This window comes from Molothrus aeneus, chromosome 5, assembly GCF_037042795.1.
Source record: "Molothrus aeneus isolate 106 chromosome 5, BPBGC_Maene_1.0, whole genome shotgun sequence".
NCBI classification, from domain to species: domain Eukaryota; kingdom Metazoa; phylum Chordata; class Aves; order Passeriformes; family Icteridae; genus Molothrus; species Molothrus aeneus.
The window spans coordinates 35107302-35178435 of NC_089650.1; the positions used below are offsets into that span (position 1 = coordinate 35107302).

A 71134-nucleotide genomic window follows, 5' to 3' on the forward strand; every position below is an offset into this window, starting at 1 on the left:
TTTCAGATCTGTAGAGAAGCTAGACCCACTTTGTCCAGCTTAACTACTGACCAGTTTTTGGCACTTTCCACTTTCTGATAGCTGGGAAAAGGAATCTTTCCTGAACCACCAATGCAGAAACTGAGAGTCATGTTTTTGACACTAATGGCTGCCTTCCTGTAGAGCTGCAGAAGCTCCAAGGGTGTTGCAAGCAATCTTTTTTCCTCTGTGGCCCACAACAGATGCCCAGATACCAGGAGAGACCAGCAGAACCCCTCAGCCCCTGCCTGTCTCAGTTATGTGAATTCTTCCCAAAGGTCATCTTCTGTCCTACAATTTGCCCTCAGCTTAAAGATCCTTTACAAGAGGGTGACTATCTAGTCCCCTGTTCTGATATTTGGCTGCCCCCACAGTTAGCAGTTTATGTTTTGTTTCATCCTGCATTTGTCTAACTTCATCCTCTCATTGTAGCCCTGTGTTGTGCTGAGGGTCTGGGTTCTTGCCAAGCTACAACCTCCCATTATCAGACATCTTTCCTAGATCCAAGTCCCTGCTGGAGATTTCCCACTGGCGATTTCCATCACAAAGTGGATATTAATGGGGGGACAGAGGCACACTTGTTGGTGGCATGGCTTAAACACATACTCTATACATCAATGGGCAAGATCTAAAGGCTCCTACAATAGTTCCAGGAAAATCTTTGAGCATATTCTTTAACCCCATTCCTCCCCTATAGCCCAGCCACAGATTTCTTTCATTGTTCATAAAGCCCCACTTTTGCTGGAGAATTGACATCTTTGCCTCCATTTTCTTAAGCATTGCATCCTAACCACAAGATTTTTAGCAGACAGGACTGCATTTCCATGCATGCCAGTCAGACAAGTTGGCTCTTGCATTGAACTTCTTAGAGTACAACAATGACGACAAAAAATTTAAAGGTCTGTGCCAAGGCTCAGGAAAACAAAAAGTATCATCTGGATTCTAAAGACCAAAACCCATGCTTTTTTTTTAAGAAAGAAAAAAAAAAAACCAACACAAAAAATGATCTTCAGCCCCATGCTGGCAAATATCAAGCAATCATTCTGCAGAGGAAAAGAGACAGCCTGTCAGCAATACAAGGCTTATAGTGTCTTTTCCCTGCTGATTCCCTTGGTGACTAAAATAAAAACTGGCACATTTACAGGTGAATTTTAATGGCTTACATTATGCTCTGCATCAGAGACACAAAAATATTTGTCATCTATTAACTAGGAGTTCAGGTTTTTCTCCCCCACCCCCCCAATAAATTTGCTACAGTGGCATCACAAAAATATAGACAAGAATAATATTTGTGATACACAGTAACTTTCTTGAGATTTTGTGATTGTCTTAATTACTCTCTTTCTTGCATGCTGTATAAAACTGTTTTCATTCACATTTGGAGCTAGGATTTGTTTTGTAAGCATATGAAAATTCCTGCAGCATCTCCCTGCACTGGGTAAGCAAGTACCAAACCCAGCACAAAGTATTTACCTGTGTATTTTCAGTTGTACTTTAATTACACTGTGTCTCACACTACCTACCTGAGCAGCCTTAGGGCTTGTTTTGCAACGCTGAAGTATTGAGGAGCAGTCTAGCTGCCAAGGAGAGAAGTAACAGCATTCCCCAGCTGATTTCAGCTGCTGTCGTAACTGTTAATGAAGGAGGCAGTCCCCAAATCTCATTTGTTTTTCAATGATTATAATTACCACAGCCAACTAAAAATACTGGTCGGGGATGTACACGCATTTGTGGAATTTAGCTTCACTGCTGTAACCAAGAAGTTGAAAATTTTGAAAAAAATGTCAAGCAACTTTGTTTCCTATTCTTTGCTCACACTAGAGTGGAGCAAACTGAGTGTAAGCAGAGACTGCAGAGGTGTAACATGTCCCAGCCACTGCCTCCCAGAAAGGTGGCCACATTCAGTGGTAACTGCTGGGTTGGGTGGTCATTGACATAAAGCCCAAATACAGCCTTGCACCAGTCAATCTGCAGGTCTCAACAGGGCTTGTAACTGCAAGATTTTTATTTTTCCCTCTCTATAGATATATGAATACAAACACCATGTATTTATGTACACATATTTTATATATTTAAACTTACATGTATATCCATGTATCTATCTATACAAGGGTACATTCAGGTTAGGATACGCTGTCTAAAATGTTGTTGGTGTCCTGCTTCTCTTCTACCGTTTCTAGGCCCAGCCTACCACGACGATGACAGTCACTTATTCCAGCAAAGTAGCAAATGCCACTTTCTTTGGATTTCACAGATTACTCCTAAGGTGGAAAGGCAGCATCTACAAATTGCTGTACAGAGAATTTCTTGTTTTTGCTACTCTTTACACAGCGATAAGTGTATTATACAGGTACACTCTTTCCAATTCACATCTCATTAAATGTTATACTGAAGTTTCAGACTTCCTAGAGTTAGGCTGATGAATGATGGGGGGAGGTTACCTCTTTACTTATTATCTTTTCCTTGGACATTTTCCAATGTGCTTACCTTTCCATATTTACTTTAAGGTTCCAGAGGAAATATGTAGAGTGTCGATACTGTTTATCATCTTCAGCTGATTGTGCTTTTAGCCTAGTATTGAGCAACCATCCTACTAAGTTAGACTAAATAAAAATTAAGATCAAGCTTAGGTTATACAGCTTTTGTCATTCTGACACTGAGCTGTCAGTTGTGAGAGTGCCTCCCTGCTTTAGATCAAAGTGCCTCCCTGCAGAACTCTGTCTTTGGTTGCTCAGTGGGAATTTAACAACACCGAGGCAATCATTTTGGAGTGAAGTTATATAGCCAAGAAAAGCAAAGTTTTGCTTCAAGCTAGGAAGGCATGCAAACTTGATTTTTAACCTTCCAAAGAACCAAGTAAAACTGCATGGAAGCCAGACATGGTTATTATCTGTGTGATACCCAGCACCTGGCAGGAACATATTACAAGAAGAATTGCTTTTTTCACCAAGGTATGAATTAAACACTGTATGACAGATGCAATGCATCAATTAGTACAGTGAAACTTTTAATTGATGAAATACATTACATAGAAGTATTAAAATTATGGTTCAGTTCTTAAAGTGATCTCTAATTAGAGCTCTGCTTTATATTGGAAACAAGGAGAACGTGAGCTTCAGTTTTTCTCTGATTAATCACTAGTTTTTGTTCAGTAATCTATGCCTGTAAACAAAGAAAGAAAATTATAGCATTTATATGTAAAGGAACATCAAAGTCTTACAGTTTTTTAAATTAATCTTGCTTTATTGAAATGCCAGGCAATTGAGGACCATGGTAAATACACCACAGAAAGCTTTCTATATGTGCTCCAGTTTATTGCACAATTGTAAGCAAAACGCACCAAATATTTGTTATATGTTCCATTTACAAGAAGTTAAAGAATAACTGTAATATACTCACCTATACAAATAAAAAAAAAAATTATACTGAAGCTTGTTGTATTTCATCAGACACCTTTTCCTGTGGGCAGAAGCTACTACCATGGCCCATTTGGTATAATTTGGTGAATATTTTCCTGATTGCAAAATACAGTTGTATTTTAATCTTGTGGAAAAGAAAAATTTCATAGTAAGAATTAAAAAGCTGTTGCAACAATGTAACATTTTCAAATCAGAGGAATTTGATTGGTAATCTTTTGCAATTCAAGCAGACCTGAGCATTTCCATTAAATACCACTCTGGAAAAGGAGACTCAGCTCTACTTGCAGACTTAGAGCTTGCTGTCATCTTTGGTCTGTATGGGACAGCAAAATTTTCCAGATTTTCCATATTGATCCAATTAGTAGTACCATTCAGATTAGTCCTGAGAAAACTACAAAAACCAGGGGAAAATACTGTTGCTTCCTCCAGCTTCTTTAATACTTGCCAAAAGTGTTCGGATCTTTCCCTTTAAGAATTTGCTTGAAGGCATTAGCCAAGATTGCTCCCCAGTGTACATATCTGATTATTTATACATGCTTGCACTTAGTAGCTAGTGCCAGAATATTATGGAAGGACAGATACATTTTATTTTTGCTGCAGATTTTTTCTTACAGGTAGCCAAAAACGGTTCTTTGAAAAATTATCAATTTACTGTGACAAATATGCTGAACAAATCCCAGTAACTTTTGTGCTTGGTAAGTACCAGTTAAATGTGAAATTATTCTTCAACTATGTCTCTGTTCAGGCATTTTGTGAATGTTGGTGCATGGAAGCATTTCAGAGCTGAGGGGCATATGGGAGGTTAGAGGTTCACAATAGTCATCTGCTTCCAACACCAACAGGCCTTCTCAAGTTCGAGTTGCTTTCATCACATCAACGTTTAAGCTCATGTTTTTAATATACTAACAAAAAAGGTTTCCATATATCTAGATCATGCCCACTTACACTGATACCTTGTACGTGATCTCCCAATGAAATAAATTTACCCTGAGTGTCACTACACAAGAGGAAATTTGGAAATTCATGGGTATGAGATACTCAGCTGGAATGTACTGTTACATTGCAATGTCCATTAAATAATTAGTATTTATTGCATCCTGGGTTTTGACATGGCTTACTGCATTTATTCTGGGAAATATAGCAGCTTAGTGATATGAACAACACTCTGCAAACTAAAACTAAAGTAACTGAAATCCTGATAGGCACTGGACTTTTTTTTCCCTTCTAACCCTCAGGTTTCTATGTAACTTTGGTGGTGAATCGCTGGTGGAACCAGTTTGTGAACTTGCCTTGGCCAGATCGTCTGATGCTGCTCATCTCCAGCTGTGTGCAGGGCAGAGATGAGTACGGGCGCTTGCTGAGGAGGACTCTTATGCGTTATGTGAATTTAACATCTCTGCTGATCTTTCGCTCTGTCAGCACAGCTGTGTACAAAAGGTTCCCCACCATGGACCATGTGGTTGGAGCAGGTACTGCACTTTGCCTCCCCAAAATTCCTTTCCTTTCTCTTAGAGGTGGGGGCTCAGGGAGGGAAGGAGCTAGCCTCATTTTTTCTTTCCTGTGGCCCCACGTGTGCCTCGTACTAACCCACCTCAAAGCAATCACCTTTTTGTTAGTGACTTAGATGATATAACCTTAAGAGTGCATCTTTAATGTTCTTAAAGTCTTTAGCAACACTATAGAAATCAAACTAGCTTGACAGTCTTATGTGAATCTGCTTTCAGACCCCATGGAGGGGCCTGCCTCAAACACTCAGGCATATGGAGCAGGTACAACATTCTCTAAAGTACAAAAAACCTAAAGTTGCAATATAGTATGATGTAGTAGGAATGGTCACTTGTAATATGGCATTGCCCCAATGTCTGGGATATAACTTGGTCTGGATTATCAGAGGCTGATCTCTGTAGGCACTTCACAAGTACAGCTTTATCCCAATTTTATTTAAGTAGACTGCATTTTTAATAGATTGCACATTTTAAGTGTTGTGATTTACGTAAAAAACTCCTCAGCCCCAAGGGTTTTTTCTTTGTATTGAGAAACTTACTTTAAACTTAGTTTTTTCAATGATAACTAAACTAAGTATTAAACATGTCTTTGCTTTCTGTTTCTTTCAATAACACAGTGAGTGTAATGATGGTGAAGAGAGCTCAGTTGTGTAACACTTAAATTGTCTCTAAAGAACTGACTGCTCAGTATTTAAAGGCAAGGTGTGGCACTGTGCCTTCTGACTGGCATGGTCAGTGTCAGAGGTAGAACAGCAGTGCAAAGACGTGGGGATCTGTTCCAAATAAAAGTCATGTTTTCTACAGAATGTCTTGAATTTCTTAAAATTATTCCTTTGGCAGAGATTAGTAAGCAAAGTTTTAGCAAGTTAAAATATGCAGTGTAATATACATATACACATTTCAAATATGTGAGAGAAGCTTTAGATATTAAAAAAAAATGCCAGGCAGAATGCACCAATCTTACTTTAAAAAAACCCCAAACCATTTATGTAGGATTCATTGAATTTTAAAGCTCTCTTCCTTGTGCTGTGCAAAAAAACTGTTTACCTGAGCCAGTGAGAGGTCAAGGAAGCTTCTGTCGCTGTCCCCAGCAATCTGCTTCTATTATGCACTGGAAAATTACAACATTTCCAGGCAGCTAATCCAGCTCTGCCTCCCTATTGCTAATGACAATCTGTTCCAAAGAGACAGAATGTCACAGCATTGTACCAAAATTGTAGACTGGAAAGCAAGTTTTGAGCATTGTTTTTTTTAACAGTGAAAAATCTTCTACTATAAACTGTATATAAGTATAGACAGTGTAGCCAGCTGTGGATACCAGCACTTTTTTTTTTTTTTGGTAGGTTTTAATTCATATTGTGCTGCAGAGTTTTTATTGATGCAGTACTGAGCTTTTCAGGGTATATTTTGCTCCTGTTAATATCCAGTGACTTAAACAATACTCTGCAATCATCCCCTCCCTAGCTCCCTGTGGCGTGGCATATCAGACTGCATGGGAAGGAGGCATTTAATATGAATGTGAGCAGCACAAATCTGATACTTACAGCACAGTCATCATTGAAACAACTTATGATGATTTTGCATTTTGCTGTCAAACTGTGAACTGCTGTGACATAACTATTGCTACACACTTCTCTTTTCAGCAAATGAACTGCTAAAATTCATAGATTTTAAATTTGAGAACAGTGCCACAATGATCTAGTCTGACTCATCCATAACACAAAGCACAAAAGCTTGCTAGCAGCATCCTTTATCATGCTGCAATTTCTGACTGAGCTGTAATACCTTCTAGGAATGTAATCAGCCCAGATTTAAAATTCAGATGGGTGTACTGGAGACTACACTGCATCCTAGGTGACCAGACATTCACAACAGTAAACTTGCTGTTGAAGAGTGACATCTTATTCTCAGCCTGAACTTGCACAGTGCTATCTTATATTCACTGGATTTTGTAATAGGTTTGGGTTCTTCTTTTTTTAATTAGAAGAAAACATATTTTTTCTCCCAATAGTTACCTGTTAGCAGACTGCATAAAGGCTTGAATGAAACTGAGGAGCTTCACCAACTGTAGGCTCTTCCTGTAGGATACAGTCTTGAGTGCTGGGCCTTCCTTCTGACTCTTTTTCATGTTTTAACACTCTTTGTGGAGCTGTAGACAGTAGGTCCATGTGGATTCACTCCTTTATGATGCTGACTGCTGGTGCACACATGCTGTAAGTGTCAAATGCCCAGCAGCTGTGCTGAGCACCGCAATCATGTTGGCTGCAAGGTGCAAGGGGGAAGCTGGATGTTCAAGAACACAGCTGTTAAAAAACAGAGTAATGAGTGAGCAGCTGAGCAGAGAGCACCCCAAAAGAGCTGATGGGAAACACTGAAGAGAAACATGAGGTATGAGCTCAGCAACATGAGTATCTATGGGTGGCTGAAGACTGCAGTCCCAAATCCTCTACTGGAAGGAAGTACCTTAATTAATCCATTTCCACATAACACAGAAGCAGAAAATGAAACTTTTATCTACTTGATCATGATCCTTCTTCTCTAACCACTAGTATTAAAAATATTTAATATGAATTACCTGAACCAGTCTTGTCTCAAACCATTGAGTTTTGACAGGAGAACTGAATACTCTTTGAATCACTCATGGGAGAGCATGAGTGATTTTGTCCCAGTCAGGCTTGTGTTCTCATCAATAATTTTCCTGTAATATCTCTTTGGCTGACAATGTGATACTGTTCACATTAGTATCCTTTGATTGTTTATTGATTGCTCTCCATGTCACTCTTCTGATACTTTCACAAGGATTCAGTGCCCTGTCATTCCTTAGATCATCCTTTTCATGATCCTGGCACAATGTTTGACAAATATTTCCCATTTTCTGGAGCTACTTTAGTCTTCCAATGCTTGTCAAAACCAGTATTCTTGTTTATAGAGTTTCTTGGTTAATTCTTTGAATGCTTCTAAATAAAAATTGCATGACCATATTTAGAAACCATGCAATTTTAATAACTGAAATTTTATATCCTCCCTTATATTTAATGTAATATAAAGTGTTTCCTTACCACTGCAAAAACAGTGAGATATTCTGAACTGCATGTTGTCTGTATTGCCAGCAGTAAGAGCAATCCAGAATTAGTATTTTCTGCAATAAGTATACTAGACATTATTAATATTAATCAAAAAGAATATTTAATCAATATTAGCACAAAACTTCAATGCCAATTTGAACTTTATAATTTCAAAAATCAGATTTTGTTGAGCTTTCTGAACAGAAGGTGCCCAATTTCAGTGGAAAGCTGAACTGATCCTTGCTGTTCTTTGTGACCCCTTCAGGCTGAGCCTTTCCAGAGCCTCCAAGTGACTTGCATCCAGTGTTTACTCCAGACTCAATTTTTTGTTTTTCTGTCTGTCTGTTTCAGCCTGACAGACACATGTTTTCCTGTCCTGTAATAAGCAGGCTGGCTGGACAAAAACTAAAGGCAGCCTGAAAGACTGACTTTTAGGAGTCAGGAGCCATGACTAGCAGGTTAATTTGTCTGGTTGCCTGATTATTTCTGTGAAGTTAATTATGAGAAATGCAAAATGCCCAGGGAACTTTTAAAAGCTTTATCTTATTCTGTTCTGAAATTCTATGATACTGCATGAGTACTGTCTCTTGCTGCTGAATATTTCCTCTTCCACAGTGTCTTCTGTCCTGTTCTTGCCTTTCTTCTCAGTAGTTGCAGTATTTCATACCTCCTGTGTAGGTTTGTTCCAACTGTACAATAGTGACATTTTCCTCAAAGACAGAATATTTAAGATCACTGTTTAGCAAATCTCCTTTAACTTAACTCACATTTCTATGCATCACAACTGAGTTTATATATATTTATTTGTTTGCTGTGTCATGTGTCATTAGCAATGTTAGCCATAATGAACATATTCTTAGTTACTCGTTGGAGCCTACTGTCAATTCTCTTACTGAATTTTCAGCATTCAAACTTGTAATTGGTTGGCTGAGCCCCCTATTTTGGGGCTGTCATGTTACTAACTTTGTCTTATTTTAGAGCTAATGTCAATACAACAAAAGAAGCTTTATACCCACATGATAGATGTCACATACCTGAGCAAAAACTAAGATCCTTCAAACATGACTATTGCTCCAATCCCAGAAAATACAGGATTTGGAGAAAGGAAAATGTGAATTTTCTGAAGTTGTTTTTGTCAAAGCCTGGGTGGAAGGAGGACAGCAGAGCAGAGCTTTCTTCCCCTGAGGGGTAGAGGTGTTGCTCCAAAAGGCAGCTGCTCCTTTGCCAGTCCCAGGCAGGGATTGGCTCTGGTGCAGGATTTGTCACACACAGCCCTGGCTCCCTGGTTATGTGACCTTGGACTTGCTTGCAGCAGGAGGAAGCAGGGCTTCACAAGGCAGGAGAACTCTTCAGGAAACCTAAAACCTTCCCAGCTCCCCAGCAAGGCAAATTGCCAGGCAGAGAGCATCTTCAGCTTGCAGCCCCACAGCATGTCACCTGGCCCAGTGTCCCCTTAGCAGCGGGATTTCTGTGCATGATTCCCTCTCCATCACTTTGCATGCCTTCATAACCCCAAAGAAAACATCAAACAATCTGTCAGGGAAGAATTTCACTGGCAGAAGGCACACACTCTGTTGGCCTTTGTTTCATGCATGCACTTGTATCCTCTGTTGCTTGCTCGCTGCTTTGCAGATATAACAAAAAATTATCAAAATCAGAAGGTCATGTAACTGCCCTTACAATATGTCCCAATGCTTCTGAAAGCTATCATTGGTGAAAAATGTTTCTTGACTGATATGTCCAGTTCCTTATTTTCCTGAAAGCAGAATATGAAACTAGAGAGTAATTTGTACAATTCTTAGTATATTCTATGTATCTACCATCTGTCAGCAGTTAGATATAAGACCACAGTAATAATAAATTATTGCCTATATTGGTAAAGAGGAATTTATGGGAAATTAATGCAAAAAGAAGTTCTTTCAAGCAAGATCTGTCCTGAATTTTTTTTTTTAAGAGGAGGTTACTAGTTAGAATTATAAGTTGTGTTTAACAGAGTTCTTTGCAAATAATACATAAACAGATAAAAACATATTCCAAATGTATAGAATCAGTAGTACTGAAAGCATAGAATAAATGAAGGTTGTTTGGGGTTTTTTTGGGTAAATAGGTTTTATGACAAAATATGAAAGAAAACTTTTTGATGATCTTAAGTCTCCCCACCTGAAATACTGGGTCCCATTTGTCTGGTTTGGAAATTTGGCATCAAAGGCACGAAAGGAGGGAAGAATTCGAGACAGTGTGGATCTGCAGACACTGATGAATGTAAGTAAAAAAAGGAAATCTACAAAAAACTAATCTATTGTTTTTGAAATTGCTATGTTGCTTTTCACTTACATAATTGGTTTTATTTAGTATGCACAGATCTCCTGTGTCATCTAAATGACCTTACTCAGGATTTATCAGCTTTTCTTTGTGTACCAATGCACACTTAAACATACAGCAACATTCACTGGGATTTTTTTTAATATAACTAAGAAGGTATTGCAAAAAGCAAAACATTGATGAGTAAAAAATTATTGTAACAGCACTCTAAATTCATACTTGTCCCGTTGCTTAAAATATGAAAAATGAGAATAATTTGGCATTTTGAAGATTTTATTATCAGCTTCAGAGAAGATAATCTCCCTGAATATTTCATTATGTGGTAAAATATCATTTTTATGATGTAATATATTCTCTTTCATGTATCACTACACTGTGAATAAAATAGAAGCAGAAGATGAATTGTGAAGAAAAATGAAGTATACTAAGCACTCCAACTCCATAAAGTCAATATTCAAATGGGGTGCTGGGTACAGTTATGGTATCAATTTATATATACTTTACTTTATTTTCTCCCTATCCTTTTATATGTGCAAAAATAAACTGCAACAGAATATTTACAATTCAGAATTGTATCCCATGCAATTTTATTTTGTTGTGGTTTCTTGTTGGTTGGGTTTTCTTCTTTTTCCCTTTTAGGAGATGAATAAGTACCGATCTTGGTGTAGCCTTTTGTTTGGTTATGACTGGGTTGGAATTCCACTGGTCTATACCCAGGTACTGAGCTTTTATCCTATAGAAAGTTCAAAACACAATTTCCATAAAAGGGGGGTTGGTACCAAACGTTCATGATATAAAACATTCATAGTCCCAACCTGAGTCTCTGAGATACTGAGTACTGGTTCACTTGCACAGGATCATGGAGGCCTAGCTAACTATTTAAGGCATATTTAATGCAGACATGTTTTGAAGATCTTGTGTAATTTGGAAGAGGGGAGGGAAGCACTGAAATGTTCTTCTGTTTCCTGAGTGTTCTTCCTGGCCATAATTATTCCTGTGGCCTCTGTATTTGCAATACCTCCTACAGATTTATAAATTATATGGCAAAAGGCAGACAAAGGCCTTTGGGTATGGGTTGCTCTATGCATAAGATTGTATTTGTTCATGATTTCAATGAAGTTCTGTTCTTTGCAGGTTGTTACTCTCGCAGTCTATACCTTTTTCTTTGCCTGCCTGATAGGGCGTCAATTTTTGGATACCGACCAAGGGTACCAGGGACATGACTTAGATATTTACATTCCAATCTTCACACTGCTTCAGTTCTTCTTCTATGCAGGATGGCTCAAGGTAAGCTGGCTTTCTGGACAGGTGAGGAGGGAACCCTCCCTGGGGGGCAGGTCCCCTGGGACACATGTGTAAAATCTCCAATGAATACTGAAGTTACACCAGAGGTGAATTCAGCCTGAAGTGTTCTGTGGTCATACAGAAATAGCATGCAATGCATTTTTAATTCCACCTGACAGACTGTACGGTAAGAAATGGTGGTGAATGTGAAAGAGCCCATTTTAGTAGCACCAATGCCACCACAACTCCAAGTATTACTCCCACAAGGTCTCTGGACTTGAACTATAAAGTGACAGAAAAGAGATTTAAAAAACCCTTTCTCCCACTCCATTCTGCAATGGGGAGCTATGGCTGCAGACCTGGCATCAGCTGAAAGGGACTGAATGATACTTTCTTCTTATGATCAAAGCTGGAACTGTCTGCTGTTAACCTCATCAGATGCAGGCAATTAAAGGTCCCCAGTTCCAGAAGGCTATGAAAGAGTGACAGACAATATTGGCTAAAACTCCACTGCATAAAAATGTTCATTAAGAAGAAGAGTTGTAGAGGAATTGGATGCTGCCCATCAGCCTGTTGATGACTGCTAGCTAACATATCACAATCAATCTGATAGTTGAGTAATTAAGCCACATACTTCAAGGTGGTTCTCTCCTCTGAAACAGACTTGCTGGAAAAAAAATTTCATTGGGGTCCATGTACATTAGATTTCCTTTTGTGTTTATCAATCATGGATGGAAACATAGAGCTAACTTTTCTGTTAGAATATAGATTGAACACAGTTGGCCGTATACAAGCCCTCCCACAGCCAACTCTGAAGGGCAGAGTAGAGAAAGCAGCACACCAAGCTGGCAGATTGTGAGGAAAAGTAAAGTGTGTGCAGGACAAGCTACTCTAGTGTTGTGTCCTAGGAAATGAGGGGGAAAGGGATTTTGCTGCATAGGGACTAGCCTGGATGGGAGCGGGAGAGAGAGAGGAAGGGAGGCTGGTACAGTGAAGGCAGCAACTTCTGGAGAAAAGTGAGGCTTTATCTGTAGTCAGTGTCTTCCCATTATACTAGAGGGTTAAAATCTGTAAGCTGTTCCTCTTGACTGCCCTGCTGGTGCCCCTGAAATGGGTTTTCCTTCTTCAGCAACCAAGGATGTTTATAGCATCTCCTCCTATAGTTAGGCTCAGAGCTTCCAGCCATCTCCTGGCTGTGGCAGGTATGAGATGCCATTGTAACTGAAAAATATTCTGCATAAGGAAATGAGAGAAAGGAGAAGTTTTTGAAAGTTAATTTAATATCAGCAGAGTTTCCTCAGACTGGGGGTTCATCCAAACCTTCAGTGCCCCGAGTCAGGATATTTTTTTCTTGAAGGTTACAGCCAGTTTCCTGCTGAGAGTGTTGGACTTTGGCTGCCAGGCACCAAAAAGGGCCCTGAGGTATTGACTTCCAGTAACTTGGCAATTCCTCAGAAATAATGGATAAACTGAGCTCATTCCTTGGCCTCAAGCCTGGTCTGTAATACCTATAATAAAGGGCCAAAGTTTCCCATTACAAGAGACACTTCTAAATCCCCATTTTCTTTACAGGACAGATGAACTACCCAAATACAGAGTTTAGTTGTCTATCACTACATTCTTTTCTGGAGAATAAAGTCATGTCTCACATGCCAGGACCAGGTCAGCCAAAAGAAACCACCACCACAATTTGCTCTGTCCTAGTCCTCACTTTTTTAAGCTCACGTGATAGGTTTTATGGTGGACTTTTGGGTGGTGGTCCACTGGCTTACATGAAGCTGATCCATGTCTTCCCTGGAGAGCCACAACACAGACTGTGTTCTGGTTCCTCCCTTTTGCAGCACTTTCATAACTGTACCCAGAATTTAATGCCGTGTGAATGAGTGTGAGCAGAGGTGACCCCTGTCTCCTTTCATTGCTCCCACCTTACAGGTGTTTTTGTAGTGTTAATCTACTCAGCAGTTCTTTTGTTGTGTGCCCATGCTGGCCAGGGAGGTGGTGGCCTCAGAGAGCCAGCAAGTGCTTATCCACAGGTACAGCCTAGAGGCACACAGGAGAAATATGTAGGGACCAGCTGCCTTACAGCTATAAGTTATTTAGACATAGCTGTCCATGGTGAGGTTAATGAACAGGACTGTTTATTAAACAGTTGCTTTACCCGTATCCACATTAAACCAAGGACCCTACTGCTGCTCCTGTGCATGGCCCTGGTGATCACAAGGAAGGCTTGGAAGGGTTATCAAGAATGTGATCAGCTTCAAAACCAGGGCTTAAAAAGATAAACAGAAGGAGAAAAGAATGGAGGGGAGAGGATATTTAATGTCAGTGTACCAAGAAACTAGGAAATAGAGAAGCACTCTGAATTTCCTAAATTTTTTTTTATTTAACCTTTTTTTTCCCCTCCATCAGCAGTATGTGCTTACTCTCCACACAATGTACTTTAGTAATCATGGGAGTGGGGGACAGTCTCTGTGGGCTTTTTCACTGGATATGGGGAGCCAGAGACAGTACCTTTCCAGACTAGCTCCCAGACTAAGGTACCTCACCATAAATGTGTCTGAGCTCACTGTTTGATTGCATCCTCCATGGGATGAGCTTCTGCCCTGCAGTTTAACCACTTCAGGTACACAAACCCAAGCCAGCAGGCTGAATTAAAGATAGGTTCTGTCTCTGGGATTTGGCTAGCATGATGCAGAGTTAACTTGAGTCAAGTTTTTTGTATGCTGCTTTTCCTCAAAAGCCCTGGAAGGTTGCCATTGGGGTTAATGCTGATAAATAAGTAGGGGCTGAGGGCTGAGGTGGAGAGATGAGTCCTACTCCCTCCAGCAGACTCCAGCTGCAAGGCTTGGGAATACTGACCCCACGGACTGGTGGACTATTGCAGACAACAGTGCAATAACAGAGCCTCTAGCTGCTAAACCATTCATTTAAATGAGCCAAAGCCAACAGTAAGGAAAGGTAATGACTATTGGATGTGACAATTACCTTGGCCCAGACATGTCTTAGCTCCCAGCAGGCCAGCACTGACAATTGTGATTGACAGCACCAGCGAGGCACAGAGATGTGAATCCATAGCAAAAGCAAGCTGCTCCTTGGCTAGGCTGGCAGAACAATCACACAGGAGCTAAAGCTATGATTGTAAGTGACAGGCAGGGAGAGAGAGAAAAATCCAATCCTACTTTCTCTACAGCAGTAGTCCTTACATGGCATGCCAGCCTCTCGTCACTGTCTCGTTTTCTTTCCAGGTCGCTGAACAACTCATTAATCCGTTTGGAGAAGATGATGATGATTTTGAAACTAACTGGTGCATCGATAGAAATTTACAGGTTGCTGTTGTTATTTCTACTTCTAGCTTTACTCTGCCATAGGTTATCATTACATCTAATGCTATGTCCTTAATTGAGGAATAAATCAGGGCAACAAGTGCTAGCAAAACATATTCTTTCCCTGAAGGATCACCTGTGGCTGTGATCCACAGAGTTTGTTTGCATAACCTAATTCATCTTGATTTTGGTATTTGGCCTTTACAATGCCTGACTAAACATGCAAACAGCTGACCTTAAATTATAAAACCACTCTATGCCTGGAAAAACATGTAATGTAGGTCAATCCTGCAAAATTCAAAATTCATTCCCACATAGATAAGAACACATTTTGCTAATCTGAAGGTCTCGTGATTAAAATATTGTATATGAACCTTCCTTTAAAGGGAAAGGCAGCAAAAATAGTAAAAACACTAAGCAGAGCCCTGAACTAATAAGCAGGCCCAGTAGCATGACTCATGTTGGGAGACTGCTGTCAGTATCTGTGGTCAGCACAGGAGCAAGTGTCCCCAGTCACAGGGGCTGTGAGATGACAAGGGTATAGTTTTACTCCTGATTCCCAAAAAGCCTTGGCTGTTTTGCTGTCAAGGAGTTCAGAGACATGAGGAGGTCCCACAGCACCTTGCTGCTCCCCCTGCATAGAGCCAAGCTCAGGGCTGGCTGAGCTGCTGTCGGACTCCAGGAAACCACATCCCAGGAGTTAGGGGGAGCAAGGGCCAAATAAACCACCAAATTAAGCAAAGTAACCAGAGTAAGCCATGCAGGTATGTGCAAGAATGGGAAAGGACTCCACATGGACAAAAATGCTCTCTGGCTTAGCACCATGTCAGGTGCTCATGCTACGGTGCCTTAGAGCCTGTTGTGTAAAATTTATTAGAAAAGTGTTCACATACTTGATTTGGAATGTCTTAAAATGGCAATGAAGCCTATCAGAAAGATTCTTGACCTCTGGACACTTCAAGGAGCACATGTGTAATACTTTACACAGATTTTCCATAGCACATGAAGGATCACATCTAACTCATTAAACGTGTGGGAAGGACTTCAATCTGGCACAAATATCTCTGCAGTACAGAAGATTCAAGATTCAAAATTTATTCTCTCAGGAGTATAGGCAGATATAGGGGGTTTATTTTGTAATACTGAGTCTCTTCTAATGCCCAGGCCATCATACACAGCTTATGTTAAAGGGTTTCTGAAAGAAATGTTGACCCAGGGAGTATAAAGTAGACTATTTCATATACTCCACTATGTTGAAAGTGACATGATTTGTGCAAAAAAAATTTAAGGTTTCACTTCTGGCTGTGGATGAGATGCACATGAACTTGCCAAGGATGGAGAAAGATATTTACTGGAATGATACCTCTGCCCGCCCACCCTACACAAAAGCAGCTGCTGATTACTGTATTCCCTCCTTTCTTGGATCAACTATTGAAATGGGGTGAGTGGCACTAAGGGTCCTTAATGCCATCAGGAAGGTCACCGCCCCCACAGTCTGCACTGGCTGGCAGACAGTCAGTGCAGGGATGTGGGCTCTGATGATCCTTCCAGCGGAGAAGGTGGAAATGGGAAAAGAAATTAGGAGGGAGTGGACAGGCTGGTGTTGGTGGGAGGATGTCTCCAGTGGTCCACGTGTTCATCCAAGCTGTGCATGCATATCTTAAATTGTATAATCAATAAATAGAGCGTATTTGCAGGGAGGGTTTGTTGATAGTCTCTGAACACATATGTTGATAGTCTCTGAGCACAGGATGATACCTGAAGACAATGACTGACTTACCTTAATGATACTTGCTTTGCTGCAGCTTCTTCATGCATCCCCAATTAGCAAAACAGCTATTCCTTTGTTCACTTAGTTAGCAGATGACAGCTGAAATCAGTCCAAACTTTTGTGAAGATCAACAACAAATCATCTTAAATGTTTTATGACTTTTCATTGACTAATAATCCTGGCATGGAAGTTGAAATGGCAGATTTTGTGAAGGTATGAAGAGGATTTATTTGCAGAGATCAGCAAAGAGCAATGGTTACAAAGACTAGAGGGTATGGGATTGCCCCCTGTTGTCAGGATCTATATGAGGAATCAGTGACAGGCCAGTTAGCTTAGAAGCTGTTAGTTTAAATACTTGTGACATGCTGTAATACAGACAGATCAATAAGTGTAAATACCATCCTGACTGACAAAATACCAGGCAAGCAGATGCTGTCATCTGAAAACCTTTTTAAAAACTTTACAGAAGACTTTTTTTAATTTTAAAAATTATCTCAAGATATTTATAATTTTCCCATAATTTCCCACCTTTATAAAAATAAAATGTCTTTAATTTTTTGTTTAATTTGGCTTTAAAATTGTGGTTTTCTCATTTTTTTTCTTCTTATTTTTTCATTTTTGCATGCATTCTACTACAAAGGACAATGGTTTTATCACACACAGCCTTTTCAGAGGTTATTTCCTTCTGGAAAAAATATAAAATGGCAAAAAGAAAATAAGGAAATAAAAAACTAAAGAAGAAAAATTCATAGAATATAATTTATTTTAAGGTAATTTCTAGGGGGAACAGGTGGCAAAGAAGAAACGTCATTAAGTCTGAAAACAATTTTTTAATAAAAAAGTACTTCACACAAAAACTTAAGGAAGGACAAAATGAGAAATAGCTCCCTGATAGCTCCTGTGAAATGCAAACAGCTCTGATGTGTTGACTTTTTATTAATTATCTTCTCATGTGAACCATTTCTTTGTTCATATTTCTAAAAATTATGGATAACTCTTATGCAAACTTCAAAAACAAGCTCTAAAAATTCTTCCAAGTCCAAAGCAAATATATAAAACTTGAGCCCAAACCCAAAGTCTTCTCCAGCCACCACAAGCTAACATCTGGAACAAGTTGCCTAAAGAGGTGGTAGGTGTCCCATTCCTGTAAACATTCAAGGCCAGGCTGGATGGGGCCATGACCAACCTGATCTAGTTGAAGGTGCCCCTCCACAGGGAGGCTGGATTAGCTGCCTTTAAAGGTCTCTTCCAACATAAACTATTCTATGATTTTCACAAATGCTGGATGAAGTTTCTCTGTCCCTCCAGGTTAGAGCTGCCTGCCTGTGCTCCATGCCTCAGGTTTGGCCCAAGCTCCTTTGCCATTCTTGCTCTTAGGCCAGGTAACTGGGCCAGTTTGGCTTGCCCAGACTGCACTGCCAGTGACGTGCACTGAATTCACTGGCATGTGCAGCAATAGTTGTTCTCATGAAGCACCAAGGCTGTGCAGGAGAAGAGTACCAGGTACAAGTGAGACCTTCAGAAACACTGTCATGACCCAGAAGCAAGTGAGATTTGGCCATCTGAGTAATTTCAACTTTTTTTTAAACTGTTGTCCTCTGCTTCCAGCAGTAGCTTTTTCACTGTTGCTATTTTTCTTGAAGGATTCTCCTGAAAAACTAACTACAGCACTGAGTAGGGTTCCTTTCTCCCCTTTCCCTCACCCTGAGCACAAGCCTAACCATGATAGGAAGGTTAGGCCTAAGAAGGCTGCAACTCACATATGAAATGGTGCCAGATGCCTGGCTGGATGCCCTCCCAGCCTGGTCTGTAGGGGAAGAGACATCTGGATGTGGAGAGTTCTTTGTGTGATCTGGCTGATTCAAAGGCACAGACACTCTTTCCTGGCACCCTCATCTTTTTCTTCCTTCTCTTTAGGGACACACTAGGGCCTTGGTTCCTATGTCTTGGGTCCTATGTCTGAGACAGAGGGATAAATGTGTATTGATGCTTCCTATATTTAAGTGACATGTACTACCTGGCTTTACTTGGCAGGCTGGCTGATACCGAGTTTCTCTATGGGGAAGAGTGGCCTTGGGAAGAGGAGAAACACCAGAGACAGCATTCGGTTTTGAGAAGAGTCAAGAGGTTTCTCAGTGTCCATGAGGGTCCTTCATACCCCACTCACCAGCGCTACAGCCGGCAGACGAGTGAGAATTCAGTGTTTTTCCCAGCAGATGAAAAAGGGCACATCAGACGGCTGCAGGAGATGCACACAAGAGGGAGGCACTCCACCTTAAGCTTCAAGAAGAAACATGAAGGAGTTAGCAGAAGTAACAGACTTCATGGTAGCCGAGAGCTAGGACCCATAACAGAAACCTCAAGGAACGAGGCACAGTTTGGTGACAGTGATACCTCATCTGACACAGCCAGGCCAGTTCCTGAGGTCATTGTTTCTGAAGCCCAGGAGATTGAACCTGATGTGCTGGACAAATCAGACCTCCCAACAGAGCGCTCTGCAAGCATGCCAGAAGAGAAGCTCCAAAGGATCATAGCTGAGGCAAATGTGGCTCTTCTGAACCAACACTTTTTCCCCCCAGAAATGACTCCATACCTCTCAAGTTCAGAGGTGCATCAGTCACTTCCTAGTGTGATAGGAGAGCCCAAACATGAGCCCCAGGTTAGTAACATAGCTGGTCTCATAACAGACCATGAGAGAAACCTTCAGCGATGGAGTTTACCAAGCTTCCATAGTCCTAGTACAGCATCAAATGCTGATGATGAACCACCTTCAACAGATTCTGGAACAACTTCACCCCAAAGGACATTGAGAGATGGAAAAAATGGTACTTCTGCTTGTGCTCCACAAACATTTGACATGCAGGACTTATGGGAAAACCTGGACAGTAAAGAAACAGCCATAGTAGAATTTTCTAATGAGGAGAGTGAAAGAAAACTTTGACCATTCTTCCTCTGGGTTTGACTGAACTTCTTGTCTTCTCTTGAACGGGGTTCTCACACAAATTTGCTGAAAGTGCAGAAGGGCAGACTCAGTACTCAGACAAGTCATGAACAAGATGCAACAGAGGATTTGGGCACCTAAATAGGAGGCCTCGTGGTGACATATTTTAAGCCACTTCGTCACTGGCTTGAAATCTGTGACCCTGTGGGAAATACATTTACAGAGAGTACTGGGAGCCTCAGGATGTATATGGCAGTGAGCTGTGTAGATGTAACTAGAGGAAACACTAGGGTTTTCAGAAGAGTGGGTATGGTTCTGTCTACTTTGGATATACACTGAACTCTGCTGCCTTTGTCTGCTCCGTCAGCTTAAAGTCCGTGACATCTCTGTAAGATCCACCAACAGTTTTTGTTTCTACTCAGGTGGCTCAAAGGCAAGATGTGGGCTCAGTTCCTTTCTCAGCCTGGACAGATTCAGCCCATCATCTCTCACTGCCTGGAGGAACACTTGAAAAATCAGGCCCCACATTTGTGTAGGACAGTATTCTGCCCTACACCTGATGAAGCTATGCCACTAAAGAGTAGAAAAAATAAAAGGATTAAATGTTTGATTTCATTTTAAGTAATGGAAGGTGCAAAATAGCTGATGAGCTGGGCATGGTATGTCTGAGCTCTGGAGCACATATGTGGCATACCCAGTGACAGTTTATTGTAAAATGAGGCTCCCAGGCAGCTTCCCTAGGGATGACAGGGCAGCAGCACTCTCTCAAGAGGTGATGGAGCTGAAGGTGCAACTAAGCCTAAGACTCCAGTCTTGTGGAGCTCTTCAGCTGGAAGTGCACTGGCTGTAGTCATCCCAGGCAGACAATAAAGTGACCCATGACTCCTACCAAAACTGGTCTCCACTTCCAAAACCTCTGCCTCATTCCCATGCTAACCAGATGTACCACACACATTCTTAATTAACCCAAACCTGAGTCAGCATTAGGTGGCTCCTGCAGCTCCAGAGATGACCAAGCCACCTCCCCAAACCTGCTGATAGTGACCTGGCCTTTCAGCTATTACTCCTGCAAAAGAAGTCTTAAAGTAGGCCAGGAAAGCAGCCACAGCCCCTTGGGTTTAGCTCTCAGCCATGTTCACAAAAGTGCAGTCTGGAGCGTGTTGCCAACATTATCCCATCAGTGAGTAGAGGATAGACAAAGGAGAGACAAGGTAGCTCAGGGACTGAAAGGACGGGGTGGGGGGGGGGACCAAAAGTTGTGAGTCTGCAACAACCAGCAAAAGCAGAATGGACTGCATGGACAGCAAGTCCATCAGCTCTCTTGGTCAGAAGGCTGCACTTCAAAAAACAAACCAGCCTCTCTGCCATAGTAACTGGTAACACCAGTGGCTCCTGGGAGACTTTAGGACTCACTGGACCTGGGAAGGGAATGAAAAGACCTGCCTTCTCCTGCTCCTACAGCCAACAGCTTAGGTGAGGAACCCTTCTAGCTGATATCACATACAGCAGCACCCGATCTCATCTGGGTGGGCTTTGAACAAAAATCAACTGCCCTCCCCACTTGTTCTTCTTCCAGCTTTATTTAAGCCTGGAAATTGGCTCCTGCTGCTGTTTGTTAGGCACAGTCTGAGCAGAGCCACAGTCTCAAACCCTCCAAAGACACTAGACAACAACACGTTTGTTTGTCCCATCAGTTCAGGAAGCAGAGGACACCTGGCCCAAGGAAGCACTGTTTAAACTCATATTATGTGAATTCCAGTTATGCAGGAAAGCCAAGCACAGATTTGCCAGGCACCTATGGAAGGACTTCTTCACACCATGGGATGAGGTGACACTGGTGTCTGACAGCAGCTTATTGAAATTTGATCACAGTTTGGAGTCAGGCGTTCTGGTGCAACCTCACACTTGCCACTCCACAAGTCTTCAGGCAATTCAGGTTGCTATGTTTAGGTTTGACCAACAAAATGAGAAACTCTGTGGAGTGAAATTATACAGAAATAAACAGCACCTTAGCCTAGCAGTCCAATTTTCTGAATGGCCCTTATGCAACTTGTGGAAGCATTCCCTTTTTCCTCCTGATTCCCTCCTTCTTGTAGCTGAAGCCACACTTTTCAATTCAGTGTTTCTCAATGTAATTGCCTCTGCAACTGTCAAGGAACTTAATTTACCAATGTGCTTAAATAATAATAAATGGCTAACTTTAAGTACAAACAATACATTTTAAGGACAGCCAGACAGCTCCAGTCACACAGCCAGAAACAAAGTAAAAGTAATTGCTGCTCTCCTCTATAGCACTTTTGTCAGAAGAGCAGTACAAGTTTCTGGGGAGTTTGGCCAGACATGTATAAGAAGGGTTTTCAGCAGCTGTGAAGGAAGCCTGGCCCACAATCTAGCTCTCTCCTCACAGTACATCAGCTTGAGGAGCTGTGCTTCATGCTGTACGGGAACTTAAGCCAGAAATTATAGATGACTCTCAAGTGTCCACCACAAATCTGCACTGAGAGTCCTGTCCCACCTTACCTGCTCCCTCCAATCCTTCACCCAGCTTCCACCAGGGCTTAAGGTATTGGACCAAAATGCTCTTTGTCCCCAACCCAGACATCAGCTTGTTTCATCCCAGCACTGCTAAGCATGAAAAGCCTTCCCAGCTTCTCGTCATCGAGCTCTGCTCATCTTCTTCTCAGCCTGGCTGCTGCCCAGGAGGCACACTGCTGCTTTCCACCAGAACATCATACATCTAATCAGGAATGATTTTGCTACCTCTCCCACTCGCTCTGCCAGCACTCCCCGGCCCTGCAACAGTGTTCATTATTTGATGGAGGATGAGGGTGCCACACAGCAGCCATTAGGTAGATAAGAGCTTAATTAGGAATTACAGCTCTGAAGTCCTGCAATGCGATCTATAATACACAACACAGCTGGCCCAGTGGGCCAGCTCCAGGTTAGCTACAGCATTCTGTTCATTGCTTCTAAAGAAGCAATGCTAGCGCTGGGATGAGTTACCAGAAAAATTTCCTCTTGTCATTTAGCCTGTTATCTCACTTTGGCAAACATCAGTGTACTCTGATTTGTATTAAATTGTCTTTTGGGATTATGTGCTCTCTTACACACTTCTCTCAGTAAGCTGTTTGCCTTAGCATGGTAAATGGAGTATTTTGGCAAACCCAACAAACTGCAATCCATGTTCACAGGTATTAGCAATCCTGAATTATTGCATGAATAAAGGCACTTTGAGACACACCATCGTCCTGGTTTTACTGAACTCTCAAGAAGCAGTTCTGGCAAGGGTTTGACCTAACATGCAAATCAACTTGATGTCTACCAGGAACAGCAAGGCACAGAAGCTGGCAAAGTTGGACAAGGATAGAACAGGGCCAGGATAGATGAGTAGGTCAGGGCAACAGTTGGCTCCAATCAGATGGTGTTAATCTTGAGTAAGATCAGATATATCAGAACAAAGAGAGGACTAGCCCCTGTACATGCTGCCTGTCTTTCCACCTGTTTCTAGGATGTGTTCCCACTCTGTGCTGGAATTCATAGAGCCAAGATGGGACTGACTGTCTGTGGGGACATGTCCCAACAACCTGAAAATCTTCTGCTGTAAATAACAGATCTCTAACTCTGACCACAAACTCATATTTATGGAACACATACATAGTGTATGTATAATGGAAATGTACCAGAGTGTTAAGTATGCTGCGTAGTAGACAAAACAAAAATACCCTGCTGCTGTTAAATGGGGGATGGGGCTTTATAGATGTTTGTTTGTCTTGGCTCATGACCAAACAAATGACATTTTCTAGACAAATAAGATAGCTTGTGGTCAATCCACTGTTTAAGAGTGACATGGACAAAGGGGAATCAAGGCAAGATTGGCCTGAAATACAGGGTAACTTCACACAGCTCAGTCTCATCTGCAGAAAGAGACAGCTGGCAGCAGAGTCTCTTTTGCTGGAGGTTGATAGCCTGGATGCCAAATGTGTAACACAATGTGGCTGCAAATAGAGAGTCATGAAAACAGGCACCGGGGAGAAAGATTATTTCATATTAGAAGGCAAGATCAGTATTTAGAGATACCTGCAGGAAAACCATCCTGGTTTTGTAATACTTACTGAGTCTTACAACTGAAAACTTAAAATCTAAGGGGCTGTGATACCACCAAGGCCAACAACTGATATTGGTTTTGGTCTGTGCCAGGCACATCCAGACAGACAGCAGCAGCAAGTGCCTGGTGGCCACCAACTTCTGTTCCAGGGGCCACCATGGGGCCAGTCTCCACCTGCCCATGGCTCTGCCCTGCTGGGAAGGTGTGGGATCTCAGCACATCGTTCCCGATGTCCAGAGATGCCAGGAGAACCCTTGGGGGTCTGCCAAACCCGACAGGAAGGTGCCCCGTGCCCATGGCTGGGACTGCAGACATTTGCAGGCTTTAGGAAGATAGAAGCAGCCCCAACATGCCAACACACTTTTTATCCTCCAGGACAGAGAGCAATCTGAATTTTCAATTGTTGTTCCACCCTCAACTCCCCTTCCTCCCAGCACTGGAACCACTGTATAGAAACATAAAATGTAACTGTAAAAGCACTAAGGTAAAGCAGATTTTGTTTGGTCAAGTTTTATTCATGTGTATGGGGGCAGTATCAGCTTTAGCAATCCAAACAAACAAATGGGTAGAATTCAGGTGAATCTTTTGCCAAATCAGCGCAGCTACCTGTGGCTGTTCCATCTGAAACTCCTGCCACTGCTGACAAGAAGTGGCTGAGCAAGGGGCAGTAGATATGTAGTGCTGGTGAGTGGGTCCCATAACTCATCTGAGGGGGAGGAACACTGGTATCCCTTTGCACGGGCTGCACTCTGGGTTTCTAATGTGAATGGATGCTGCTCCAGCTGCTCACACTGCCCAGGGGGAGAGGAGTCAGGCACTAAATGCAGCATCTGACCTAAGGCACAGACATCAAATGCCGAGACCCAAAAAAGGAGAATTATCAAGGTATTATGAATCCCAGGGAAAAAACAGGTCTGAGAGGTGGCATAAGGAGCAGGAAATTGTGCAAGGAACAGTAGTTGAAATTAGTGGTGATGCCACACAGGCATCACAAATTCCCTTTTATATAAGCTGGTTGGAGCAAGCTAATTTAAAGAGAATTTCCGTGGCACTCAGGAAATAAAGTTGAACAAAACCCAAACCATGGAAAATAATGATGGAAAGGAAAGCTGTAGGAAATGAGGTGGAAACTAGCACACAAGAAGAAAAAAGGTAGCCAGACCAGGCACGATTAGGATTAGTTTTCCCCACACACAGCTGCTGTCTTTTCAGCCTGGCACAGTTCAGCATTGTTATTCTTCCTGATCTTTTGCAAATCTGAGTGCTGACCGGCTCTGCTGCTTTATCCTGAGAGCTGTAGTGTCCATGAGTTACTCAGGAAAAATTGTTTCACCGATGTAAACATATAGATATTTAACCACACTATATCATCTGGGACAAGGATCACTGCAAAGTCCTTAAAACTTAGAGAGGAACAACACAATGTGCATTTAGGTCCAGAGTTGCAGTAAAACTCTTCTTCACACATGTGTTGAAGATCATTACATTAAGACAGAATAAATGCTATTACAGCTCAGTAGTAATCCTTTCTGTGAACAGCTTTTGCAAATCCCACTCTGTCATTCCCACGGTCAAAAATACAGTAAAATGCAGACATGAAGACATCTCCTAAAATCCAGAGTGAGCCCGTGCGAGTGGGGATGTCGAGAGACTGAAAGCCACTCATGCAGAAGGTTTGGTCATCAATAGACTCCTGGAAGGGAAAGCACATGTGCCTGCAGCAGCCTGCTCCATGCCCAGCTCAGGGAGAGAGGAGCAGGGAAGCTGCTGACACTCACCTTTATGATGTACTGCTCTGCTGCCAGCCTGTACTCATGGTGTCCGATCGTGAAGCTTATGTGAGGCAAGCTCGACAGTCTTCTGCAGTCTACAAGAAACTGGAAACAATGCACGGACTGAGATGGGATTGCTTTGTCTTTCTTCAAGTACTGCTCTTGGATTCAAGGCTTTTGGAGTAGGTAATAGTGAATTTACTACAGAGAAACAGCATTAGGCTGGCTTACAGCCTAACAGTGCCCTCCAGCTTTCATGTACTCAGTCAAACCAGCCCAGCAGCCCAGACCCACTGCACCCTAGGGACCCTGGGCTGATGCAAATCCTTGCAAGTCCCAAGAGAGAGGAGGTGAAGGGGCTCTGATATCCTCCCTGTGCAACTCAAAGGCAAAACTAAGTGTGTGAGCCCCAGCCAGCCTACATCAGCAAGGTCTGCTGAGCAAAAGTTCTCCAATGCTCTGGCCTTGACAGGGCACAGGGAGTTGCTCAAGCCACAGAGGGAGCACCCTATGGGTGCAGTTCACCCCAGGTCCTCCCATATACCATCACTTTAGGGGGAAAAAAAGATAGTGAGGAACACAGCACTTTGTGCTTATACTTTGCCCTGGAGTGGGATTTAAAGAGTAGAAGGACTAAACTCTGGCATGATCATTAATGTACATAAGTAACATATTCAGTTACAGTAACGGAGAAGATAATTTCCTGGCCTTTCTAGTTATTTCATGAAAAAAATGGTGTGGGAAACAAAACTATAGAATACTCCAAGTCCCAGAGGAACCTTTGCTGTAAACTGTAGTGGTTTAAGTCATTTTTTAGAGGCTTTTTAGAAGGAAAAATCTGCTTTTTGCTGTTTTTCAATCTATTTTATGAAAACATAACCCTACATCTTGTGCACACTTACCAAGTGTCATACCATTAGAACAAAACAAATCATGGGACAAGGGTACAAAAAGCCAGTAAAATGATTTATAGGATACAAGAAGCAAGACATAATTCTTTTACATAGCTATTACAGAATAGTACATCCAGAACAAATCAATCCTTGCTGAAAAGAGGTAGAAGTTCTGGTAAAACCCAGGATGGATACACTCACTTTTACTGGGATAAATTTGAGTCAATATATGTAGTCTGTCTGTGATTGCTAAAAATCTGTCACAGAAACTCCTATTTTCAGGATGCTTTTTTGCGAAATCTGAGATACCAGATGAATGTTCTTAGGTCAGCACTGGTGTATATATGAACCTACACAGCAATGACCCATTCCTTGTTTGTATTAGGCTAGTACATTGTACATTGGAAATACATATTTTATCTGTGTTCATTAGCATGAACCATTATAAAATCAACTTGTTATCAGAGCATACTCTTTGGCATGTATCTAAAAAGTTGAACAAAATCAAGATTAAAGGTTCGATTGAGAAAGAATCAGGAGCCTCAGGAACTACACAGAGGTCACTGCAAGTCCTCCTCTTAAAAATGAAAGTGAATTAAGAGTCCACTTTAGTCTGCTCTATGTCCAGTGCACTGGGCACTTGCAATACTCTTAATTTTCTTCCAAGAGTAGCTTTGGGTCTGGATCAAGACAAACTGAGATTAGCTCAGTTGGTTAGAACATGGTGCTAATAACACCAAGGCTGTGGGTTTCATCCCTGTACAGGCCATTCCTGAGAGATGGACTTGATGATCCTCGTGGGTCCCTTCCAATTCAGAATATTCTGTGAAATGCAAAGTTAACAAAAGCCACACAGGGTTTGTTAACAAAGTTAACAAAAACTCAGCTTTGCTTGAGCACTGGAGCTGTGGCAATGTGCTGGTGACCTGTGGGAATCTGTGGGAGTCAGCCAAGGGCCAGCAATAGGCATGGTAAAATAAACTGGGTGTAAAATAAACTGCTCTTTCCCTGGAGGCAGGACAGGAAGGAGTGGGGAGGAGTGTCAGCAAGGGAGATGCAGGAGGCAGCAGCAGGCAAGAAAGGAAAACCAGGAAAGGGTCAGTGGGGTAAGGTTCACGAGGAAGAGTAAGAGCCAGCAAGCCTTGTCCTGTACCCTGCAAATAGCCAGCATTGTGAGTGCCACTGATGTGCATCCCTCCCAGGAGCTCTGGCATGACACCAACTGCTGACAGTGAGGGGCCCTGTCAGTGAAGCCACTGTGGGGCTGTCATTAAAATACCATTCCTGACATGGCTGGCCATCAGCACCAAATCCCTCCTGGCTTGGGAGAGCCAACAGCTAGAGCTGGGGACTCAAAAAGACTCCGAGCTTCCAAAAGAAAATTATCTCTCATGCAGAGTACAGATCCATTCCTCAGTTCCCATTATTTCCTTACACACCAGTATAGAAGATGAAGTGAACATTTAGGAAAAGGACTGGGACAAGGCATATAGGTCAAAAGCAGCTTGGCTCAGAGCTCAGTGCTGTCTTGGAAACAAGGCTTCCACTGGCACCTGTCTAAGCCATCATTTCTGTTATTTTTCAACCCTTTGCATCATATACCAGTTTCTCTTCCTCTCTAGCTGTTTTCTGGCTGCACAGTTTTTACCTCTCCAGTATTTGATGGGCTTGCCCCAATATATGCCTGCAATCGCCTGATTTGTGAAGAGGGGCCGGTGATAAGAGAAGTGCCTGAGTCAACGATGGCTTCGCAGCCATGGGAGCAAAATGCCACCCGGCCCTGGATCTTTATACTGCAAATGAAAAAAGAAAAAAAAGCAGCTTTAAGCAAATGGCATATACACTGTGACTGAAACACTGTATTATTGCCAGCTAAAGCATCAGAGTACTGACTGAAGTTAATCCCAGAGAACAAGTGACAGGACAAGAGGAAATGGCCTCAAGTTGCACCACGGTAGATTTAGACTTGATATTAGTAAAAATTTCTTCACAGAAAGCGTTGTGAAGTGTTGGAACAGGCTGCCCAGGAAAGAGGTAGGGTCACCATCTTTGGAAGTGTTCAAAAGATGTGTGAATGTGGCTCTGGAGGACATGGTTTAGTGATGTACTTGGTAGTGGTGCTGGATTGACAGTTGTACTCAATGATCTTAAAGATCTTTTCCAATCCTAATGATTCTGTGTTTCTATGATTAAAACTAGCTGCCAAGCTTTGCTAAAGACAAGAATATCTGTGGACCCACTTTTCTCTCTTGAGACTCCTACAACTCTAATCATGTGCTTCCTGCTGATGAATTTGTCCTCACCCCCAGGTATGTGTTCTCATCAATTTAGGCAGAGTGCTAGAGGTGGGACAAAGGAACACAGGCTACTTTGACCAAAGTTAGCAGGACAGATGAAAGCAGGACCCAGAGCTGGATTCTATTCCTGGGTGCCTTAACCTCTTAACTGAACAGTCCACCAAGACTCATCTTGACCACTGGTGTATCATATTAAAACATACTAACATGCTCTCCCAGATACCAGCCACCCAGGTCACAGTGGATTTACAGAACTAACAAATCCCAATCTCATCCTGGTGAACCCCTCTTTGAGGGGCTAGAATACTGCAGCTGAGCCCTCCTGCTCCTGTGCCACCAGGTGTTTCTTTCTCTGGGGGTTTAGCTAGGGAGGTGAATTTCACCAGGTTTTTTAAACATACATACATACATACATACATACATACATACATACATACATACTTGTTCATGTGTATTTGCCAGTAGCTTTTCTCAGTGACTGGGACCCAGTGGATTGAACCTTTGTAGAGAGAATGGTCTATCCCCCCCAGAATCAACTCACCGCCGTTCTCGGTGTCGTCTCCTCTGAAAGCAGAAAACAGGTTAACACAGGCATGGGAGCGTGCCAGTATGCACAATGAGATTACACTTAAAAAGCAAAAGTCAAATCACAGCCCTTTCTTAATTCAGATATGGATGGCTGAAAGGGATTACTACTAAATTATCACTGTATGTGCTCCAACTCATACCCTCCAAACAAACTCTGAGAAGACTCTATGTTGACACCAAGGTAGGCATGGGGAGCAAGCTGAGCCAGTTGCTACTCTCAGCTCAGAGGAAACACTAAAGAAATAGATGGAGTTGCAGCTGGGTCCAGATTATGGAACAGTATTTTTCTGAAATGTGGCTACTTGGGTGTAGCACAGCACTTCTGCTCATCCGCATGGGCCAGAGGGAAACCTCTGGCAACTGACATGGTGAGTCTGAGCTGGGAACTTTTCTTTTATTTATGACCCGCTCCAACAAGAATAAATCTCTGTCCAAAAAGTCATGGTCCTCTCCATAACATTTTTTTTTCTTTTCATGCTATAATTTTCAATGTCAAATTGAAAACAAAGAAACAACACAAAGAATCAAAAAAATGGGGGGAATGTCTTTCTAGGGTTGAAGCTTTATACAGATGCACAGCTGTTTCTATCAACAGTTAAAATAGATTTACTTCTTTTTTAGCAGTGTTATTTTAAAGACAGACCTTTTCAGATAGAAAGAGAAGACTGGCTCCTCTACCAGCTGCTGGTTCATGATGCTGTCAAACACAGGCAGAGCATTGCCCACTGCTAAGGAGGGGTAGCCTAAGCCCAGTACACCATCAAAGTGGGCAAGGACAAAAGTTGTTCCTGGTTCAAACACTGACTCGCCAAAGTCCTGTCCCTTGATGGAGATGTTACTTATCTGTTTGGTAAAAAAAAAAAGAGACAACCACCATCAACCAAGCAAAGAACAACCAGAACTGAAAGTAATGACACCACCAATAACAAGAAATTAGCCATATTTCTGATCCATATCAATGCATTCATTCAATTTATAAAACCTGGCTATCTTTGTGTGACTTGCATCAACATAGCACGTGCCCATTTGGCAGGTAGGCAGCACTGATTCCTTAGAATGCCTTAATTATGTGGCTGCTTCTTCATTAGCCCAGAAGAGGATCCAAGAAGACAAGTAGAAATGAAAAATAAAATGTGATGCATTTGTGTTGGTAGTCCAAAGCTGAAGCAGAGCCCACACCTCTCAGCTTGGTGGGACCTGACCCTGCCCTTGCCTAAACCAGGGAAGGTTTTCCAGGGCAAGGAAACTGAAGTGCCCTGCAAACAGCTGATCTGGAGGCTGACAGCCATTTTTGGGGGACACTCACCTGCAGTGTGTCTTTGCCAGCAATGCCCAGAAGCTGTCCTGAGCCGTACTGCAGAGAGAAGGCTTCCCCTCCATGCTCATATGAATCTGACTTGAAGGACTTAAATTTTTGGTGCACCCCTACACAAAAAAAATATGACACTTCTACACTGAGGGGAGGTCCTGGCAACCCACCCACTTCCCAATGCAGAACAAGATGAGATGTAGGAAAACGAGATTTTTGCTTCTCTCAAGAGAAAAGTGCTGAAGAAGTACTGCAGGCACCTCAGTTCCCCTGCAGACATCCCAGTTTTTCTGTACCCGAGAGGTAATTTTGCATTTTAGAGAAAAATTAGAACAGAAATGGGCATTTCCTCCTTTGTTGGCAGGTCTCCCAGGTCTATTTTCACACCTTTTACACCATGATGGGTGCAGAGGGACTCTGGGCAGTTGCAGCCGGTGCCTGCCCTGGCTGCAGAGTGCCATGAGGGACAGAGGAGCAAACTGGGGAGAGGAGAGCAGCCCTGAGGGATGCTCCAAACCCTCTCCTTGCAGATCCCAGCTGCAGGCAAGCATTTGGGAAAGGAGAACTGGGCAAGGTCTCTGCAGCCAAGCCAAGAGAAGCACCAAGGAGAGCACCATTTCTTACGGCAGGCCTCGCTGATGCAGTAGGCGGATGGGACCCAAAAGTTGGAGGAGCCGGTGTCGAAGACGACGGTGAAGCTCTGTGGCGGTGTCCCCACGCTCACCACCCCGTAGTACTGAGCCTGCGGGAGGAATGAGGCCCTCAGCCCCGGCAGCCTCCAGCCGGCTGCTCTGAGGAAGAGCCGGGATCGGGAGCATCCCACAGCGCTCCCTCAGGGCCTTCTGTGCAATTGCATTTAAACGGGAAGGCACGGCACACCGAACGTGTCTGGAGCGTGACGGAGTCATTCTCCTCTTAGCCCTCACCGCAACCGCCTTCGTAGGATATGTCCTACCATGAGGCCAAATGTCATTCTGAGGAGCTACAGTAATCACAAACCTATTCTCAGCAATCCCCTACACTGGACAAACACTAGTCGAATGAGCCTGAGGTGGATTCTCTGTTGATAACCCCACACTAACTCGATTCTTTGCCCTTCACTTCCTCCTCCCATTCGTCATCGCAGGCCTCACACTCGTCCATCTCACCTTCCTCCACGAAACGGGATTAAACAACCACTAGGCATCCCCTCAGACTGCCACAAAATCCTGGCAGATCCTAGGGGGTCGAATCTGCATTCGTATGGGGATAGTTTTTCTGAGCCGGGGGTTATTTGGGCGAGTCAAAAGTTTAGTGCAGTTAAGAGGATGCTTAGGGTTAGTGATAGGGCCAGTATGAATAGGATTATGTTTATTACTCTCCTCTGGGTTTAAAGCAGATTCTAAGGATTGGAAGTCAATTGTAATTAGTATACTAGAAGAGTAAGATCCTCATCAGTAGATAGAAATGTAGAGGAGTAATCACATGACATCTACGAAGTGGCTTCGAGCAGCAGGTTTTACTGCAGCTGAATGAAAAACGTGCGGCATTTGTAAAGCCTTTTAAGCAAATATTCAGCTGGGTTCCCTATGGAGTCAACAAACCCTCTTGCACTGGCTTCAGAGGTGACAACGTCGCCCTCAAGATGAAACTCTCACATGACCACACAGACTTTCAGGCTGTTCCTTGCTGATGTCAATAAGAAAACAGTGTTGCAAAGTCAGGACGGCCTGCCCCTGCCAGCTTCAGAGGGCTCTGACCAGGGGCACAAACACTGTCTTATGTGGCTGCCCTTTTTCCTTGTAATTAGCAGCTATTCTAGCAAGTCAAAAACTATTGTGTTGCACAAACTGCTCCTGATGTACTGGACAAAGTTCATCCAGCAGATGAAGAAACCACTGACCATCCCTGGATACCAATTGAGACTGAGATAATCTGTGAACACGTGAATGCTGGAGTGAAGTGCTTATCCACATCCCGAATACAAGTGTCTGAGTGCTCCTATCTGGCCCTGGAAGAGCATTTCAGCATTAAGAGACCTATTTTTAGGAAGAGGCATTTCTGGAATTCAACCACAGATAGAAAAGCAATAGCTAGTGCCAAACTTTTTTCAGCAATACAAGTATTTGAATATGTACTTCAAGTGCACACTTGTTAATTAATAAACTGACGTTTCTGACCCCAGAATAAGCAGTCTGAATGAGACAATCTTGAAAGGGCAAGCAAGCATGCCATTTAAGAGAATATCCAACTATACAGTAGGATTCTATTTCTTCCTGCATTAAACAAACCTAAGTGATGTTCATTAAAAGAAAACAAAAACAAAACTAAAACACATACAACCAAAAATCCCACATACACACTGCAATAAAACCGTTCCTGGTGCTACCTGAATATGCTGGGGAAGTGGGTTTTGCTTTGTTGTTTTGAGATTTTCATTTATCCCTCTTTGAAATAAGCTTTACAGCAGGTTGAAGTGTTTCAGTGTCCTTTGTTCTTCTTCACATACTTATTTCTTTATGGCCCTCAAGTGTCAGTAAGATCTTGCTGAATGAATTTGGCCTTCCCTTCGATTCCATTTCCTGTTCAGGTGAAGACTTCACAACATTTCTGCAGCTTAGTTTCCCTTCAGATAAGCATAGCAGAAAAACCAAATAAAACAGAAAACAGAGACCATCCAAATGGACAAAATTCTAAAACCAGGAAAGGCAGCTTACAAAATGGTAGACCTGCTGACTTGCCTGTCTGAGATCCAGAGAAATTAATATTTTTTCCTTTTTCAGTTTAGATGGTAAATCCTCCCAGGTCAGTCTCCAATATTTAATACATATTAAACTCCAGAGATAAAAGCAGAAAAATAAAAAACTCTACTTAAGTCTTTATCATCACTGATTTGTGATTCCATCTGATCAAATAAATGAGATTTGAGGGATTTTTTTAAACCACAGAAGCATCCAAGAGTCTGGTAAATAGAACATGACTAAATGAAGCAATCAGATTCTGCTGTGAAAAACCCTGTAGTTGTCCAAGACTGATACAGGCAAACCTCCCATATTTCTTTGGGGACCCAACCAAGTCCACTACAGATCTGTACAAAAGTAAAACTTGTCACAGGACTACCACTGCTACTCTACATCAGCTTTCTACTCAGGTCCCATGCTATCCTAGATCTAGACATGCTTTATTTTGCAGATTGCAACCTGTTTTTTTATGATCTAATATTTATAGCATAAAGCAACAAGACACCACAAGCTCTATAATTTCATTGACAGACTAGATTTGAAATGTGCTGGGAAAAGAACCCTGCCTCCAGTAGAATGATGAGTCCTAATGATTGCATTACCAAAACTGTACTTACATTCATGTAATCATACAGCCTTTCTGAAGCAGTTCCTACTGATAAAGCAATATCTGCTGGGAAACAATGCAGATACCTCCGCGCAAAAACATCAGGGTGGTGATTCCTCCAAAATTCCTCTAATTCTCCCTTTTCCTTCAGCTGTTTCTTGATAGATTTGAATCGAATCAAAGGGATTCTATGCAAATAAAATAAACACACAAAAAAACCTGATCATCCTTTCTAGAACTGTCATATACTCCATCTATTTAAAAAAAAGGTTTCTTTTTTGAGTCCTCAAGTAGCAACAAGCACAGGTCACCCATGAAGCCAGCTGTGTGGCAGTGAAGGCAGAGGAGTTTTCTTACCGTTCCACAGCCACGATGAGCGGGATGTAAACCACTGCCAACAGTATTGCCCTCATGGCTCCAAGAGGTTCAGAGTCTAATGACACTCCTTTGCTCACAAGTCCCTTTTTTATGGCCTCCTGTCAGCTGAGGGCTGCTCGCCAGGTCAATCAATCGCAGGAGGTCAGTGCTTTGGCAGAAAACTGATTAATTTACCCTCAGACTGGTTTGTGCAAATAGTGATGTCCAGTGGAGCTACTCAAATAACCAGGGCACAGTCTAGACCAAACAGACATTTAACCAACAATCCTTAATGTCTTTTACATAAATATAATTCATGAGTTGAGCTTGGCTCCTGCTAGAATGAGAAAGAGGAAGCTGTCCAAGCACTTACTGCTTTTCAAGCTTGCTTTAGTGAGATGTTGCTCAGAAGTGCTCAATGCAGAGAAAGAGGACATAATATACATCCATTTCCCTTCTGCAGGAGACATTTCAGCAGGGCTGAGAAGACATTTGGTGCGCTTGTGACAAGTCACCTCCTAACTGCTGAAGTTTAATTCCCGATCTGGGAGAGAGTTCCAGTCTAAACATAAATGTGACTGCCATGCCATAAAATGGATCTTCAAAGTAAAAAACACAACAGTACAATACTGCAACATACAGTAAAAACCAGCAATAATTTTGCACACATTTCAGCAAGACATTTGGAAGAGCTCTCTTGGATTTATTTTCGGGCAAGTTTCCTGGGGTTAGTGGCTCCCACCCCTGCAGGTGGGTTCAAGTCTAGCCTGCAGAGAAACAATGGTGTCAAAAAGAGGCTGATTTGGCAGAGCACAACCCCCAGCCTGTCAGCTGCCCAGGAGGAAGCAGAGCACTGAGTCTGCAGTTTACTTGCAAGACTTTTTGAATCTTTCCACTGCAGAAGAAAGAGCAGTAAGCAGCCACATATACAGCCTAGCATATACTAAAGCTAACTTTGAATAATCAGCCATTTTTGTTCAAAAGGCTATGGTAGGATGCTGGGAAAAGAGAAACCACTTTTTTTTTTCTTCACAACACACCATGTATTTAAAATAAACTGCTCACTATGCAAAGGTGAACTGGGACTAAGGAATTCTCTCAAAAGAGAGCAGATGTGCAACAGCGCAGCAAGGAGTGAATGTCAAAGGACACAGAGGAGGCAGGAGTTGTCATCTTCTGCTCCAGCAGCAATGTCAAGAAAAAACAGCAGAAAAACCCAATCACACAGCATTTGTGAGCCAAGAAGGGGTCTAAATGCCCATCACAGACTTCAAATAAATACAAAGGAAACAAAAAAAAATTGCTCCTTTAAGTCATTTCCCTTGCTATGTCAGACTGATTGAGTATGGGTATGAGAGCCTTAAAATCAATAAGTTTAGAGCTCTATTTATTAGTTGCCCCAGATTTTGAAATACAGTTTGCTTTTTCCAACATACCTCCAAAATTGTAAGGACTAAAAAATCACAGCAAAGGCTGAGCCTGGTCATCACACAGCTGCAGGCAGAGCTTTGGAACTGAAAAAGCACCAGCATCTCTATTATAATATCTTGTTTCAAAAAATAATAGAATCTCAAAAATGCATCTTTTCTGTTGATTTCTATTTTATTTTAATTTTTTTTCAATTATCTATCTCTGAGTAATATTCCCCATTTCTCCTGAACTCAGAGGTTTTACACAAGTTATCAGCAAATGATCACATTTTCTGCCCCACAGTCATCCCAGCCACTGAGCTGCAAGAGCTGGGTGCTGGAAATGGGAATGGTGAGCAAAGATTTGTGAAATCTAGAAAGAAAAGGCATTTCTCAAGGAGCCCCCACCTGTCACTTGATGCACAGCAGAGCAGATGTCATGCCCTTGGGTAGGGCAGTGCTGCTTTGACAAGAGCAAGACAATGTCTGTGCTGAGTGCCTTTATCACTTGAACTTTTCCTCAAATGCTGCAAATGCTTCTGGGAAGTCGATAATGTTCCTGTTGGAGGGCACCACGGTGACTTTGAAGACATGAAGCTTTCAAAACACCGCCTGGGTCTACTGTGAGGACTGCCTTTGCCTTAGTGCCTCCACTGAGTGGCTGATTCTCAGAAAGAACACGATTGTTCATTTTACTGCAAGTGTAGTCCTTCATTAATCCACACACAGAGGTTATTCTTTCCCAAATTCTCTGATCTCACTCTATGTTCCAAGCAGACATTAATTTAGCTAACAGAGGTACAAAATGCAGCAACAAAAGGTCATTGTGACCTTTTTTGATAAGCTGGAATAATGATTAAACTACAGTGCAGAGGATCCCTAAGAAATAGTTATCTGCAGCTTAAAAGTTCCATTAAGGAGAAATAATTCAAGTAGAAAAAAAAAAATCCATATCCATATCTGCAGACTTAGTACTTTGCTAAGTTATTTGTCTACATATGGATTATTGAGAAAAAATATGCCTAAACTATACCATTAATATATTCTTAGCTATCCTCTTGTGTTGTTATCATTAGTAGGTTGTCTGAAAAAATTTGTCAACAAGACAAGGCTTTGCTGTGGATGTCTATTCATTATTAATTATGCCAAATGCATTTGGTTTTCCACACCTTTAGTCTATAGTGCCTTAAGGGGAGGGATGTTCGCCTTCAAAAGGTGCCATGGCTGTTTAGAAATGAAAACAAATACAACAATCTGCTGACACATTCCCCACAGTGGTCCTCTGACAGGCCACAGAGCATCAAAGCAGTAAAGAAGTGTCTAAAAGGAGATTCTCATGCAGTGCAAACTGGCTTCTTGCTTCTGGGATGGCATGCACAGCACATCCCACCAGCAGAGAGGGAACTTTCAGGCCCTCTATTCCACAGCACCACCACAGATGACTGTGCCATCATCTTTGTTCTCCAGGCTTGATGCCTTGCCCAGCTTCTCCATCTAAAACTGATTTTATGGCACTCAGGTCTCAGCACTGACTGCTCTCTGTCCTGTTGCAGAACTGCTCCCCAGGTGCCCTCTCTATTGTTCTCCTCCATACATTTCATAGCATCACTGCTGCATGGCACAGCCACTCATCTTGTGGGGAAAAGGCTCATAAACATCCTATAGCCTATACCAAATTGATAGCTAAGAGCTGCTTTACATTTGAAAGCAAGTGATAGTAGAGAGCTCTATATAACTAGATTTGACCAGAAATCCAGAGGCCACCTTAAGTGGTGCCTGTTCCTCAATTTTCTGCTTGCTCTGCCTTTCATTTTTCAAGACTATGTGGCTCTCAGCAGTCACAGATTTTGGTAGTATAGCACCTAATACCCCAAAACCAATTGCAGATTATTCAAAGAAAGTATACTCTCTAAATATGGTAAGTGTGGGAAATTACAGCAATGAGCTGTAGATATCAAAGCAAAGAGCCAGTGGAGAAAAGGCTATTTTCCCTTAAAACACTCTGCCAGCTTTCACATCCAAAGCTCATGGCAGAGCTATGGCCAACACACAGGCAGAACAACCACAGAATGGGTTGGATTGGAAGGAATCTTAAAGATCATGTAGTTCCAACCTCCCTGACATGGGTGGGGACAAATACGAGTCCCCAGGAAAGCCTGAAATAGCAGCAGCTCAACATGTCAAACTATGCAGAGGTTCCTATACATGGGAATGCTCCTAGAAATTAGAACTGAACAGCAAAATGGGTCATGATGTGACTAGAACAGTTTACACTGTCACATCTAAATAGCCATAACTTTTCAAAATCAGACTTATTTCACTCATAACAAGTGAGAATCTTGATGGAATCCATGAGAGTTTCTTGACAGGTTTTGGTACAGACACAGGAACTGCAGTAGCACAGTTGGAAAGCAGAGGGAGAACAACCTTGGCAATTTGTGATAGCATATTACACTGAGATTCAGACAAGGAGTAAAACAATGTAATGAAAAAGGCCCTACACAATCAAGAGTGCCAGAGGCTATAATAAATACCATTAAATTAGGAACATAAAGAGTAGAACCACTCAAGATAGCAGTTTGCCAAGTATTTGTGTTAAAGCTTTAAGATAAGTACTGGGGTGGCAAATTACACTCTGAAATCCATGTATTTGGCGCCTTTCAAAATACATCCCTGAAAGTGCCACTCATCTGGAAAGTCAGTCAAGTCTCGACAGGTATTTTAAACAACAATTTGATTATATCTGACATTTCTGCTGAAAGTTTCATGGAAGTTAAATATCTAAGCTTAAAACTTCAGTCTGCTGTGGTGTTTACTTTCCCAAGCCCATCCTTGCTGCCTGCATTGGCTACACAGACAGCACAGCTGCAGCAAGAAGTGAGGGGCTGGGGCATTGGCGTGACCCTAATTTTGTCTGGGGCAAAATCAGAGAACATTTACAGTGTGCAAGAGGAGGAAAGAAGGAATGCTTTCAGGGGGAGGGCGAGCATGTGGGAGTGTGGGTGAGAGAGGGAGACCTGGGCCCTGAGTCGTCCTGTCTATAATCCCCGTCACCAAACACTCAGTCAGTTATCAGAAGCATTTCAGAGCCCTTGAGATTAATGGCTGGTGCCATGTAAACAGAGCCTTATATTGGGAAGAACGAGTTACCAACAAGCCAGTGTGCACCAGGAGACCAAGGCAGCCTCCTGTCCCTCACAGTCCCAGCCATCCCGAGATGGGCAACAGTTTGAAAGCCATACTTGCTTTTGTGCCCTCTAACAAGTGCCAGAAGTACCTCCTAGAAGACCTAGAAGAGATGCCAGTGGATAAAATGGTCGATCTGAGTGGCAGGCAGATGAGGCGGCTGCCTGTGCACATCTGCTCTTTTAGGGAATTGGTTAAGCTGTACCTGAGTGACAACAACCTGAACCATCTACCTCCCGAGCTGGAGCAGCTGCAAAACCTGCAGATCTTGGCACTGGACTTCAACAACTTCAAAGCGCTGCCTCTAGTTGTGTGCACACTGACGCAGCTGTGCATCCTCTACCTGGGCAACAACAAGCTCTGCAGCCTGCCCCTGGAGCTCCGACTCCTGCAGAACCTGAAGACGCTGTGGATCGAGTCCAACTGCCTGCAGTACCTGCCTGAGGTGGTGTGCGAGCTCAGCCTGCTCAAGACGCTGCACGCGGGCTCCAACGCCCTGCGCGGCCTCCCTCGGCAGCTGCAGGGCCTGCAGGAGCTGCGCACCATCTGGCTCTCCGGGAACCTGCTCTCCGAGTTCCCGCCCGTGCTCCTGGACATGCCCTTCCTCGAGGTGATCGACGTGGATCGCAACTCCATCCGCTTCTTCCCCAGCCTTGCTCACCTGCCTGGCCTGAAGCTGGTGATCTACGATCACAACCCCTGCAGGAATGCGCCCAAAGTGGCCAAAGGTGTGCGCAGGGTGGGCAGATGGTCAGAGGAGACCCCCGAGCCCCGCAAGCGATCGGGGGCGGTGATAGATATCACGCTGGACGAGAAGCCATTGCTACCTCCTGCCGCCAAGGCCGAGCCAGACGCCGAGCCCTGCTGACGCTCAGCTGCCCCTTCTGGCCAAGGTGGCAGCGCACTCCCACCGCTGCCCAACCTCTACCTCTCCCTTGCTTGCTGGTGTCCAGGGAGCACCACACCGCATGGCAATCTTAGGAGTACATTCACGAGCTTGGAGATAATGTGACAGCAAAACTCTTGTACAGAGACCTGTCTGTCTTTTTGCAGCACCCAGCACTCTCCCTAGAACAGACTTCTTCCCTCTCCCATGCTGGGACCACATGGAGTTCACAATAGAGATAAGACTCAGTTTAGATGTTTGCCATGGGTGGATTGCATGGAGCACATATGGACTTGCTGCTCCTCACCCATGGGCTCACTCTTCTCCCTTCTACCTTGTTGAGGTGTCCCAGCTCAGCTGAAAGCCACTGCTCAATGTGATCCCCACAGCTCTAAAGCAGCATTGGTCTCAAATTACTTTATCTGAAACATAGCAGTACCTTTCCCTGTCTGCTGAGTGGGAAGTGGTAGCAGAGTCCTGGCTGCACGATCAAGGAAACAGCACATATGTACAGGGGGCTCTCCTCTTTCTTTCTGCAAAATTCATACTGCTGAGTAGCATCCAATGATGGTGAGGAAAGCTGTAGGCTTTGGTGCTGGGTTTTGTTACTGACAACACTGCCTCTAAGGGCAGCTGTACAGGACAAGTTTTCATGCAGGAGCAAAGAAGAAAATCAAAGTCTGACTAAAAAGGAAAAGCCACAAGAGCTGCAAAGGTAAACTTGCATGAATAAAATCCAGGCCTGTGAGCTGTCACTATAAGCTTGCACATAATCTGATGAGACAAACTTTACTCAGATGATTTCAGCTGGGTATTTCTCAAGCTTGCAACTTGGAAGTTGCAGTTCAGATCCCTTAAAAATGCACTTTTTTCCTAAGCTTTGCTTTAATTGAGTAACAGAAATCTGGCTCAAAGTGACATTTCAAACTTTAGACTCCATAGCATGGTTGAATTAGGTGACAGGTTTTCTAACAAGGATGGAAAGCCCTTGGTGGCACACTCTTTGAGTCTGTCTCACCAGCACAGCCTGCAGAAGCAGCAGTTGACTTCCCAGAAAAGGTTTGATTCCATGCCAGTTCGTGACTGTTTAATGTCATCTACATGCTTGAAAAATTATCTGGAAATATATAGACTCTGCTAGCACTTGTTGTCTTGTAAAATGAAGTCCAAATTTGCATCTGGCTGGCACCCATGTAGTGCACTCCTAGTGAAATTAAATAAAAGCATACTAGCAGCTTGCCAAGTTAAAAAGTCCTTCTTTGGAATTAACAGCAAATTCTTTATCTAGTCTTGTTCCAACAATTTCTTCCTACAAAAACAAAAGCAGGACATGAGTTAGGGGTGCTGTTTTAATATCTGAAGTCAATATTTTATATCCCACAGAACTGAGGTGGTACTGTATTTATCTGAGGGGATGGGGAAGAGCGTGCTTTCACTGGCTTATCAATGGTCTCTGTTTCACTCAGCCCTCTCCACACAGCACTATCACTTCTGGAGAGCTGAAGAGTCTCTGTCAAGAGTTAACAGGAGGATTCTGTAAGCATCTCATTTTAAGAAATCTAAGGGAGAAAAACCTTTGCACACATACTTGGTTACTTCAGCTTAATCTTTCTGCTTTGGCAGACTTGCCCTGGTGTTTGTACACTTGTAAGGGCCAGAAGGTCACAAGGCCTGTGGGCACCATTCTGGGCCCCCACACAGACAAGGGCCCCTGCTTGTCTGTGCTCACAGTCCTCACAGGTCTGCATGCAGACTGCTGCAGGCATCACAGGCTTCCTTCCAACCTAGGCACAAAGAAACCTGTCCAGTCAAGAAACATGTTGCCTTTGCAGCAACTAATAGAATAGGAAAGTGAATATGAAGACAGGATTCAACAGACATAAAAGGCATGGGGCAGAGAGGGCAGGAAGTGAATGTTATGGAGCCTGGCCTATTTTTTGCTAAGCGTCCACAATTTTAAGTGTTTGTAAAGTCAGCCCAATACTTTATAGCTCAACACTCAGACTGTTTAGTCCAGAATGTTGCTCTCTCTCCCAAACTGCATGTTCCTCTCTGTTGTATTGCACTAAATAGTTTATTTAGTAGTTGTTCTGCGCTGGGTAATGGGAATTTTGTACTGAGTGTGGTATATCATGTAGACTATTCCCCCTTCCTCATCACATGGTTTCTCCCCATGCACTCCTTTCTACACCCTGGTGGTCTGCCCCATGGATACCCCTCCCCAGTGGCATCCCATTGGCCACGGTCCTCTTTCCCCGCCCCCTTTCCCCTGGGGGATAAAGCCCCACTGAAGGGAAAGGTTCAGACTCTTTTGCCACCGGGGTGGTCGCTGTGGCCAGCAGTGTCCCATCCCAAGCCAATAAACAGGATACTCGTCCCCACGTGGTGGAAGAGCGCTCCTCGTCTTTTATCTTCAGTCCATGCAGGTCCGTGTGGGCTAAGGGTTCAAACTAGCCGTGTTGGACTTATATAAAGCTCAGAGAACCATGGGTTATTGCACCTCTCAACTCCCCTGAGCAGAATGTAAAATTTGTGGTGTAAAAAGCTCACTTAGTTGTAGTTCTGGGCATTGACTGAGGTTCCTCATCCACTCACTCTCTTCCATCATGAAAAAAAAGAGTAACACTCCGTATCACTAGAAAAAGATACCATCTAACTTCAGAGCCTGTTTCTAGGACCAACTCAAAACCTCTGCAGCCAGGACTGGAATACACCTTTCACACTTACACAGCAGGTCAACACGAACCAGCAAGCCACAAGGGCTTAGTCACTCCCTGAAGCAGCTGAGGCCTGAGGCTGTGCACCACAGCTCTCCTCATGGATCTGCCCTTCCTGGTTCTACACAAAGAAATACAACTTTGGGAATCTGAATTTTTTTTTTTTATTACTGTGTATTTTAAGTGGAACCTGGAAGGAACAGAATGAATAGGGTTGTATAAAACCCCTGGTTTATACACCCCTGAAAGTGAATTCTTCCACACAACACACAAAAGCTCCAGTAAGTAAAAACCAACTGAAGACAGTGCCATTGATGGAGATCTGTTTGTCTCAAGCTTCTGTTCCATAACCTCACAAAAACTAGACCATTAAAAAAAATTACTAGGTGAGATCTGGTCCACACATCCTCAGGTACTGAAGAAAATTTAACAGGGGCGATGGTCTGGTACACGTTTTCTGGGGAGAAAAAGAAAAATCAGAAAATTCCCACCACATTGATGCCCACCAGCCCCTCCTCACCCACCCTTATTTTTAATCTTTAGTTAGTGTTTTATGTTCAGTGACAGCTTTATCTCACAGCACAAAAAACAGTACCACCTCAAAGCTAACACACCACCCATGACCATGCTAAAAAAAAAAAAAAACAAAAACTACCTGGTAGCAGGCCCACAGAGGATAACCTGCCTATGAGTGGCAATTCTTCTCAAACCTTTTAAGAAACATGTTTCTGTTTTAGCTGCAGATTCTACCTCAGAAGCAGCTGGACATTTCACTATAATTCTTGCCAAAAGAAAAAAGAAAGCACGATCCCTTACATTTTGGTCAGCCACTTGTGCAGATGTTTAGTGGTGACCCAGGATTAACTAGGCATTACTCAGGCACAGCAATTTAAGTTTGCTGATGGCTCTAAAGGCCTGATGACACTGCTAATGCAGTAAAATTATCTAATATGAACATCAGCATGTCACATGTCAGGTTCCCTTTCAAGTAAAGCATTTTTAGACAAAGACTTTTCTGCACCCTTACTCCTCCACAGAAGAAGGTTTACTCTGCACCACTGTGACTGACCATGCAGATACTCTGATCATACCTTGGTGCTGCTTTAATGATGTCATCTACACGAAGAATCATTTCTGCTGCTTCAGCTGCACTCAGCAACACTTGTCTCTTGACCTGGAAACTTTCTGTTACTCCCAAAACAGACATGTCCCCAATGACACCCTCTTTCATATCTGGAAGAAGAAATACATTAAGAGGTGTTTTTTTGGTTTTTTTAACTCAGCATTTTTTAAGGAAATTACAAGAAGCTGAGAACACAGTAACTTACCTGCTCAAATGAACTACACTGATAGTTAGGGAAGTATTAAATAAAGTCTTCTACCTCAAGAGTCCTGATTAAAGCCTAATGTTGCAATTACATATGAACAGTTGATGATAAAAACTTTATACACTGTGATGAGGAGACAAGATCCCAACAGGACTCTCAGCACTATGTCCTTACGTACATTAACTTCAGGGTTCTTCACCACCACTCTGTGGTTGTTCATTTGGGTTTTTTGGGGGGTGGGGGAAGGGGCAAAAGGAAGGATGTTTGGTTCTTCTGGGTTTTTAACTGGTTGCTGGTTTTAAAACAATGTTTTTATTTTTAAGTTTCCTATAACTAGACTCAGTGTAAGGGAAGTGTTTTTTAGAGGTGAAAACCATGCATTTAAGACACGAAGGTTTTCACTCTACTGTCAAAAGCCTGGTAGAACAAAAGGAATATAGTGCTGTACACAAAGTTCTACACAAAGCAAACAAACCAACATACTCAGCTCTCCCTGCTGAATATACATGACAGACATACATGAACCACTTTAATGAGCCCAAAGGACTTGGCCAAACAGCAATTCAAACACAGAAGTAAAACTGATCCCCTTACCCAGTCCATAAGTAGTCTTCCCTTCACTATGAGCAGCTCTGAGCTGAGCAACCAAATCAGCACTGTCATAGCCAGCATTATCAGCTATTATTGTTGGGATCTAAGGGGATAAACACAGGTTGTTTTTAATTAACATAGGGATTGATTGTTCACAAACATGAAACATACTTTGATGTTATCAGTTTACAACTGAATTTCAAGAAGATGCTTCAGAAACATGCCAGATGATCTGTTTACTGTGATAAGTAAAGACCCAAACTACCTTTCTAAGAATTTCAAGACTCTGTTGTAAGAAAGTACCTATGAGGACAGAAGCATGTTAGCAATCTGTATGCTCGTTTTACATGGACAGAAGTAAAAAAAGAATCTTGTCATTTTATCATTTCAGACTACAACTGGAGAAATGTTTTCATTTAAAAAGCACAAGTCTGCTGGTAAGCATTAACTACCTGACCATTCTGTTCACTGTTTCCATGACAGCAGTGCAAACTTGCATGTGCTGACTGAAGAGATAATGCCAAGTGTTACTATGCTCTTGAATTCAATTTTCTTGGGAGAAAGGTTTTCCCTAATTCAAATTGCAGAAAGTAAATTTTTTCCTCAAACAATCACAATTCTATTAATGTTTCTTGTGACACACTCATTTCCTACTAAGATGCAATCTCCAATGCAAGACCAGAAATTTGTAGCTAGTACTGGAGTATGAATACACTCAAACAGCACTAGAGCATCAATGGAACAGAAGGGTTGCTCTTTTCTAAATCAGTTTTCAGCTATCTAAGATGAGATTTTTATGTGCTATTTCTGCAGCAGTTTTAACCAGCAGGTAAGGTGAGCAAGAACCATTTAGAGGAGGGTTAGCATATGAACATTTACAAGCCTGTAACATGCAGAATTATTAAAACACCAGTACTTTTTTCCTAAGATAAAAAACCAATTTCCCCCTTTGTTTATCCAAGATGTGTTGCTAAACTTCACTTCTTTACTTTGGACAATCAAAATTTTTAAAGTGAAGCAAATATCTGATGTCACAAGTTAGTAAACTTCATGAAACTTTGTGTCTTAGCCCAGCAATATGATTAAATAAACCTACCATTCGTAAAGCTTTAGCAAAGGACTCCATTGCAACAGACTCTTTGCCAGGTGTTCTGACAGCAAGTTCTGCAACAGCGTTAGCCATCAGCATCTCTGAACAACCTATTCATTGAAGACACACAGATGTTACATATCCAACCTTCAGTAATACCAAATGTGCGACAAGTACAAAGAATCTGATATTCACCTCCACCATACACAGTTCTTGTGTCCTTCACAGTCTGGGCCAGGACACAGAGAGCATCATGCAGAGACCTCTCTGCTTCATCCAGAATCTGCTGGGTGGCTCCACGCAAAACTATGGTGCAAGCTTCACCTAGAAAGCACACATGTAAAAGGATTAAAAAGAGAAACCAGGACACAAAAATGGGCTATCACAAAGCATTTACCATGGTTTTGCTATCACTGGAGTCAAGTTCTGTATTACTTAATTTTGGGAACAAAAGAAAACATGATGACATTTCAAAGACAGAATGAAATTATGTGCACAGTGCTATTGCTTTGGTTCCACAGCACCATATTTAATTTAACAGAAAATTAATATTGCCTCAAAACTCCTTAAAAATTAGAGCATTGGCATTTACTAGAACAAGCTCTTTAAGTATGACACATTGCTACTTTTCTTGTCAACTGCATTTCCAAAAGCAGAAACCTTGGTTCCCATCCTTAAAAATGATTATATGTTCATTTACGTAACACGAAACATCCACAGTTTCAACCATGAAACTGTGCAGGACTTTTACTGAAAAGCAAGGCTTTAATAGAAACAGTTACATAAATCATTACAGAATTCCTATGCATTACTGGAAACCGAACAGCACTAGCAGAGGGTTAACACAAATGTTACAATACACTGTTAGTGTTACCCATTGCTACTCCAGAGAAATGAATGAGTTTATCTTCTCCAATCATGACTTCTTCAATAAGCTTGCAGCTTCCTAGTTTTACTAGCTCAGGGTGATCAAAGGTTGAAGCAATTTCACCACCTGCAAGTGTAAGATCATAAAGAAATCAGAGCTCACAATGAAAGCATCCTTTCAGGCAAGGTCTAACCAAGGTGGGGGGGGAGGCGGGGGTTGGAAAAAAAAGAGTCTTCATAATTGCCCCCAAATAAATTTAAATTAAAATTACTGATAAGCCAAGACTGTCTCACGTCAGCATGTGGTACCAGAAAACGTCAACCAATGCTGATAAATCCTTAAAACACCCATTTTGTTTCACATCACAAGGACTAAAATGCTCGTGAGTTGTGTCTGATAACAGAATAAACATTCATCTTTGTAGCATTAAAATATCAGTATGTTTCAAGTTTTCACAGTATTGACTGATTAAGTATTTATAAAACACTAAATGAAGTCTCTTATGCTTTAAAATTTAAGCTTGTGACAGTATTCCTTTTGCCTGCCTGATGATGGCTGAGAACCACCATTCTCCTGCATGGCAAGTCTCATTCCATGCTGCAGCAGCAATACTGTGCAGGATCTGTAAACTGCTGTACCATAAACAAAACAAGCACTACAACGACCAAAACGGCTTTGAACACAACATTGTTCTAGTTCTTGTTCCAGTTCTTTCGTCTTCCTATTAGAAAACTCTTTACACGTATGCATTCCCCATGTGGGCTCAATAATCCCACAGTAGTTTGCAGCACTGTGTAATTGCAGCACCACAAGAAAAACCAAGACTTGGAGCAGAGTTTGTGTATATTAAAAACTTGTCCTTTTTTCAGCTATACTATTCAAGCCGGTGTGGTCCGATAAGGCCCTTTTGCTCTGCATAGAAAGTCTGCTTTCAGTTTTTTCCAGAATGTAACCAGTGTTCTTCTCAATCACACATTTGCCAGTGTCAATGTGCCTACTGACACTTATATGCAGTTGCTACCTCAGTTTTGCTAAGATAAGCAAGTCAGTGTCTTTTCCTTTCTCCTGCAAAGCAAATTCATCCTCCTGATCACTTTCAAAATCAACTATGATGTCCCAGTTAACTATCTATGACTTCAGCAATGAGAATTATCTGTAGCATTCCAGAGGTCTCATTTTCATTAATTACTAAAATCACATTTATGCTGACCACTACCCAAAATATCCAGGTTGTTCAGGTTATTTAAGATCCTCCTCGAGTCAAAAACTCAGGCCCACATTTTTAACAAAGGATGACTCAGTCTTCTCTATCATTACAGTCAAACAACAGCCATTTAAACCAATTGCTATCAAAGAATAAAGTACTGTTAGTATTAACTTGTGGAGTTATTCTTTCTGTTGCTAAGTTTCATCTTTTCTTTAGAAAACAAACATCAAAATCTTATCAAGCAGGAACTTAACTGAAAATATTTTTAAAATATGAAAGAAGGTTACCAACTGGCACTAACTTGCTAAATTCTTTCCCATGTTTTGTGTTAGGATCCTTTATTCACAGATGCTGAAGAAGTATGTTTAAGTAAGTTTAATGTTTACTAATGATCAGACAAATAATGTGCCCCTCCAAGTTTCATACAACAAAATACTCTACACACCTGTAACAAGAGCCAGACGTTCTACACCTGCAAAGTCTGCATGTTCAATAGCCATGACACCAGCAGCTCCAAAGAGATGTTCAGGGTAGTTGTAGATCAGCTGTCTAAAATTACAACACATCTCACCATCACACACAGAACAAACCTTTGAAAATAACACAGTAACAAAAGACACCAGCTTCTCAGTAGCATGGACACAGGACAGATTTCTGAAAGCTACCAAAGCAGTCCATGGATGAGGCATCTGCCGCACATGGAATGTTACACAACACAAAAGCAAATGTAGTGACAGGAAAACATGGAAAGCTAAGGAAAAAAAAAAAATCAAACTATGTTTTTTGAAATATCCTTTCACTGAAGAAACACTACCACACTAAGCACAGGCAGCTATATGCTTTAAGGTCTTAGTCCTTTGATCCTAAGTGCCTGCTGGGCACTTAACTGCCTATTCTAGCAGAGTGAACTAGAAGAACATGGAAAGTAATGTAACTCTCCCTTTTTCCCAAGAAATACATACCTGTTAATAAAGCAATTTATTCCGTGTTTAAGAATACGATCCACTTTCTCCTTCATCTTTTCTTTTTCTGCCTGTTCTATTTCTGCCACTTTTGCTGTGGAGTCCACTCTAACACGAGAGCCAAAAATCTAAATCAAAGAGAAAAGAACTCAGTCTCAAAATTCCATTTACAAAAACACAGTTTCTCAACAGTAGTTCTGTCACATACCTTAATCTTGTCTGTATCCATACCAGTATTTGCAATAAGAATCTTTGCATTTTCAATTCTTTTTGGCTGATTTACACCAATCTTCTTGTCAAGCAAAAAGCCTGTAGTAACAGAAAGGACTTGTAAAACTTCAAATTAAAAAAGGAGAGCAATTACTAGTTATTACAAAATCCCCCATCTTAAGTATTCAATTTAATAATAACAGTGTTTCATATAACAAATTTACATAGATGTGCAACCTTTAGCAGCTTTGTTTCTCAAGTGCATACACAATCAACACTCAAAGACTCACCTTCATCTAAGTAGGAATCAGCCAAACTTCCACCAAGTTTCTTAATGACATGGATAGCCTCCAAATTACCAGAACCTTTCAACCTAAGAACAGCTTCTACAGCCAGCTTGACAAAGTGATCCTTGTGGTGAGTAAGTAATTTTGATGAAAGAGTTGTTCCTGCGATGTTCATCAAGTCTTCACGGAACTTTACTTCATCATTGCTAAAATAAAGACAGCTCAGTTAAAGTGGAAAGTCTGAAAGCCTTAACTACCACTAGCTCCCACCATGAGTCTTTGCCCACTTCTTCAGGCCTGTATCTGTATATGTACCATATTTTCTTTTGAGGAATGCTGCACAGAATCCCTCCACTGTCCCAGAACACAACCTTCTACTTGAAATACAAGTTTTGTTAGGAGAATTTCTGCATTCAGCTTTAGAAAGTTTGTGCTCTCAAAGTGCTGGGCATGGGAAATAGTTGTATTTAAAATGTGAGTACAAAATCTGAAGTAACAGCTCAGATCTTTGTTCCAGGGAGCAAATTACAGCTTATATTTCATTTCTGCACATAAGTAATTGTGAAGCTTCTTTAACTCATTAGAAAAAATACCCATTATTTTTTTCTCAACTGTTAAAATTCAGGAACTCAGCCTTCACACTGCATTAATAAGAGTGAAGAATTTACCAATGGACTGTAATTTGCATTGATGTTTTGATCTTGAGTATTTTTTTATATAAAGTTACAGCAAATGGGCATTACTAACCCATGATCCACAGCTGCTTTCAAAAGTGCCTCTCTTGAAGCCTTTGTGGCTGCTCTCCAGCCTGCAATGATGGTCTGAGGATGAATCTTCCTTGCAATCAGTAATTCTGCCTCCTATTTAAATGAAATCAATAATTATTCCCCCCCCAAAAAAAAGTATAGTGACACTAACTAGAAAAGACACGTTCATTTATGGATGCAATTTAGAATGTAATTGAAGAAAGCTATCTTTATTTTTCTGTGGAACTTGGCAAGCTGATAGATCATTCTTTAAGATGCTCTTGATCCCAGTTACTGGACCTGAGATGATCAGACTTTCTGACACAGCTCTGCAAGGAAGAATGATTCATTCTCAAATCTCTTTCATAGTAATTTCAGGTTTAGAATTTGGCAGTGTAAATTCTTCCACAAGCATAAAATCCATACAGAATTTAAATGAACAGTATGAATTCAGGCCTTGAGCAAAGAACAGAATTTAGCAAGATTTTTTTCCTATGGAAATGGATTTCAGAGGACTGAGACTCACAACTAAGCAGTGCTGCATATTGCTCAGTGCAATAGCCAGAAAGTGAGCAGTAAGAGTCAACTTAAAATACTTGAGAGTTTATAAAAAATAATATAAGTAGTAATAGTCCAAAATAATACAAAAAAATGATGATGCAATACCTAAGGGCTGGTATTTTTGCCCCCTACCAATTTCACCAGCAACAGAGCAAGCTACTCCTTGCTATGCTATGGGAGCCCTTTACAAAGACAGGATAACACACCTCCTACTGGAGGCACCACAGAAGTACACTGACAAACATCTGAAAAAACACAACACATCACCCTCAGTAATTCAGCTGCCAACACTGTGACAGATGTAGTTCCATCGCCAACTTCATCATCTTGAACCTTTGACATATCTGAAGAAGGAAAAGACATTATTAATGCTATTTTTCTCATGCATTAATTTGGACAAAAAAATCAGATCTTACTTTTTGTGTAAAGAGAGAACTCTAAAAAAAACCCCAGAAAAACAAGAGATGCAAACGAAACTTGGCATCCTCCAAACTCCTGCTCGTTATTTGTAACAGTTTCAGCCTGGTGATGGTCAAGATGCTCCCCTGTGTTCCCCATCCTAACAATGGTTATCAAAAGGACAGCTGGATAGAAGCTCTAAGGTACAGATGCAGGATCAGAGACTATAATAACCAGGTCTGCTGCATGAACTGCTGATAAACTGGGACACAGCAAACACAAAATCATTCATTAGGAAACCTGACACCCAATAGATCAGGCTCCTGCTTGTCACCAGTAGTGGACCAGTGGCACAGTAGAACAGTCACTCACAACAGTAAACTCTGTACAGAAGTACAGAGCTCACTGAGTGTCAGAGATTTAAATCTGGGAGAAACACAGTAAACCTCTGCTGCTGCACAGATTTCTGTTCCAAATTTTCCCACTGCAAAACGAGGGGTATACAGCTGTCTTTTGTCCCTTCTGACTCCTGGGAAACAGGCTTAAGGGAAAAGAAGATAAAAAACCAGTTTTGAAGAGCAGCACACACCACAATTTTACTTTTGCAGAACGCCACAACTCTTGCAGTACCCTGCCCTTCTTACTTAAGGATTTCTGCTCCCCTTCCCTTCAATTTTTTACAGTATTTCAAGAACACTTTTCTAAGAACAAATACAAACACCACAACAGAGTTACAAATTAAGAAATATCAAGCCTTTAAGAACTCACCAACCAAGACCTTGGCAGCTGGATTGTCAACTCCAATAGCTTTCAGGATGGTTGCACCATCATTGGTAACTGTGACAGAGCTGTCTCTCCCGGTACTTAAAAGAATCTTGTCCTACAAGATGTAAGATTTAGCATACTGCTTGAAAAGGCACTGTGACTATTACAGCTAAATTAATGGGCATGACTACCCATGCAGCTGTCTTACCATGCCTTTAGGCCCCAGGGTGCTCTTGACTAGGTCACCAATGGCAATGGCACCAACAAAGGATGACTGAAATGGAAATAAATATACCTCAGGGAACAATTTATTTCTACTCTAGTACAAGAATTATACACTATCACATAGCTTTCAACACTTTAACCAACCCTTCCACCTCTTCCATGGAGGCTTAACTGAACTTAAGGCAAGTTTCTTAACTGCTAAATTTTGATAACCAGATCAAATATACCTAAACCTCCCAGAAACCATAAGTCTGTCTCAAAGCCAGAAGAAATGCCACCAATTTTCTGAGCTCCAGTAAAGGTACTTTGGTTTTGACAATGAAGAGTTTCTCTAATTTTTAGTATTAACAAAACTCCCTTCTGTTCACAGACATGCAACAAGAACAGTCAGTTAGAGACAGAAGTTCCATATCACGATATAGTGAAAGTATTTTTAGTAATAGAAAGGAGAAAGTTTAATTACCTCAAGTACTACCCATTTCTTAGAGAATTAAACTTACCAACCGAGCTGTTTCTGCCTTCTCTTCATCTGCACCTGCCTTGAAAATGTTCACAGGAGCAAGGGAAATGGATGCCTAAAACACAGTTAATGTAAGAATATTGTTTTAGCTTCAATAAAACTATGTGTTCTAAAAGCAAATCCCCAACACTAACAGCTTAAACAATGTTTTTTTAAATAAAATTACTTCCATACCCCATTTTGTTGTGATAACAGATATATTTAAGAAATAGCCAAGGTTCTTAACCATCTGTCCTGCAATCTCACAGCCCAGTGAAGGATTCCAAGGCCAAGCGCAGCTGCAGGCACACTGCAGCGCACACCAGGCCCGACCAGCCCATCCTTTCATGGCTGTGCGAGCGCTGCTGCTCTGCCCACCAGCCGGGCCTTGCCTACAGCCCGACGGCAGCCACAACCAGCAGAACCAAAACAACTCTATTTACTGCCCAATGCCTTTAGCGTTTTGATACCTGAGCCGGACTCGCCCTTTTTTTTTTTTTTTTTTCATATCAAGGCAAATTAATCATATCGGTAACCAATACACGCCTTTAAGGACCAACATTTGCAGAGCACCCAAGGCCTTAAATGAAGAAGGATCAAATACCCGCACACAGGTACCACAGCTCTCAGAGTCGCCCCGCCCCGGCTCCAGAACCTTCGGAGCCGCCCCGCCGCCTCAGCCCCCAGCACAGCGCGGGGAAACGCAGGGCGCGGCCTCCAGGCCTCGCCATCCATCCATCCCGCCCGCCCGCGTGGAGCGCAGCCCCGCCGGCCCTGCCGCACCCCGGCCCGGCCCGGCCTGGCCTGGCCGCTGCCGCTCACCATGGTGCCGGTGCCGCCGGGAGCCGCCGCCCGCCCGCCCTCCTTCAGCACAGAACGCGCGCCGCGCCGCAGCCCCACGAGCTCCCCCGGAATGGCGTCACTGCGGCCGCCGCTTCCGCCGCGCGCGGCCTGCTGGGAGCCGCAGTCCGGCCCCGCGCCCGCCGCCCTCAGCGGCTGCGCCACCGCCCCTCGGGCCGGGCTGTGTGCCTTGGAGCCCTGCGGGAAGGAAATTCCTTACGCTGGAACAGGCTGCCCGCAGAAAGCGTGCGTGCCCCATCCCTGGCAGTGCCCAGGGCCAGGCTGGATGGGACCCTGAGCATCCTGGCCGAGGGGAAAGTGTCCCCGCCCATGGCAGGGGGTTTGGAGCTAGGTGATGGTTAAGGTGCCTTCCAACCCAAAGCTATTTTATGATGCTGCGGTTCTGTGATATTCCTGGAGGTCAGTTCTCAGACAGGTCAAAAGCATTTTTAGTTACTGCTTGCGGCCTCCAGCGCGCTTGCCAGCCCATCCCCGATGGCTGCTCTTAGACCTCGGCTCCAGTTACAAGCCGTGAACAGGAGATGTCCAGCACAATCCCACTCCGTACTCTGCAATTCAATACAGAAAAATTGGTGACTGTTCCCCTGGCAGCTTTGCCAGTGTGAGACAACACTTAAAGTTTGCTTTGTCACTGCTTTTCCTCTACACAAAGCCTGTTACCGGGTCATATAAGGAAAAAAACCCAAACCCAACCTGTATTACTTTGTATGACTCATCTTCAAGAATTGATTCCAGCTGGTATCTCTCTTCTTGCTCCTAGGTACTAAACTCTTGGGATATATGGAAAGTTGCTTGTTCTAGATTCAAACTGGCCAGAGACAGAAATCCATCCCAATGGAGACAGCAAAAAAGAACATGACTAAAGCTCAGCCAGCTCTCACCTGTATTGCTAATTTTGTCAATACCTGGTTAGTATTAGTTCTTGAGTATGTTAGGCCTTTCGTTCTATTTTCTTCACAGAGTTAGATACACTTCCCTCCACAACCCTGTTCTGTAATTAGACTACTAATTTAATTTAAATACCTAGTTTTCATCATAGTTATGCTGAAAACTATTTAAGTTTTGGCTAGGGCAAATAATACAACTAAACAATGTAAACAGCTTCTCTCAGAATCACAGCTTTCATAAAGATGTGCACTGAAGTAATAATTCATTTTAATTCACGTTTGCTGCTACTGTGGTGAGTTGGGAGAAAAAATATTTTAAAGTGCTTCAGACTTATCCAAGTTATTGCCTTTGAAAGATCCAACGCTCACAGAAAAACTACAAATTAGTGAATTGGGTTGAAGGGGCTTTTGACCATTGCTAAGCTATGCTTTACAAAGTGTAAAGGCAGTGATACCAGACTAGGAAGAACACAGCAGCAGCACTGGTTCTGGGCTCCCACCTCTCCTAGCTGTGCCGTGCCCTCACCTCGCTTGTGCCAAGGGCAATTTTCCAAGTTGCACAGTATGGGAAGAAAAAAATGCCTCATTTTAAAAAAAATCTCAATCTACATGCACGACAAAGGTGCGACAGAAAACCGGCAGAAATGAAACAAAATCTTGGAGATGAATTTACAGACTTCAGAGCACCATGATCAGTTTTGGGCATTTTTTTACTACAGAGTAATGAGTGGAATAGAGAGAAAGGGAGGAGGGCAGAGAGAGGTACATGAAGCAATGATTTAAAGAAAAGCAAAAAAGATTATATAAACAAAACACAATACAGTGACACTAACACTGCAAACTACTGAAGTAACCCACAGACAACCTTTAATGTAAAATCAATAGTTTATTGCCATGCTACAATTTTTTTTTTTCCAAATGAAGTTGGCACTGGTAAGGGGAAAAATGTACATAACACATTTTTTTAAAAATGCACATTTGGTAAGCTTTCTCTATAACAACAGCTTAAAAGAAGTGAAATTATTTTTTTTAAGATTAATGTGGAATGGCATAAAAATACACTCTTTCTGCATAGTATAAGAAATACGGAATGTTTGTAAAAACAAATTCACTGAACAGGGAAAATTACTTGAAATTTTATAAACAATTTGGCAATGGTACTCCCACTGTTTAGACTTTTTTATATAAAAGAAATAAAAATCTAGAAAGCTACCTTTATACAAAGTTGCTATATTTATGCCTTTAAGTAGGAAAAAACATTTTATAATGCAAATTAGGACATACAATAATCTTACAATATGATACAATGTAATGACAAGAAAGGAACATACAACATAAGATTTTGGCCTTTGTAGAAATGTTTATTTCTGCATTTAATAAATGCATTTGTGGCACACTGGTGACTACTGTATCACTCCTACCAGTCAGCTTGGACGCTAGTGCGGTGCGTTTGGCCGGGACACAGACGCTTGCCAGGAGACCAAAGGTGATGCTGCAGTGAAGCCAGATGTGAGAAAGGCAACGTGCCTGCTGGTCCAGCCATCTGGACTGTGGGACACCATACAACACTCTTTCCTCTCATATCAGAGCATTTCTTATACATTCAGTTATTAAGTACCAAAGTCTTACAAGTGAGAACATCCGTGTTTGCGATTTGGCAAAATTTCAAAATACAAAGTTAGTACCAAATATATAATATATTATATATAAAATGTGGGTGTATGATATACACACATATTCCAATGCAAAAAACCTGCATTACTATGGAGTTAAATTCGCTGACATCCATTCCTAAATAACATTACCATTAAAAAACAGGTGTAATCCTGATCTTTCACACGTTTTAGAATCACTTCCTCTTTCATACACAACAGTTAAAGCAATATATATGCAACTATGACTAAGAAATCAAAATTCCCATAATTATCTGAACTCTGACCACAACAAATAGGATTTGGTTTTCAGTACATGTAATTAAATATATTTATATTTTTACATCCTTTTAGACCATTCCTGAAGAACTTGACCAAGCAGGTCCTCAGGTGTAACAGAGCTGTTACACCAGCAGTACTTGATCTTGCAGGAGCACATCCAGTGGCCCTTGAAGTCAACAGGAATAATTTCTTCATCTTCAAAGGACACTGCATGCAGACCGAACAAGCTCTGGAAGGGTCACCCCGCTAACAAGGAAGATTTCCTGATGACATCAAAGCTCCTTGTCAGACTTCCTTTCCAACTGCCAAGGGGCAGGACCAGAGCAAATGATGCTCTGGGCTCCCTGGGTCACTTGGCAGGCGGTGTGCACTGCACAGCCCAGCACCAGGGACTGGCAGGGTGAGCTTCACCACACCTTTCATACTAAGGCTTCTCACAGAAAGCAGGGAGCTGCTCCCCACACTCCTCACTTGGCAATTCGGTCACTACAGGTCTCAGACAGAAGCTCTGGCTGGGACCCCAAGGCATTTAGTACTTTGTAGACACAGAGGAAGATGGTCCCTGTTCTGAAGGGCTTGAGCCTATTTTTTAATGATAGTTTTTACATAATCTCCTTTCTATATACACATATTTGCTACATAAAACAGAATTACACCAAAGTAATGGATATAGCGGAAAACATTGTCACAATATATGTATTACCACACTAAATAATTACTAAAACTGCAAGAAAAATTTCAAAAATGCCCTTCATAATGTATAAAAATATAGAAATATCCAACACTTGTTTCATCGACCTTATTTCTCATATTCTATTTCTACCTGTACACCTACATACTTCCAAACAAAATACTGCGTTAATCTGGAGTAAACACCGTGTTAGGAAAATATCCTCATAAGACATCTGACAGACTTACTCACATACCTTACAGCACAGCACAAGAAATAATGTATACATGGTCAGAGTTGCAGAATGCTAAGTTGCTCTTTTTTTTTCTTCTGATTCACTCATCTTGTCCAAAAGAGGAAGTAATTCCTAAAGATTGTGAAAGAACCTCAACATGAATTCCTTTTTCATAATCTTCTGTAAGAAGGACATCAGCAAACCTGACTCCAACTTAACGCAGTTTTTTGTGGCGGAATTTCTTCTGGATTTTTTTTTCTTGGAGTGTATATGAATTAAAAATAAAGATATAATAAATGAACTTAAGTTTATATTAAGTAAATACTGTCAAATATAAATGCCTGAATTGCTACCTCAAGGAAGAGATGGGAAAGATCATATCATTAAATTCCAAAAACACCTAACTCTATCTATCACAATGAAGGACCAGACTCCTCTAGGGAAATAGGAGAATTTCAGATTTAAGTCCACTACTAGTTTCTACTCCATTAGTTTCATCTTATTTGCAGCCATTAAATAAATTAGTACAGTGCAGAAATGGAATTTCACCATGGATCTCACCTTACATGAAGCGAGGAATACTGCTTAAAAACAGACGTCCAAATCAGATACATCATTGTATGCTCAAACTACTGACATGAATCAGAATTTCCACTCTTACTTCACCGACAGTGAATAAGAACAATCTGTTCTCTCTTGAATCTCTCTCATTGAGAAGCAGGTAAATATAAAACAAAAACAAGAACAGCCAGATTTTGAGCCAATGCACAGTGTTATAAAACCAGCAAAATCAACTGCTGATCCGTCACCTATAAAAAGCAGCCCTGTTTTGACACTGGTTTGGAATTTGTACACTTTACACATTTCCATGATCCTTTTTACACCCAAGCCCTAGTCAGAGGTGCAAACACACACAAATATCCAAACATCAAGTGGGGGTGGGGGGGAGCAGTGGGGGGAAGGACATTTTATCAATTTATTATATGAAATTTCTACTTCAACACTTATATTTTCTATAAAAGCTCTGAAGACGTTAATAGGAATAGTGCTTCAATGCACATCATCAGATTCAACCCCTGTTAAATGCAGAACATACTTATTGGGGGAAACAAAAGATGTTCTAATGAGTGTCATGGTTTTCAGAATGGTCTTTTTCAATATTGTTTTAGGAAGTTAGCAAAAAAACACCACAAAAATTAAAACAATTGGTCCTCCTCCTGACATGATTTTGAGGGAAAGTTTACTTTCCTGACATAACAATGGAATAAATTCTCATTTATTATCATTCATTAGAAGTACAATTCTGTGTATTTCTAGCACAATATTATGTACTTTTGGTCACTTTTCTGTATTCTTTAACAACTCAGTTTCCTTGTTTAAAAGATAGAGTAATGTATGTCTTTCCCAAATCATTGCACTAAAGGAATACCTACAGTTAAAGGTTTCCCCTTGTTAAATGTGTTTGAAGGGCAGCAACAGACTGCACATTATGGATGAAAAGTAGAATTGGATGGAGATGCTACCATTTTTACAGGACCTAGTTTATGTAAACTTTACATGCCACATTTACTAAAGAAAATGGTTACATATTTCTAGTTTCTCAGTCTATACACCTGTGGGCCCAAAATAAATATGAATGGAGAGATTTCAGCTGAAAACTGAATCCTAGATTACAGACACTAAATCTAACATCACAGCCTTTAAAAGAGACTGAATTGAAAAAATATTTACCAAGTCTCAAAGGGTAAAGTGCATTGCAACTGCATCTACTTCAAGGGGCAGAAAATAAGGAATGCTAAAGATGAGTAGTGTGGGTGACAGGGACTACCCAGCATGTTTGGAGTGTACACAAAACAAGAAGGCATTATCCCACCTGTGAAGCCTAACAGGTTAAAAAGTAGTTCTGGAAAATATGTCATCAGACTTCTTAATATAATTAAGGCTACAGACAGTTCAAATTTCAGTATGTTCTCAATTCTGGGGACCAGAGCTAAGAAAACATTGTGAAACTTGCAATAATGTAAAAAATTTGCTCAGACCATTCTTTTTAGCTGAGACTACTCAGAATAATGCATAGGACAGTGCACTGGAAGTAAGGAGGGATATGGCTGGTTGTTGAAATTTCAGCAGGTCACTTATGATCTACCCAAAGCCTCTGCTTCCCTATTTAGTAATTAAGAATATTATTACTTCCCTGCCTCACAGATGTGTTTTAAGGGTTCAGTTAATTAGTCCAAACTATACAGATGAGGACCATATATTGCTAAGCAGCTAGCTAGACCAAACAGGTTTGCCTCAAAACACATGCAGCTCACAAATTTAAGTGAGCTATATGCTAAGAACAATAATCACACCAATATTATTAACCCAGTAAGTGTTTTGCAATACATGGTAATTTCTCTTCAGTACAGACCAGGAGGTCCATAAGGTGAGGCAATGGCAAAGATGTGAGGGAGCAGTTACAGAATCACAGAATCAGTAGGCTTGGAAAAGACCTCTGAGATCACTGAAGCCAACCTATGACCAAACACCACCTGTGGTCAACAAGACCACAGCACCAACTGCCATGTCCAGTCTTTCCTTAAACACCTCCAGGGACAGTGACTCCACCACCTCCCAGGGCAGCATATTCCAATGCCTAATCAGCCTTTCTGTGAAGTATTTCTTGCTAACATCTACCTGGCACAGCTTAAGCGTATGTGCTCTTGTCCTGTTGCTGGCTGACTGGGAGAAGAGACCAATGCCCTACCAGGCTACAACCTTTAAAATGCCTAGGTCTAGGTAGTCTTTACCTTCTTGAGTACCAAGGTCTCCTCACAAGTCAGTGAGTCTATCACAAGAGTATGCAGAAGCTGACCATGAAATAAGGTTTTTTATAAAAAAATCTCTTTTAAATTCCTCACAATGGTCTCAATGACTCTCATCTTTTACTTCAGCAAATTATGTTTTTTGTCTATCTGGTATTTCAGTACCATACAGTTAGTAAAGAATAATGAAACCAGAGTGAAAAGGTGGCCTGATGCCACCTATTGGTATGGCAAGAGACATATTTCAGGTGCTGCTACTACTGCTGCCACTACTAAATGAGAGAAGACCAAAGAAAAAGGTTGTAGGAACAGAAATACACACCAATTTAAAAGACAGAAAATAAATGTAGTTTGGTTTTTATAAAACTTCAAAATTCAAATATTGCATGGAGACCCTTAATGCTTTTTCAGATCTCCAAATGGCTTTTCTTGCATGTTTTTCCTCACAGTTCAAGGGTTATTTTACATCATACCAGCTCACACAAGTGTCAGTTCCTTTGCAATCACAGGCTCAAGAGCAATCTCTTCTGCTGCTAGTACCAAGGTGCACCTGCAATACTGCCAGAATTCTAAGATTATTCAGACTATTAATAAACAAAACAGAAAAAAAAAAGTCTAAGGGTGCCTCTGGCATATTCAACAAACAACATTCTACCTGGATGTACCTGTAACACTGAGCAGCCATCATTGTAACCAAATTCACCAACTGCAAAAGGAAAACAAGTATGCTCATAGATAATACTACCTTCAGATAATTTACTACGTATCTTTTTAAATTAAAGTACATTATCACCTATGGGTGCACATTGCTAGAACGTACAACTTCCTATAAAGTACTATCAAGTCCAGTACCCTGCCTCCCATGTAACCTGTGTTTGATGCTTTAGAGGAAGACAATAACTGCATAATAAACCTTTCCAGTTGTGCAATAATGCATGCTGCTGGAGAGCTGGGATATTTCTGTCAGGCATAAAAAAGTAGAACACTGGACGAAGACAACCATTTGACCTTCAAGAGTCTTGCTTTGTCAAAGGCAGAGAGTAAGACAAACACATAGATGATCCTGAACAATTAAAGCTATGTACAAAATTTTGACTTTTAAAACAAGACATTATGGAACAAATAAAAAGTGAACACACAAATGCAAAGAAAAGAAGGCACACTGAACTAAGAAATGACAAGAGAGCCTTAATTCATACAGCCCACCTGTGAATTCCTTCACAAAAAACCCCAAAACTCTAATGAGATAAAATTTCGTCAGATTTCAGAGGGAATTTGATATGTCACTTGTAATTCTATTCCAACAGAAGGAGCTTAAAGTTGGTTTTTGATGTGTTTATAGCTCTGATCAACAACCATCAATGGGACCTCTCAAATATCACACAAGTTAAGAAAACTGTCAGGAATTAGAGGCCTTCTTGCCCACAGACAAAAAAGGTGTGGTGTTTATATTCCTTGAGATGAACCAATATATCCTGTGTATGTCAAACTCAGTGAATTAACATATTACACACAATTCATTCTGGAGGAACCACTTCAATGAGGAATGAACGTCGGATATGTATATTGAAAGGTTAGGTTTACCTGCTAATAATGCACATATCAAGAGGCTTTAAAAAGTGTTACAAATGCCATTAATGAGTATAGGCACCAGACCAGAATATTTATAAATTCAAAACTGGCATGTCACTCAGACTCTAATCAATTCAAGAGGCACTGTGAAAGGTGGTGATGCTGCTATGCAGTAATTACTTCTACTGTAGAATGAAATAGTGTTACCTAAAATGAATACTTGCTCTACATTAATTCCCTTTAGTAAGACAAGTACATGAAGTATGCAGAAAAAGTTCTATTAGTCTATAAAAGGCGTTAGTGTTAAGAAATGCAAAGTACTCGCATCTTCAATTTTATAAACTTCACAAAAGGTGCAAATGATTCAATGCTCCCCAGGCTCACATAGGCAGGTCAGTACTGTTATGTCTAGTTTTCCTAGAAGTACCGTCATCTCGGGGCAGTGCTTTTTGCAAGCTCGACATAGCAGCAGTTCTTTCAATGTCTATCACAGCATACAGCTCTGTGCGCCTGGTTGGAGTTTGCGGAAGTGGAGTGGTGGGGGTTTTTGGAGTCTGAGGGTTGTCAGAGTCACTACCACCTTCCAAGTCAACCTGTATATAGTTGAGCTGCCTGTGTTCTAAACTTGGACGCCTAATGTCAAAGTTAAAGACTGTTGGGGTGCAGTCCCGACGTCGTGTAAATTCTACTTTATGAGCACTTGCTGGTACTGTTACATTCTCTGTATTGACATAGTTATGCATTAGATCTAGGTTATTGTGATAGCCATTCAGAGACGGGGTCTTTGGTCCTAAACTGTCGTCTTCATCTCTGCTCAGCTTCCGGGCTTCCCAAACAGGAGGCAAGGATGGCAAGTTCTCGTAGTTCAGCAGCGCAGTTCTCCTCTGAGCAGAGTTGTTAATGTTCTGGGTGTCTGAGGTACTGGTTGATGTCAAGCGACCTCTCCTGACCCCTGAGGCACTAGGGATTGATAACCTATTTATATTTTCATACACCAATTTATTAGCAGATGGTGTCTCTCTACGTTCATCACTGTCGTACCCAGTGTCCCATTCAGTGTTGTTGGTGCTGCTGCCACTAACTTGATCTCTCCCAAGCTGTTCCAGTTTCTCTCTTTCCATTAACTGCCTTTGAACAGGTGTTGGTCCTAAAACAAACTTCACTCCTTCAGGCTCCAGGAGAACCTGAGCATCCCTGTCATCAGTACACATCTGATCTTCTTTCGCTTTAGTTGTTTCAGTGTTTGAAAGCTTTGATTCCAGTGGCACATGCACACTTGATCGATTTTTTCTTTCCTCTTGTACTCCAGTAGTGTTTACATAAGTGTGCACCTAAAAGGCAAAGAAAAAAGAAGAAATTCAAACACTATTGTGCCTTCCCCTCCCCCTCCAAATTTATGAGCTCCTTAACTCCCTCCCCACTCTTCTAATCCAAATACCTGAAAAGAAAAACTTGTGTTGGCAGGTGTTTAAGAGCAAAAGTCACCTCTCCTGCATTTTGCTGAACTGTAGTCAGTTTTAGGTTTTTTCCCTGAAATTTTGTTATTATTTATGTTAATGTTCCCCTAAAGAAAAAACAGAATTTATATCTTACACTGATAATTATTTTTATTTGATGTTTTACCTCAATTGTGCTCTAGTTCTAGAGTTTGGCTCTAATCAAGGCTACCTTGGGCTGCTCCTGCCTGGCTCATAACTAGACCTGGGCAGATTACTGAGAGCTCTACACTGTTGTCCCTTACCAGTGACCAGCAATTACTTTAGCTAAGTTTACGTTCATAACTTCCACACTGCAAGGAAATCTACTGTCCATACCAGGAAAAAAAAAAAACACCAAACAAAAAGAAAACCACAGAGAGACCTAAGAAAACCCTCGGTCTCCTGCCTTGTGTACAACTCCAGGAACAAAAAGAGAGGTTGGGTCTACAGGAAGAACTATCCATTCTTTCTTCAAGAGCCAACAGCCTCCTAAGAACAGGAACTCGTAGAAAAATATACAATTCCATATGAAGTGTGGCACTCAAAATTAAAAAGGAGGAGTTGGCACCGTATGCACTAAGAAAGGCAGATACCCTCCTAGGTTATATCCCTCCAATTTCCACAGTGGATCAATACAAGGCTGAATGGGAAAGACTGGATTCCCTCTCTAAATTTTAATTCTATGTCTGGATATCCAAACAGCAAAAGTAGTACTTTACAGCAGCAGTCATGTAGCTTGCCAACCTCTCTGTCAAGCCCTGCCAGCTGAAGTGTCATTTACCAGATCACCTGACTCCTCCACTGATTTTTTAAACTCACTTACTATTCAGTAACTCCAACGATAATACCTGAGCTCTTCTGTGAGGGCTCCTAACAAATCCTTTCCCACAAGACAGTTCACAGCCCTCTGCTCTGGCTACCTTCTCTGGTTTCCAAAACTGTTTCTTGTCACACATTAAAGTCTTCCTAAACCACATGACATTTATAAATTTGACTGTCATTTTCATCAGCAACCTGAATGATGAGAGAGAAGTTTTCAGTTGACAGTTTTCAGTCTTTCCAGACTGGCAGGGTTTCCACTGAGAGGGATCTCTAGAGCCTAGAGAACCGACCTCAGAGAAACCTTATGAAGTTCAGCAACAGCAAAAAGAAGATCCAGTGCTTGGTATGAAACAACACCAACAGTACAGGCTAGATACCAACTGATTATTATTATAAACCAAGTTATTACCATTAATTCAGCTCTCACAAGACTGAACCTGAGCTCCAGAGTACACGACAGACAGCACCGTTCTGAGGCTAGTGCACTGGAGGGCCATGACTAGAGCTGGAGCACATGACATACAAGGAGAAGCTGAGGACACCATCTTAGTTCCATTTAAGAGAATGCAGGGAACCACCTAATAGCTATTTTCAACTACCTAACAGAGAAAGCAAAAACAGAGCCAGACCTTTTTTGGGGATGTTTAGCAAAAGGTCAACACCAGATGTAACAGGCAAAAATCTGATAACATTAGAGAAACATTAGAGAGAAATTATTTCACAACAGCAGTGGTGAAACACTGGAACACATGGCTCAGATTCTGTGGAATCCCCTTGCCTGTAGTATTCAAAACATGACCAGGACAATGGTCTGTGAAGTTTTCTCTAACTTAAAACTTTGATATAGAGACTGGAGGTCCCTTCTAATGCAAATTATTCCATGACTTCTATTTGGCAAATAGAAGACTTACATATAAAGAAGCTTTTTGACCAGGATCTCTCATTATAATGTACAATTACTCCTGTTTAAAAATAGTTACTGAATTTTTTGAAAAGAGTATAATGCAAACACATACCTTCTCTATCTTTTTATTTTATATAAAATATAAATTCCTCAGCAAGCCATTCTGCAAAGTATCATTTTAAAGAGGCAAGGCAAACACTTTTCTGAGGCAGTTAAAATACTGTAGGAATACTTTACACCTGATACTGAAACGCAAGTGAAAGCCAACAGAACAATCATTAGAAAAATCTGAAGTAATGTAGAAGCTCAGTTGTACAAAGGGAAAAAACCACTCACTTGCTCCTCTGCTACAAGTAAAGGATGTGTTGATTCTTCGCCGACAGAGGGGAGGCGTGCGCTGCCGACAGAAGGGTGTCTGCTGGAAGGGTGTGATGAAGCATCTCCAAAAGATGGGTACCTGGGATAGCCGTTGGGTAAACTCTGCGCATTGAATCCAGGAGCTGGTACAATTAGAAAACAGCCAAAACCATATTAAAATAGAACATATTACTGTATATGAATAAGATACTTTATATCTTAAGTTTAATTTTCAAAAGAGAAAGTAAAATATGTAAAACAATATTAAGTATTCACAAAGCTCAATTTTGCTTAGAGGAAGGAAATGGAAAACAGAACAGCATCCCAGTATTTTCCAGAACACATTTATGAAGCAGCCACTGAAAACTAGGTGTATTACACACCCAGTAAACTCTCTCCAACTTCTCTTTCCCCCATTAACATCTCCCCCTGACAAACAGAGACTCCTTTATCTAAGCTTCCATTTCTCTGAAATCATCAATAAACTGGAATTCCTAGTTTCAAATATCAAGCCATCTGCCTGAGATTTCAAAAATACCAGAAAATTTTAGATAAATACTTCACTCATCCTACTCAGAGCAAAAGAAAGATTCCAAACCAACTGCGCATGTGATTTAAACAGTATTTTTTCCCCCTATTTAAAAATTTGAAATCTTGCCCAGCATTAACATTTCTCTGAAATGCTACAGGTAAAGCATGTTAACATATCATAAAGCAATTCAATAGGTGTATTCATAAGTGTTCTTATGCAACAATTAAGTTCCCAAAACTTACTTCTTGAAGATAATCCTCAGCAAGTACCTCGAGAGAATGCATTACTACCTCTTAGCTTTAAATTAGCCTTCTTTTTAATTACTTAAAGATTAAATTCAAATCAAATGCTATTTTCAGCTAACTAAATTACATTCAGGTATGTCATCTGACAGTAGAACCATACTTACTGGTAGGTGTTCGAGGGGTTCTTGGTACTTCCAACTCAGTTTGATGATTATTCCTTTCTACTACTGGTTCTTCTACCACATTTATGCTGTTATTCTGCATTATCTCTTGTAACATGTTAAATAGCTCTTCTGCCCGGGCACACTTAAAGGCAAAGATTCCTATAAATACATCCAAAAAAAAAAATCAAAACCCTGTAACTCAGAAACATGCCTTACAATATATATAACTTGCAAGAAATAGAACTGGAATCCACATAATGAAAACCTGTTAAAGAAGCAAAAGTGTTACAAAATTTTTATTGCACCAAAACACACAAAATTACTGTGACAACCTTTAAAGTGGTTATCTAATAGAAGAATAAGGTTCCCATGCACCAAAAGTTAAATAAGAACAGAAAACCAGTTCAGTTTGGAGCAAAAATAAATTTTGAGTGCTAAATGAGGGGAAAAAACCAAGTTGGTTTTTGTTTGTTTTTTTTTTAAGCTAATAAAAAGGATACCTGTTAAATAAATATGTATTTAAAAAACATTAAATGAAACTACGGTGGTGCTACAAAGGTGTATTTCCTAAATCAGATTTCTATTAAACTACCACAAAAATAAGATACCTGCACAACAGAAAAGGATTTAAACACTGGATATAAATTCAGCTTCTTTAAGAAGACTAAAATTAAAAGCTAGTAGGACAAACTGTGTGAAACAGACAGTAACAAACTAATTGCTTTAGGCTAAAGGATAGACACAGAGCACAAAGTTAGCAGCAATACCGTGTATTTTGCGTGTGTATTGTGCCACTTTGCCTTTGAACAGCAGGGAGTGTCCCAACTTACCCTCACCAGCAAAGTCGCAGCTTTGGATTATTCTTCCATTGAAAGCATGAAGTTAAAGTTGACATGCTTGTTAAACGTGGGTGCAGGTGCTCATTTTTTAAAGTGAGTATTACAATCTTAAAACACTCTTTACTGAAAAGTACCTACCTATATAGCCACTTCTGCAAGTGCAGTTATGTGAACATGCTGGCAATTACTACCATCATATATTTATTTAGGGATGCAGTGCTGTGGCAGATCAGAACCACCAGAAATGCTTCACATGGCAGAAGTTCACACAACCCCAGCTGGGAATACACCAAATGGGCTACGAGGAACAATGCTCAGCTATTAATATGCAGCTGCTGCACTGAATAAGCTTCATGTTTGCAACACTGCAGCTATAGATCTTCTACTACTCTATGTCCCTGACCCCTAATCCAGCCATGTGCAATAGACATGAATGTGTAATATTACACATAGAATGTGTAATGTTTTGTATATTTCTGAACATTCACACTGGATGTTTGAATCTTAATGGACAAACCCCAGAATTTTTTAAAACTCTAGGTTCATAAACTTTAAAAAGTTCCCAGTGTGTTTCTGAGAATTTCAGCTGCATTTAAATACATTCATATTAAATACAATGTGAACTGTCACACAACATGATGACATACCAACTTCTCCAGGTTTTATATCCTCAATTATCTGTTAGATGTGGTCCAAAGATGTGTCTGCAAGGGTTTTAATACCTAGCACAAACTCAATGTTTCACCATCATTGCTTCTCACAGCTTAACAATAGAAATAACTTGATATTAAAGGAAAAACAGAAACAAGAATACTGACTAATGTAAGAAGTTGCTGGGCAGTATTCAGGGAATTCTCAATTGAAAAACTTCGTCACCCCATGAAGTGAAGATGAAGTTTTGCAACTGTGCCCACAAAACCCACTGTAGGTCTCAGGAACAATGTTCCATTGCAAAAGGGCAGCAGAGAACATTTTCTGCCAGATTTCTTTTTTCCCAATATTCACAGTATTTTAGTATTACATAAGGAAGGCAAGAAACAAAAGAGGGAGGAAAGGGTTGCTGCTTACACAGCCTGCCTAATCTTGTTTATAAAAAAAAAAAAAGGAAAAATTAGAAGGAAAGTGGAGAAGTCAATTAGACTTGGTGTCTTGGTGTAAGATTTTGCAGACTTGCTAATAGACTGTAGAAAATAACCTTCAAATTAGTATTTCAATTAAGTATTATTAGTATCTGTTTTCAATGTTCAGAAGAAACAGTAAATTCAACTGCAAAACACATTAAAGTTATTATCTTCAAAACAAATTTTATTACTTTAAGAATGATGAAAATTTAGTTTAGTATGGAGTATATTGCAATGTTTGAAAATATCTCCATTTCTCATTAGGAGATGAACTGAGAGTGCCTTTTAAACTCCCATGAAAAAAACCCTTTTCTTCCTTTACCTTCGCTTGGACAATGAATATTGAATAGGTTTATATGTGATCCAATTCTTCCATCTTTTTGACTTTTTAACAGTGAAATTAAAAAACAAAACCTGTGATTTCTGAATGTCTAAAATTATTGATAAGAACACTGGTAAATGCCAAAAATCCAGAAGAACATTGGAGCTTAACTTCACAACATATGAGTGCATAAGAATTCCAAGCACACACAGCTATTTCACAGTAGGAAGATGCAAAACAAGGCTGAGAGCTCAACAAAAACAGCTCAGTCCCTCAGGGACTGCTGCAGGGAAGAGAGAAACACCTGAATATTCTCAGAGGGAGCCAACCTTGGCCAAGGCAGGCATGGTCTGGCTACTGAAAGGTAAACATCTTTTTCTGATGAAAGCCACTCGAAAAATAACTGAGCATAGCTGAAGTATACACACCTCATATAAAACCATCAAAATTTGAGAATTATGTCATTGATATTAATGAAAGTGGTATTTGCTTTAGGAAGAGGATGAAACACCAGTGCATTACTGAAGACAATAATAAGCTGGGGCCAGCCATCCTGTTCATATCAGTGCTCCAGGCTCTTAAAACCTTAAAAATAGAGAATTTGTTGAATTCTGAGGGCATTCCTTCACAGTTTCAGATTCTACTGCCTCTCCCAGAGGTCAAGTCAACCTCTGAGGCAGGAGAATTTCCCTGTCAAAACCACCTCCTAAGTTGACCAAAAGAATACTCACATAGAACCTTGAAGTCCTCCAGATCTACAAATGCCAAAAAACACATGCAACTCAAATCCTCATTTTACCAGAAGACCATTCCTCATAAGGTAATTGTTTTCCATAAACCACATTCACATACAGAACTATAGCCTTTATAACTCTTGCCAAAGGACTGGCAAATATCTTCCAACATCAAATAAACTTGCAAGTAGCTTTATATGCAAAATTTCCACATACCTTGTCCAGTTTGACACCTTCGACCACTTTCGAAAGAGAAAAGATTTGAGTCATAGCCATAGCGACGGAGACAGAGGTAGTGCCATTTGACAGAGTCCCTTTTACGGGTGTACAAAACTAGTTCTGTATCTGTAAGTTCCATTATGCCAGAACCCAGTTCATTACCATCATCATCCACATTAATAACCTATAAAAAAGAAATTAAAAAGCATTAGGTAATTACTCTTTTGAGAAACAACACCACTTCTAATAATCTTAATGCCTGGCTGGTAGACTCCATCTGTGCTATCGTATTAGTTACAATCCTTGAAGTGAATGTTTAAAAAAAACAATAAAAGAGCTTCACAAACTAGTTTCTGTGCTATCCTAACCCAGAATTCAGAAAATTAAAATAATACTTATTTACAAACAATACAAAGGAGGCTGCCTAACATTCCTGTAAAATCTGACGAGAAATTTAAAGTAGAAGAGATTTGCAGGTTAAATATTTTTTTAAACTGGCTTTATGTACATATTCTAGTATTCCCACATGGATAAGGCATACCTCAGATAATGGAATCTTTCAGAGCCCCATTTCTGAAAAAAAATATTTGCTTTGTCATATAACTCTGCTTACAGTTGGGAAAAGGAATGAGAAAGGGTAAGTGGCTCCAAGAAAAAGCTTCCTTCACACACATGTATAGCCTTGCACTGTGCTGAATCAACCAACAGTTTTAGACATTTTGTTGCCTTTTTAAAGTCAACAAATAATTCAAATACCTTATAGTTATCTTGTGTGAAAAAACGTATATAAAGCTAAACTCTTGCTCTTTCTGCTTTTAGGCCAGTTTTGAGGTCATCTGCATCCTTTATAGAATTTGGACAGTATATATTTCCCCTCTATTTTACCTCACAATGCTGCTTTTAGTAGGATTCTTTCTTAATCAGTAAAAAAGCTACTGAAAAAAATCCCTACGGAATTAATGTGACTCCTTAAAAAATACATTTTCAACTTGAAATCTAGTTAATTGAAAAGAATTAGGAATCATTTCATCTGCCTGTGAGGCTTATGCCCATTTTCCTCATTTTGCAGATTACATTCCTTCATCTCTCCCTCCCCTACCCCTCCGCTAAACAAACAATAGAGAAATTCTACAAGGAGAAAAATAGGAACTAGTTACACAAAGTGATGCATAAAGAGGAAGAAAACAGAAATCTATTTTATCCTTCAGCTTTCTTACCTGATAATATTAAACATTTCCAGAAATTCCCATGGCTTTAAAGCTCATTTCATGGTTGCCCTAAGGCAACACATGAATTAGTTTTCACTATGGAAGCATTACATTCCTTTGTCAACTCACAGAGACAGTTTGGAGCACAGAAGCAAATCTGACTTGTGTGACCTATGCAAAGGTATGTTGACTTACAGTCACTGACTTCAGCTGCTTCATGCTCAACATGTCAAGCACATGAACGAGTGTTCACAGGCTTATAAATTCCAGAGATTTTTGAGACAAAAGGGCACTTAGAAATAACATTTCTCCACATAAAGGATAAAAGTTTTCAAAATGTATAATCAGTAGCGACCTTCAAGTCAAATCAGCAGTCCTAAAATTTTCTATTGATGATCCCACATTCAGGTTCATAATCACACTTCCCCAAAAGCTACTGATTCCCATATGCTAAGGACTCCTTTCCTAATGTAACCTTCCACAGGCAACACTCCTTACTTGGGCTCTACCAACTGAAATGGAGGTGGATGAAAATCACAAGCCTCTTCTCTTTCCTGAAGATCCAAACTGTCCTAGCAAGGCTACCCTGTCTAGGGAATTCCTGTCACTGCTGAGAAGAGAGGGTTTCTCAAAGGCACAAGAGAAACCTGTAGCCACAGGCACCTGCAACTGCAGTGTTTCAGCTGCTCAGAAATTTGCACTCCGTTTTCATTACTTTTTTTTTTAATCACAGATGTGGTCTGTAAGAAAACAAAAAAATAGTTCACAGCACATCACACTGGCTGCATACCTTAAACTTGTTTCGGTGGTTATCTGGGACAGTTTCTTTATCTGGACAGCTACAACAGCTACCCATGACTTCTTCAGAAGACCATCTGATCTCTAAATGAGAAAAAAAAACCAACCAACAAAATGATCATTTAGTTGAAGTAAAAACGAAGTAACATCAACAAACAAGCCAATGCAAATTACTCTGACATACAATTCTTCA

General features: G+C 41.2%; 5 protein-coding genes across 5 annotated transcripts in view; 2 read left to right on the top strand and 3 right to left on the bottom strand.

The window, feature by feature from the left end:
* The first annotated feature begins 2216 nt into the window (after positions 1–2216).
* BEST3 (bestrophin 3) lies at positions 2217–19720 on the top strand. Its single transcript, XM_066550252.1, has 9 exons — positions 2217–2368; positions 4038–4132; positions 4673–4906; positions 10115–10269; positions 10969–11046; positions 11464–11616; positions 14859–14939; positions 16226–16377; positions 18742–19720. Exons 1-9 carry the CDS (start codon positions 2217–2219, stop codon positions 19646–19648), a joined length of 2007 nt encoding a protein of 668 aa, XP_066406349.1. The 3' UTR covers positions 19649–19720.
* Positions 19721–25266: 5546 nt separating this feature from the next.
* Positions 25267–34364, bottom strand: LOC136556820 (cathepsin E-like). The gene is made up of 9 exons (XM_066550218.1): positions 34297–34364; positions 33950–34127; positions 31237–31354; positions 30610–30728; positions 29947–30146; positions 29157–29279; positions 28067–28211; positions 25532–25630; positions 25267–25446 (listed from the first exon to the last, which is right to left on the bottom strand). The coding sequence occupies exons 1-9, from the start codon at positions 34350–34352 to the stop codon at positions 25267–25269; spliced, it is 1218 nt and encodes a 405-aa protein (XP_066406315.1). The 5' UTR covers positions 34353–34364.
* Positions 34365–38922: 4558 nt separating this feature from the next.
* Positions 38923–39759, top strand: LRRC10 (leucine rich repeat containing 10). The gene has a single exon (XM_066550890.1). The coding sequence runs from the start codon at positions 38923–38925 to the stop codon at positions 39757–39759; it is 837 nt and encodes a 278-aa protein (XP_066406987.1).
* Positions 39760–42634: 2875 nt separating this feature from the next.
* Positions 42635–53159, bottom strand: CCT2 (chaperonin containing TCP1 subunit 2). The gene is made up of 16 exons (XM_066550505.1): positions 53055–53159; positions 52234–52308; positions 51717–51782; positions 51512–51623; positions 50612–50688; positions 49785–49897; positions 49041–49243; positions 48749–48849; positions 48541–48668; positions 48024–48127; positions 46378–46497; positions 45699–45827; positions 45510–45613; positions 44417–44516; positions 43586–43727; positions 42635–42951 (listed from the first exon to the last, which is right to left on the bottom strand). Exons 1-16 carry the CDS (start codon positions 53055–53057, stop codon positions 42921–42923), a joined length of 1608 nt encoding a protein of 535 aa, XP_066406602.1. The 5' UTR covers positions 53058–53159; the 3' UTR covers positions 42635–42920.
* Positions 53160–60067: 6908 nt separating this feature from the next.
* The window catches only part of FRS2 (fibroblast growth factor receptor substrate 2), a 13418-nt gene continuing 2351 nt past the window's right edge, over positions 60068–71134 (bottom strand). The window contains exons 2-6 of the mRNA XM_066550118.1: positions 70934–71025; positions 68933–69119; positions 65701–65859; positions 64739–64902; positions 60068–62529 (exon numbers count right to left, since the gene is read on the bottom strand). Coding sequence (XP_066406215.1) covers positions 61579–62529; positions 64739–64902; positions 65701–65859; positions 68933–69119; positions 70934–70999 — 1527 coding nt within the window. The 5' untranslated portion in view covers positions 71000–71025 and the 3' untranslated portion in view covers positions 60068–61578. The remainder of the gene's footprint in view (positions 62530–64738; positions 64903–65700; positions 65860–68932; positions 69120–70933; positions 71026–71134) is intronic.

Excerpts from the sequence above, each read along its gene's own strand:
- BEST3 (XM_066550252.1), top strand. The coding sequence starts at position 2,217 with ATGACAGTCACTTATTCCAGCAAAGTAGCAAATGCCACTTTCTTTGGA. Across the intron at positions 4,907-10,114 it reads GGACCATGTGGTTGGAGCAG|GTTTTATGACAAAATATGAA; the intron begins GTACTGCACTTT and ends TTGGGTAAATAG. Across the intron at positions 16,378-18,741 it reads GGATCAACTATTGAAATGGG|GCTGGCTGATACCGAGTTTC; the intron begins GTGAGTGGCACT and ends TTTACTTGGCAG.
- CCT2 (XM_066550505.1), bottom strand. Across the intron at positions 44,517-45,509 it reads TTGCTAAAGCTTTACGAATG|ATCCCAACAATAATAGCTGA; the intron begins GTAGGTTTATTT and ends TTATCCCCTTAG. Across the intron at positions 43,728-44,416 it reads GAAGACTACTTATGGACTGG|ATATGAAAGAGGGTGTCATT; the intron begins GTAAGGGGATCA and ends TTCTTCTTCCAG.
- LRRC10 (XM_066550890.1), top strand. The coding sequence starts at position 38,923 with ATGGGCAACAGTTTGAAAGCCATACTTGCTTTTGTGCCCTCTAACAAG.
- LOC136556820 (XM_066550218.1), bottom strand. The coding sequence starts at position 34,352 with ATGAGGGCAATACTGTTGGCAGTGGTTTACATCCCGCTCATCGTGGCT. Across the intron at positions 31,355-33,949 it reads GGCTGTATGATTACATGAAT|GCTCAGTACTACGGGGTGGT; the intron begins GTAAGTACAGTT and ends TTCCTCCCGCAG. Across the intron at positions 25,447-25,531 it reads CAGAGCAGTACATCATAAAG|GAGTCTATTGATGACCAAAC; the intron begins GTGAGTGTCAGC and ends TTTCCCTTCCAG.